The sequence below is a fragment of the Maylandia zebra genome, linkage group LG20 (assembly GCF_041146795.1).
Source record: "Maylandia zebra isolate NMK-2024a linkage group LG20, Mzebra_GT3a, whole genome shotgun sequence".
Taxonomy (NCBI): domain Eukaryota; kingdom Metazoa; phylum Chordata; class Actinopteri; order Cichliformes; family Cichlidae; genus Maylandia; species Maylandia zebra.
Window position 1 is genome coordinate 32,162,790 of NC_135186.1, and position 60,948 is coordinate 32,223,737.

The 60,948-nt window shown below is 40.9% G+C and overlaps 6 protein-coding genes across 6 annotated transcripts; all 6 read right to left on the reverse strand.

Moving 5' to 3' along the window:
• Window positions 1-2,411: 2,411 nt before the first annotated feature.
• Window positions 2,412-4,199, reverse strand: LOC101468513 (P2Y purinoceptor 1-like). Its single transcript, XM_004560449.2, has one exon. The coding sequence runs from the start codon at window positions 4,196-4,198 to the stop codon at window positions 3,197-3,199; it is 1,002 nt and encodes a 333-aa protein (XP_004560506.2). The 5' UTR covers window position 4,199; the 3' UTR covers window positions 2,412-3,196.
• A 2,609-nt stretch (window positions 4,200-6,808) lies between these two features.
• On the reverse strand, window positions 6,809-8,066 carry LOC101468227 (P2Y purinoceptor 1-like). Its single transcript, XM_004560448.6, has one exon. The coding sequence runs from the start codon at window positions 8,064-8,066 to the stop codon at window positions 7,086-7,088; it is 981 nt and encodes a 326-aa protein (XP_004560505.5). The 3' UTR covers window positions 6,809-7,085.
• An 8,315-nt stretch (window positions 8,067-16,381) lies between these two features.
• On the reverse strand, window positions 16,382-17,500 carry LOC101467924 (P2Y purinoceptor 1-like). Its single transcript, XM_004560447.2, has one exon. It carries the CDS (start codon window positions 17,483-17,485, stop codon window positions 16,493-16,495), a length of 993 nt encoding a protein of 330 aa, XP_004560504.2. The 5' UTR covers window positions 17,486-17,500; the 3' UTR covers window positions 16,382-16,492.
• A 3,413-nt stretch (window positions 17,501-20,913) lies between these two features.
• On the reverse strand, window positions 20,914-22,369 carry LOC101476057 (P2Y purinoceptor 1-like). Its single transcript, XM_004560291.6, has one exon. The coding sequence runs from the start codon at window positions 22,314-22,316 to the stop codon at window positions 21,363-21,365; it is 954 nt and encodes a 317-aa protein (XP_004560348.2). The 5' UTR covers window positions 22,317-22,369; the 3' UTR covers window positions 20,914-21,362.
• Window positions 22,370-45,824: 23,455 nt separating this feature from the next.
• Window positions 45,825-47,384, reverse strand: LOC101475768 (P2Y purinoceptor 1). Its single transcript, XM_004560290.4, has one exon. It carries the CDS (start codon window positions 47,256-47,258, stop codon window positions 46,305-46,307), a length of 954 nt encoding a protein of 317 aa, XP_004560347.2. The 5' UTR covers window positions 47,259-47,384; the 3' UTR covers window positions 45,825-46,304.
• Window positions 47,385-50,521: 3,137 nt separating this feature from the next.
• Window positions 50,522-58,731, reverse strand: ccn5 (cellular communication network factor 5). The gene is made up of 6 exons (XM_004560287.3): window positions 58,130-58,731; window positions 57,583-57,937; window positions 56,500-56,716; window positions 55,813-56,061; window positions 52,664-52,905; window positions 50,522-51,897 (listed from the first exon to the last, which is right to left on the reverse strand). Exons 2-6 carry the CDS (start codon window positions 57,643-57,645, stop codon window positions 51,610-51,612), a joined length of 1,059 nt encoding a protein of 352 aa, XP_004560344.1. The 5' UTR covers window positions 57,646-57,937; window positions 58,130-58,731; the 3' UTR covers window positions 50,522-51,609.
• Window positions 58,732-60,948: the final 2,217 nt, after the last annotated feature.

The following is a 60,948-nucleotide window of genomic DNA, read 5'->3' on the forward strand; positions in this document are numbered from 1 at the left end:
TGTAATGATGAACGCTGCGTGTTCCGCTTAGATGGGTGAAGAGAATGGAAAAACATCACTTGTTTGTAAATAAAAAGAAGAAAAATGTGTGGCGAGAGGCTCCATAAGTCTGATTATGTGTGAGCATATTAACTAATATGACCAGGAGTGTATGAGCTTGAGTGTGCGTGACCTATATGTCCCTGTGAGGCTGTGGTGAATGTGCTCCCGTTAATCACATATGTGTGTGTGATCATGCTGTGTGAGTGTGTAGAAATAGAGGGTGTTGTTTGTGGTTGCATAGGGAAACAGGTGATCCATGCAGTGAAAGAAAGAAGGGCGTAAAAACAAGCAAGGAGAAGGATGAGCTGGAGGGATGAAAGAGAAGACAGAGAGAGAGAGAAAAAAACAAAAATAAAAAAAAAGTAAAAGTAAAAATAAATAAAAATAAACCGGAAACATTCCGGTTCAGGTGTTAGCGGAGAGTGACGGTGTTTTAGCTGTTATGGAATAGCACTGAATTAGCGTTCTGTGATTCTGTGACTCTTGAAATGCACTACACCAACAATTTAATACACACCCTGGTGTGTAATTTAAGACATAAGAGATTTCTAAAAGTAAATACTGTACTGTAAACATGAGGTTGACAGTAGGCCGACAAAGAATGTCCTTGTCCTTGTCTAAAAGGCTAGCAGTCAGTATTAATACATGTAAATCTCATTTTAGCAAATGGTATTCGGTTCAGTTCAATACTTTCGTGTCTTGGTTCGATATTTTTTCGATACAAAAAAATGTTCATGCCTTTTTTAATTTGTAATTGATTAAAATTATACATGTTTCTTTTAACTCGAGAAATCACTCATATGTGGAAAAGCTATACTGTACCCTTCTTCTGGGGTATATTCTCAGCAGCATATTAAACATATCAGGCCCCCTTAAAAGGAACTACTCTCTGAAGAACCTCCCCTCACACTCATCTTCTGGAGTGCTAGCACTTAGTTGTAACGGGGCTCAAGTACTCTCAGCCTTTCCTGAAACCCGTTGTTTTCTACAACAGAAAATAGTCGCATGTCGACAGCTATAAAAGTAGCCATTGCCCTGTTTCTTTTGCCCTCTAAGAATCATGTGCTAACGGCTGTCTCGGGTAAAGTTTGTAGCATGCGTGCTTGTCTGTTTCCACCGATGTAATTGAGCATTGCCTGGCACGTCCGACTTACTGTTTTGTCCACGCTTACCATCAGGGTCATGCTTCACATGAAAACCAAAATAGTTCCAAACGCCAGATCTCAATGATGGTAGAGGAGGTTCAATTTCGGGTAGCGTTGAGGCAGTTGCCATGTTGCAACGAGCTTAACTTCTGTCTCGCTAGCATGAGTGAATGCGTATGGGTACTCAGTGGATCTGAGCTCGACAGTGCAGCCTAGGCAGAGTAGTCGAACGCAGATCCACTGAGCTCTCAACACAGACAGCATCGTCAGAGGAAAAGTTGATAAAATAAATTAAAAATTCAGCATTGCTCAATACATATGCGTGCCGAACCAAAAGCACTGTATTGAACCATTCAATACAGATACATTGTAGCACCCCTAAGATATATATATTCATTCCTTCTAGTTAACATTTCACTTATGATTTTACATTATGCACTTTTATGCTAATTTAATTCCTTGTTTGTTCTGTATCTGCTGCTTCTGCCATGTATCAGTGACAGTTATCTGCTTGCATACCTAGTACTTGCTTTGGTCCTATTTCTATTATCTTCCTTTTACTCTCTATGTTACTTATTAAGCACCTTGGTATACCCTTGGTTTTAAGTGTGCTTTATAAATAAAGTTTATTATTATTATAAAACATCATAAAACTGCTCACCCAACCTGTCGGCAGTTTTATGATTGAAACAAAAGGTTAAAGTCTCCCTCTGTTTGGAGTTTAAATGTGAAAGCAAAAGTTCTCTGAAAGCATGGTGGAAGTTTCTAAAAATGACTTCATTAATCTCATGCAAACATACACTAATCTGGAACAACTGTGACATAATACAGAACATTAATATGATTACCTTCCCAGATTGGAGTTGTCAAGGAATGAAATACTTAGAACATATATTAGAATGAACAGACTTTATTTCATTTGACAGACTAGTTGTACAGTATGGGATTAACAAGAAAAGAATGTGAAAGTAAAATTTTGTCTTTAAATAAAAGTCTTTAAATTAAATTGAAGACTTTAAATACATTTTTTTAAAATAGTCAATTAAACATTTTACATTTTTAAGTTCAAAAAGATGGAGAGAAATACATAAAAAATATTATAGTTAGAAATCCATCAATTACTTTCTTAGAAAGGATAACTCTTTACTGTCATTTACAGTTCAAAAAATGTTATGACTTATAAAAATAATGAATCTAGGGTGTGTGTGTGTGTGTGTGTGTGTGTGCCCTTGCTTAGAGCAGTATACATCAAATACTATACATTAGAATTCCAGAGCAAACTAAAAGCCAAATATTGTGTATCTTATGTCAAATATGAATCACATGTTCACTGCCAAGCTGACTTATAGTAGGCATGAAACAAAAGTTAATGTTGATTAAATTTCACCAACACTGTTCTACTGCTATACAAACGCAATAATCCAGCAGATGTTTTTTATGGGAAATTATTTTGCTGTACACATAACCTACACAAATCTAAAGAAAAGTGGTTACTAACCTGAAAACTGTGTCAGTGAACATAAAATAAATGATACTAATCTGCCAGCGCTCTTTCCTGATCTTTGCTTAAATTAAAAGTGTCACGGTCCTGGGTCTGTGACCCAGCATTTCTATGGCAGGTTAAGAAGCAGTTCCTTGTGTTAGTTACTATAGCTATTCCTCTGTTTAGCATTTGTTGAGATCACCTTAGCTTTCTTATCTGGTCTTTAGTTTCTGTTGTCTTGCCTCCAATCCCCTACGCATGTGTAGTCATGTCTCAGTGGTTGTTTATATTTTCAATGTGACAAAAAAAAATGTTGCTGTAAAGGATTTGAATAATGCAATTTTCAATAATGCAATTTTCGATGCAGGGCAACAGAAGAACAACAAACACAGAAACAAAGCTTTTTTATTTATAAATCCATTTGAGCCAAAACCGTTATCCCGAAAAAGATAGTATAGACAGTATAATACGTAAAACAGTCTTTACACTCTACTCTAAAAGACAAAGTCAAAGTCACTAATTACTGTTAAGATATTGTTGTGGTCACTGTTTGTTCCACGGGTACACTGCCGTATTCTGACACAAACAAACGAGTAAATGTCTGACGAAACTGCTGAAGCAGCTGTTGGAGCTGAGCAGGAATATCCATGACATGGAGGTAAACCAGGGGGTTCAAAACACTATTCAGACACACAAGACCACGACTGATCTGATGAGCACAGAAGACTGTCTTATCCCATGATGGATACTTCTTGTTGGTTGAAAAAAGTACTCTTGAATAAAGGCTAAGGTTCTTAAAAATATGGTAGGGGATGTAACAGACCGAGAAGAGCAAAATCAAAATGAACATCAACTTTAAGCTTCTTTGTTTCACCACCTTATTAATGGTATTTTTGCGGCAGAGAACAAGAGTCACATGTCCATAGCAGCCAAGAAAAATAAGGAAAGGCATAACAAACCCAGTCAATGTCCAACCCACACTGTATTTCAGATAATTCTCAACATACTCTGTAGAGGTGGTATGGTGACATTTTTCAGTTCTATTTGTTGAGTTTTTGGGAAAGAGCACGTCTGGAAGACTTTGAGCACTCACCAACAGCCAAACCATGACTGAGATAACCACAGAATTACGGACAGTGATCCTTCTCTTTGCTTTCATCGGATGGACAATAGCCAGGTACCTGTACACACTTATACAGGTGAGGAATCCAATGCTGCCGTATAAATTCAAGTTGAAGCAGAATCTTGTGATCTTGCAGAAAGCATCTCCAAATATCCATTTATTCCTCATAAAATAGTAGGCTGACAAAAATGGGAGAGTTGGCAGGAACAAAAAATTAGCAACTCCAAGGTTCAGAAGAAACACATTAATGTGTCCAAGAATTTTCCATTTCTGAAGTAAGGACCTCACCGCCCATCCGTTAGCTCCCAGACCAATGATAAAAACAAAGGTGTAAACAGCAGGCAGAGTTACATGTTCATAGTCTGAACGAAAGAAGGAAGTCTTATTAGTTGCTATTCCTGACATGTTGTCCACACAACCTCTCTCCTTTGTTGCAGAATTAAAAGTGAAAGAAGTGAAGGGACAGCAAATGCACCTGTTGTTGCTTGAAGCCCTAAATGTTGAGTTTCAGGTTTCAGAGCTGAGATAAACATCTTTGCATCATCCCGTAACCCTCTGATTTGTTTTGATAGATCTGAACCTTTGGAATGTGGCCTCCTGTTCCTGTGGCCATTTGCTTTTTTATGAACCTTATCTTTATTCCTGTTATTGTAGCCTGTTACCCCATGATCAGTGACAAAACCCTTTTAACTTTTACCTTTTTGTTCTTTGTATGTAATTAGCAACCCTTCCACTACTCTCTGTTACCCTTCTGGTATAAATAACAGTGGTCTGGTTTACCCACTCATACCCACTCTCTGTGTCTGTAAATCCATCTTGTAAAGGTATACTTTGATAAGCACACCACCACAGCAAACAAAAGGAAAAAGGACCTGAAGTCAGATTTTTTTCTTCAACACATCTCATGCATCTAATTCCTTGCTTTTTCACAAAGACTGTAGATTATTTTATCTTTTTAAAAACACTGCATGAAAATATAAAATCCATCATTGTGGATAACTTTTTTGTCTTTTTTGTTTAAGTAATGAAGTAACAGCACTTTATGATATGTTAAATAAATAAAACTCAGTGTGCTTAACACAGAAAATAAAGACAGATTTGTCTTTAAACTTCCTACAAGAAATGAAAACAGTAAAACCAAAGAAAAAACAATAACTGAAAGCACTCTTAGTAGACTGAGATCTATTTCTGGGAACATGTAAAACATCTGAATCTGATCCTTGAAAGGTCTGACTGAGCTGTAGACAGTGAGCAAGTCAGAGATGTACTTGGAACAATGGTACAGCCCCCACAGAGTCCTGATCTCAACATCATCGAGTGTGTCTGAGATTGCATGAAGAGACAGAAAGATGTGAGGAAGCTTACATCCACAGAAGATCTGTGGTTAGTTCTCCAAGATGATTGGAACAACCTACCAGTCGAGTTCGTTCAAAAACTGTGTGCAAGTGTGCCTAGCAGTATATGCTGTTTTGAAGGCAAAGGGTGGTCACACCAAATATTGATTTGTCTTAGCTTTCTCTTTTGTTCATTCACTTGATGAAAATAAAAGATTAGCACTTCCATTTTTGAAAGCATTCTTTGTTTACAGCATATTTTTTTTCACCTGCCTAAAACCTTTGCACAGTGCCGTATGTCTGGATTTATTATGTGTTGTGCATTGTTTATGTTATGAAACGGCTGTGTGCAGGCAGGAAAAGGACCCAAAGTGCAGACACTCAGAGGCAAAACGTGAACTCCAAAAAGGTAACACAACTGAGACTCCAAGGGTGGTGGGCGGGCTGCACAGCAAGATGAGGGTAGATCACAGTAAAGACACAGAGAAACACGGGGCTTAAATACACAGAGGGAGCAATCAGGGAATGGGAAACAGGAGGGAAACACAGCTGGGGCAAATCAGGCCTAACGAGACAAAGGAATTAAAACCAGACACATTAACATGAGACACGGACTTTCAAAGTAAAACAGGAAACATAACACAGAGACGCATGACTTGACACAAGGATACAGCAGACAGGGGAGACAGCAACTATGGATCACAGACAGAAAACCAGAACACTAAAACTCTAACAAAACCCACACAGAAAACCTAAACTAAGAATAAACCTATAAACCATAAGGCACAGCTAGAATATAATGAAATAAACTAAATCAAAGAACCAAAAACACAAAACACTGGGTCGACGACCCAGGCACCCTAACAGTTTAGTCTTCTAGCTTGGTATTATTTTCCACTGCTCCCTACTTTAGTTATCCACGTTTCTATTTCCTAGTTCATTGTCTGATTTGGTTGGTTCTCTTTCACGTCCAGTCTGTCTCCGTCTCATCTGTGTGTACGTGTGTCAGTTGTGTGTTGTCAGTTTGCTCATCACGTCTTTCATCTCTGTGTTCTCTGCTTGTCTCTTCTTGTTTTACTTTGTTAGTCTCCGTCTGCATGAGTAGTTCTTAAACCTTTGCAATATAAGTTAAAAAAATAATCTATAAATCTTAAATCAACATGAACACTTCAACACAAGACCAACTGGGGCAAGAAGCCTCTACTATACTACATGCACTTGTGTATGATATTGCCCTTCTCTCCTTTTGGGTGGCAAAATTCTAAAAATTATTTATTTTTTCTATACTATTGTAGGATCTTTACATTATAATATAAAACACCTTGAGGCAACTGTTGGTGTTGTGTTGATTTTTTGTTTAATTTTTGATCATGTAAACAGTATACAAAAGTTTGTTTAGGAAAGAAAAGAAAAAATGCAATACAAAATAAAGCTAAATACAATAAACATATATAATTTAGACACTACATAAAGTACAGGTCATTATCATTTCAGCATATTTTGCCACAAAGGTAAGATAATGACATTACTGTTTAACTATAGTGTTATGAGGGTCTTGGTGGCCTCTCATAATAAGCCAAGGGGTGTGGGTGAAAGCGTCTCATAGATATTAGCTGATTAGATGATTAGCTGTACCAATTCTAGGCACTGCTGTCTATGTAACATCATTTTACCAGGATGCTTTACATGGAAAATAAAGGATCTTTACTTATGTATCGCACCTTTATTTATTGATTGCATTTAGCAGGAGGTGCTGTAATCATGCCACAGTTGTCCATTTCAAGGATCACAAGATATTTGCATCAGAAATAAAATATTGTTATTAAGTGGCTGCTAATGTTGACTTAGTCAAAACCAGTGGAATTTTACACAGTGTGAATACAATTACAACAAAGATGCATGTGTGTAGAGCTGGTTATGTAAAACATTTTTAAGATTTCTAACATATGGCAAACTTGTTAAACTTTATCAGACTGTGTCACAGGGATTCTGCCACTCCTTGATTTCGGCCAATTAAAGATCTGGCGAGTTCGCTGGAGCAGCTGTTGGAATCGAGTAGGGAAATCCTTTACATGGAGGTAAACCAGGGGAGTCAAAACACTGTTCAAACACACAATTCCACGACTTATCTGGTGAGCCCCAAAGACTCCCTCATTCCAATCTGGACATTTCCCCTGTTTTGACAAAACTCTTGAATAAAGGCTGAGGTTCTTGAAAATATGATAGGGGATGTAACAAACCGAGAAGAGAAGGCACAAGATGAATAACAACTTTAAAACTCGTTTTTTCACCACCTCCTTTATGGTATTTGCATGACAGAGAACAAGAGTCACATGTCCATAGCAGCCAAGTAAAATAAGGAGTGGCATAACAAACCCAGTCAATGTCCAACCCACACTGTATTTCAGATAATCCTCCACATACTCGTTAGAGGTGGTATGGTAGCATTCTTCAGTTTTATTTGGTGAGATTTTGGAGAAGAAGATATCTGGAAGACTTTGAACACTCACCAACAGCCAAACCAAAACTGAGATAGCCACAGAGTGAGTCACAGTTATTCTCCCCATCATCCTCATTGGATGGACAATAGCCAGGTACCTGTACACACTTATACAGGTGAGGAATCCAATGCTGCCGTATAAATTCAGGTTGAAGCAGAATCTTGTGATCTTGCAGAAGGCATCTCCAAATATCCATTTACTGTCCATAAAGTAGTACGCTGACAAAAATGGGAGTGTTAGCAGGAACAAAAAATTTGCAACTCCAAGGTTCAGAAGGAACAGATTAATGTGTCGAAGTTTCTTCTTTTTTTGCAGCAGAGACTTCAGTCCCAATCCATTTCCTCCCAGACCAACAATCATAACAAAGGCATAAATGGCAGGTAGAATTTTGTGTTCATGGAGTTTTAAGTTGCCTGAAGTACAGGAACTGTTATTCATTGTGCTTCTAAAGCAAAAGTCTGCACAATCTCCCCCCTTCATGGAGAGTTATATGTCATGAAAGTGAAAGAAAACACACCCTATTTTTGTTTTTTTTGTTTTAACAATTTATACGTCATGTTCAAGCTTGAATTCCTGCCCACTGAAGCATAAGACTGAGATCGCAAGTAAATGCAACATGTCTAATAGATATGCATGCAATCTTAATCTTGCCTTTGGGCATTGTTTGGAATATGAAAGCAAGCAGCTTATTGTTTTTGTATTTTTACTATATTTTTCAATAAATCTAAAAATGAACATCCTCACATTTTCACACAAGTTCTCAAAGTACACAAAGACACTTAAACCAAAACAAAGAAATGCAGAAATATAATATTTGAGGCCTGTCTGGTGGTGGCATGCAAGAGTGGGCAGGCATGGAATCCTAAAATTCACCAGGTGTTGCAAATGCTTTTGCAGGATTGTCAGTGTCAACAAGAACTCGTATTACTAGATGTAAACGGGAAGCTTAGGTCTCTTCCACAGAACAAGATTAAATTATTTGGAAAAGAAGATGGGGGAGGAGATAGACTGATAGTAGGTGTATCAGCTGGCATGTGTGGGGAAACCACAGTAAACAAGTGGTGGAGAGGTTGGAGGGAGTGCACAATAGAAAAGGTGAAAACTGAATCCTTCAGTGACTATAGTTGCTATGAGGTAGTGACCTGATAAAAAATTATTAGGTTTCATGATTTTGACAGACCTCGCTTTTCTTGTTCACCCTGACAACTTTGTGCTTTTTTTGCAGTCTTTCATGGCTAAACAACTGTAAATTATCACTTTTACAGTTGCCAAAATATTTATCAAAATAAAAAATGATAGATTGTTTTTAACTGTTTAACTATTAGTTTCATGTGAGTCAATATTACTTATTCTGAATCAGTAATAGATTATAATAAATCAGTAATGTTTAAGGTTTTGAAATGAAGCTTATTCCCAAGTTCAATAAGAAAGTTCTATGGCCACACATGTGTCAGCTCCTGGGTGCTGACACCTAAATGTAAGCTTTATCAGACTTTCCCACGCTGTCAAGCCGCTTGTGTCATCACTGGTTGTTGTGTGGTGTTAGTTCAGCAAGCATTACACACACACGCAGGTAGGAACAGAGGATTACCGGAGTTGACTCCTTTCTTTATTTTTCTTTTTTCTTCTTCAAAACCACAACCAGAACAACATACTCACTAGCGCCCTCTAGCGCTTCTGGTAAATGCATCTACAGAACAAATGCAATAGTATGTGTGGACACAACATCTCCCCCTTTGAACAAGGATTTCTTATGTGAACCTGACTTCATTCTGATGTATGTCACCTAATACACGTTTAACATATTTCACATTACTCAGTAACATTCACTTTCCCATGACAAAGTCTTGGGTCCAGCAAGGTGGGTTCCTCATCCTGGTGGGCCTAAGCCTACTATCAGACTCAGAGTTAGATGCTAGATCAGTTCCTGGTTTATGACAGTCCATTGTTGTGTCAGAATCAGTACCTGCGTTCAGCTCTGACAGAGCCGATAAGTGTGAGGCGTTCCAGGTCCGTCCATCATCCAGCAAATAAGTGTTTGGTCCTTTCCTTGTCATGACAGTCCTTGGTTTGGAAAACTTTAACTCGCCTTTCTTTACCTTCCACGGCTTCCTAACCCGTACCTTGTCAGCAGGCTGAAAGTTGGATGGTTTGGCGTGTCTGCGAGCATCAGTGCTTATTCTTAACTCTTTCGCACATGGTATGCCTCTCTGTCTGAGGAACAGGCATATCCATTACCTGTAACTTTGTTCTCATTCGTCGTCCATGGAGCAGTTCTGAAGGGGAAACTCCAGTTGTTGAATGAGGGGTTGCTCTGTAGTCCATCAGGTAAGTTCTCAGGAACGATTTCCAGGGTTGTCCTTGAATCGAGGCAGTCTGTAGGCAGTCTTTAACGCATCTATTGAATCTCTCAACTTCCCCATTAGCTCTTGGGTAATACACTGAGGATCTCAGGTGTTGGATTCCCCTGCTTTTCAGGAAGTCAGTGAACTCAGCAGAGAGAAATTGAGAGCCATTGTCACTTATCAGTGTCTCAACAGATGCCTCAGCCCGTAGTCTGAGGCATCTGTTGAGACTATGGTTGGCTTACTGGGGTCGAACATCACCAGGGCAGGGCTGTGCACGATTAACCGCTTGACTTGATCAAACGCTGCTTGAGCTGCTTCGTTCCAGTGGAATGAACAGTCCTTACGCAGAAGAGCTCTCATAGGTTCAACAACAGTCGCGTAATTTGGCACAAACTTGCTGTACCATGCACTCAAGCCAAGAAATGAGCGCAGGGTTGCAGGATCAGTAGGGGGCGGAGCATGCAGGATGGCAGTGACATGAGAGTCATCTGGCAGCAGACCTTCTGGACCGATCTTTTGACCCAAAAAGCTCAGAGTAGTTTGACGGAGTTGACATTTGTCAACATTGAGTTTCAGTCCTGCATTGTTGATTCTGTGTAACACAGCACGCAAGTTGGCCTCATGTTCAGCTTCTGACGTTCCGTATATGATGACATCATCAAGGTAGCATTGCACCCCTTTCTGGCTGCGTAGGATTTGTGTCATCATCTTTTGGAAGGCTGCAGGTGCTGAACTCAACCCATAGGGAACTCTGCAGTACTGGTACAGTCCTTCATGTGTAATGAAAGCAGTGAGCCCTCTACTCTCTTCATGTAGTTTCAGCTGATGGTCGGCGGATTTAAGATCCAGGGTGGAGAACGTGACAGCCCCTCTATCAGTGGAAAGGGATGACTGTCAGCGACCACCGCTTTGTTAGGTTCTCTCAAATCAACGCACATGCGTATGCCACCAGTCTTCCTTCTAGTGACTACAATCGGGGAGACCCATTCAGATGCATCAATTTTCTCTATGATGCCATGTTCCTCAAGGTTCTTGAGTTCTGCGGAAACAGCATCACGGACTGACAGGGGTAAGCGTCGAAGTTTCTGCTGTATTGGCTTCACTTCAGGTCGCACCTTCACTTTATGTACAAAGTCCTTTGCACATCCGAATGCAACTGGAGACTCACATTCCTGTTTACATTGAGTGGGCAGAGCCGAGGTTTGCTGGAGTGCAGCACAGACCTTGGGACTGTCAAGAACTAATTGTCCCCCTTTTATGTGTAGCTGGAGGGCAGTCACCAAGTCCATTCCCAGTATGGGTGTTCCTGTTCTCACAATGTAGAGATCTGTGGAGGCACTCTTGCCATTGTAAGTAATGTCAGCTCTAAGACACCCTAATACATCCAGTTTCTCTTTTGAATATGTAATAAGCTGAACAGCTGGATTACTTAACTTAACTGAGCCAAAATTTGTGCTGTAAACATGTTCAGGCAGTATGGAAACACCAGACCCTGTGTCTACTAGTAGCTTAACAGTGCATGCCTGTGCAGTATTTGGTACAGTGACAGTAACAGTGCACATCAATTTAGCCGGATCACCACTGACACAATTGTCAACAGTTAAAACACACATTTCAGGAACAGTCACTTCATTAACAAGCTTATGAGAAGATTTACACACTCTCGAAAGATGTCCGATTTTCCCACACGTATTACATTTGCAGTCTTTTGCGGGGCAGGATTTATCATTGGCTTTGTGATCAGCTGAACCACAACGGTAGCACGTCGGAGCTGTATCCGTTTTTTTAGCTGCTTTGTATTTTGGCTTGCGCATCTTCTTTTGTACTTGAACAGCGGCAACAGGCTTTGTTTCACCGACAGCAATGGCCTTTGCATCAGCTATTGCAGCCTCTGTACGCCTAGCAATTTCCAAAGCTCGATCAAGCGTCAAATCCTCCTCCATTAGCAGTCTTTCACGTATACGAGCATTATTTGTCTTCTCTACAAGTTGATCCCGCAACATTTCATTCTCCATAGCCCCGAACTTACATTGTTTCACGAGCTCACGCAGTGCTGCAACGTAGTGATCTGTAGACTCACCGACAGCTTGGGCTCGTTGCCTGAAACGGTATCTCTCGGCGACAACATTGACTTTAGGATGAAAGTACGTTTCCAAAGCCTTTACGGATCCCTCGTAATCATCCGTAGCGAGTGGTAAGGCGCTGTAGATTCGTTGTCCCTCCGTTCCCAAGCAGTGAATGAGCAGGGCCCTCTTCCTCTCCGTAGCAAAGTCATTACCCCCGATCGCCAGCAAGTAGTTATCGAACAACTTTTTCCACGCAGCAAATGGAATTCTCGGTTCGCCCGGGCAATCCAGGAACACAGCCGGGGGTTGCAAAGAGAGCAGAGCCATAACTTAATCACCACTACTCTCGTCGCCACTTGTTGTGTGGTGTTAGTTCAGCAAGCATTACACACACACGCAGATAGGAACAGAGGATTACCGGAGTTGACTCCTTTCTTTATTTTTCTTTTTTCTTCTTCAAAACCACAACCAGAACAACATACTCACTAGCGCCCTCTAGCGCTTCTGGTAAATGCATCTACAGAACAAATGCAATAGTATGTGTGGACACAACACTGGTCTAGTCCAATCACCTTCTCGCTGCTTTCTCCAAGCCAATCGGCATTCATGGTGCATACTTTAGATTTACCTGTGAATCTCTTTCTCTTTCACAGAGGTCCTGCTCTAAACCCTGTCACAGCTGGGGTTCCGTTCTGCTCGCCGTTGGAGTCAAAGTCATGTTAATTGTTTCTAATGATCTGTCCTTATTGAAATATTCACCAGGTGTTGCAAATGCTTTTGCAGGATAGTCAGTGTCAACAAGAACTCGTATTACTAGATGCAAACAGGAAGCTTAGGTCTCTTCCACAGAGCAAGATTAAATTATTTAGAAAAGGGGTGTATCAGCTGGCATGTGTGAGGAAACCACAGTAAACAAGTGGTGGAGAGGTTGGAGGGAGTGTGCAATAGAAAAGAAAAAACTGACTCTGTGTGTGTGTGTGAGTTGATTAGTCAGAGAAAAATATTAAAATATTTTATTACAAAGAGTTCTGAGCAATTTTTCAGTTGCCATCTTTAAATATTTACAGTGGGGCAAAAAAGTATTTAGTCAGCCACCGATTGTGCAAGTTCCCCCACTTAAAATGATGACAGAGGTCAGTAATTTGCACCAGAGGTACACTTCAACTGTGAGAGACAGAATGTGAAAAAAAAAAAAAAAAAATCCATGAATCCACATGGTAGGATTTGTAAAGAATTTATTCGTAAATCAGGGTGGAAAATAAGTATTTGGTCAATAACAAAAATACAACGCAATACTTTGTAACATAACCTTTGTTGGCAATAACAGAGGTCAAACGTTTACTATAGGTCTTTACCAGGTTTGCACACACAGTAGCTGGTATTTTGGCCCATTCCTCCATGCAGATCTTCGCGAGAGCAGTGATGTTTTGGGGCTGTCGCCGAGCAACACGGACTTTCAACTCCCGCCACAGATTTTCTATGGGGTTGAGGTCTGGAGACTGGCTAGGCCACTCCAGGACTTTCAAATGCTTCTTACGGAGCCACTCCTTTGTTGCCCGGGCGGTGTGTTTTGGATCATTGTCATGTTGGAAGACCCAGCCTCGTTTCATCTTCAAAGTTCTCACTGATGGAAGGAGGTTTTGGCTCAAAATCTCACGATACATGGCCCCATTCATTCTGTCCTTAACATGGATCAGTCGTCCTGTCCTCTTGGCAGAAAAACAGCCCCATAGCATGATGTTTCCACCACCATGCTTCACAGTAGGTATGGTGTTCTTGGGATGCAACTCAGTATTCTTCTTCCTCCAAACATGACGAGTTGAGTTTATACCAAAAAGTTCTACTTTGGTTTCATCTGACCACATGACATTCTCCCAATCCTCTGCTGTATCATCCATGTGCTCTCTGGCAAACTTCAGACGGGTCTGGACATGCACTGGCTTCAGCAGCGGAACACGTCTGGCACTGCGGGATTTGATTCCCTGCCGTTGTAGTGTGTTACTGATGGTGACCTTTGTTTTTTGTTTTTTTTTGCCTGTCCCATTTGGTTCTTTAGCCATCAGAATTGTTGTCTGAAGACCAACAAGGATACCCAATGGATTTACTTTGCCAAATGGATCATCGTGGCATTGCCGTATTGGTCCATTTGATCGATCTTTGTTTTTATTATTTATCCATCCATCCATTCGCTTCCGCTTATCCTTTTCAGCGTCGCGGGGGGCGCTGGAGCCTATCCCAGCTGTCATAGGGCGAGAGGCAGGGTACACCCTGGACAGGTCGCCAGTCTGTCGCAGGGCTAACACATAGAGACAGACAACCATTCACACTCACATTCACATTCACACCTAGTGGCAATTTGGATTATCCAATTAACCTATCCCCACAAGTTGCATGTCTTTGGACGGTGGGAGGAAGCCGGAGTACCCGGAGAGAACCCACGCAAACACGGGGAGAACATGCAAACTCCACACAGAAAGACCCCGGCCTGATGGTGGAATTGAACTCAGGACCTTCTTGCTGTGCGGCAACAGTGCTAACCACCGTGCTGCCGTTTTTATTATTTATTATATTTTATTTTCAGATGTTACAGACGGGACAGACATGAGTGAGGGATAGGAAAGGGAGAAAGAAAGAGGAAGGAAAAGAAAAACAGAAAGGGAGAGGGACAGTGAGAAAGGGGGGGAGAAAAAAAAATCTCCTGGATCACCTGTTGAGAGAAGAAGAAGAATAGAAAACAAGCAAAAAAAAAAAACCCCAAAGCAACATACTAAACACAACACCATCGCATTAATCTAGCTAAGTGTAAACAGCAGTAAATACTAAATATTCAATGTTGTTGTGCAGCACGCAGGACAGACAGCGCACAATGTGCTTTGAAGTAGCAGCCAAGAAAGGTGTAATTTAAGTCTACGAGCAGTGAACACCCGTGTGCATACCTGTGTGGATCAGCGCGCTTGTATTCAAATGGTTTCCACATGTAATGGTCTGCAAGAGGATGTAGCGAGCCATAGCCCCGTCCCCCAGGGCATGAAGCAGGCATGGAGATGGTGACCTTTGTTACTTTGGTCCCAGCTCTCTGCAGGTCATTCACCAGGTCCCCCCGTGTGGTTCTGGGATCTTTGCTCACCGTTCTCATGATCATTTTGACCCCACGGGATGAGATCTTGTGTGGAGCCCCAGATCGAGGGAGATTATCAGTGGTCTTGTATGTCTTCCATTTTCTGATGATTGCTCCCACAGTTGATTTTTTCACACCAAGCTGCTTGCCTATTGTAGATTCACTCTTCCCAGTCTGGTGCAGGTCTACAATACTTTTCCTGGTGTCCTTCGAAAGCTCTTTGGTCTTGGCCATGGCAGAGTTTGGAGTCTGACTGTTTGAGGCTGTGGACAGGTGTCTTTTATACAGATGATGAGTTCAAACAGGTGCCATTCATACAGGTAACGAGTGGGGGACAGAAAAGCTTCTTACAGAAGACGTTACAGGTCTGTGAGAGCCAGAGATTTTCCTTGTTTGAGGTGACCAAATACTTATTTTCCACCCTAATTTACAAATAAATTCTTTACAAATCCTACCATGTGAATTCATGGATTTTTTTTCACATTCTGTCTCTCACAGTTGAAGTGTACCTCTGGTGCAAATTACTGACCTCTGTCATCATTTTAAGTGGGGAACTTGCACAATCGGTGGCTGACTAAATACTTTTTTGCCCCACTGTATTAGAACTGCATTTGCATTGCCGCTGTGCAACATGTGCATGCAATATGAGAACAGAAAAGCAAAGTTTCATTAGAGAATAAATTAAATATATTGTCAAAATATTTTGTTTTTTATCTGGTTTAAAGAAAAATCTGTTTTATATGATTTATGTTATTTTCTTTCACTAGAACGCACTGTGTGAACTCATGCAGTCTTCTTTTAAAAAAGATGCAAGTACAAGCCATATGAACCCATTCACAAAGCAGTTGTACTCTATGCTCTTAGGTCTTTTTATCTGTATACACACACTTATACACCAATGACCCAGGGGCTGCTTGTGAGTGTTTTAACTACTAACCACAACTTGTTAATGATTGCACTGAAAAATAAATCATGATAATCATCTCCCAGTGCTCTGCCCTGACCTTATTGTGTGCAAGTGTTGCTGTTGTGATATATGTGAAAAAATGTGGATAAGAGTATATTTACATCAAAAATCTAATGTCATTAGGAACTGGCTGTTGATTTTTTTCTCAGTCACAGCTTTAGTCATTCTCTGTTGACATTAGCTTCCTTTCACAGATCTGTCATAACACAGACACATGGAGCTGTTTCCTCTGAATCCATAGTTTATTTAAAACATTGTATAATATAGTATAAAAAAGAATGTAATAAATAGAAAAAAAGGACAGCAAATGAACAGTGTAGCTGTTAAGCACAGCAGTAAAAGATGAGATCAAAGTCAACAATGAACTAGTCTTGTGTATACTGTGTCGCCTGCACACTGCCATATCTTGATACAGTCAGACGATTTAACATATGACAAGATCGCAGGAGAAGCTTATTGAACTGAGTAGAAATATCTGTGATATGGAGGTAAACCAGGGGGTTCAAAACACTATTCAGACACACAAGACCACGACTTATCTGATGAGCACTGAAGACTCCATTATTCCATGTAGGGCATTGCCCCTTTTTTAATAATCCTCTTGCATAAAGGTTGAGGTTCCTAAAAATATGATATGGGATGTAACAAACTGAGAAGAGAAAAATCAAAATAAACAACAACTTTAAGCTTTTTTGTTTTACTTCCTTGTCAATGGTATTACTTTGACAGAGAACCAAAATCACATGTCCATAGCAGCCAAGTAGGATAAGGAACGGGATGCAAAACCCAGTGAGTGTCTGTCCAAGACTGTATGTCAGGTAATCCTCGACATACTGTGTAGAGGTGGTGTGGTAGCATTTTGCGGTTTCATTTGTTTTGGTGGTGTTGTTTGTGGATGTTTTGAGGTAGAGCATGTCTGGAAGACTTTGAACACTCACCAACACCCAAACCATGACTGAGATAACCACAGTGTTACGGACAGTCATCCTTCCCATCGCTTTCAGTGGATGGACAATAGCCAGATACCTGTCCACACTTATACAGGTGAGGAATCCAATGCTGCCGTATAAATTCAAGTTGAAGCAGAATCTTGTGATCTTGCAGAAGGCATCTCCAAATATCCAATTACTGTTCATAAAATAGTATGCTGACAAAAATGGTAGTGTTGGAAGGAACAAAAAATTGGCAAGTCCAATGTTTAAAAGAAACACATTGTTTCCAACTTTCTTCTGTTTCTGCAGGATCGACTTCATCCCCCATCCATTAGCTCCCAGACCAATGATCAATACCATGGTGTAAATGGACGGTAGAATTTTGCGTTCGAAGTCATATTCAACAGAAGTACAATTATCAGGCATTGTGTGTCTGTACAACCTCACTCCTCTGTGGCAGAATTACAAATGAGGCAAGTGAAAGAAAACAAGTTCATAGAGTGATCGGTCATGTCCCTGCTTGTAAACCAGCACCGAGAAGCTGGAAAGAGATTCCTAATAATTGTGCAACACCTTGTGTATACATGCTTGTGAAACTGTCTGTTTGCTTGCTAGCGCACAAATACTGTTTACCTTTCTATCAATGCACCACACAAAAGCATGCTTGTTATTGTATTGTTATCATTTGTGTCATTCAAAACATTTTTTTAACTAAAACTTTCAGAAAAGATCGCATTTTCAAGTCCTAGACATTGAATGTTCATTATAACTTGGATTACAAGGTTATTTTTATTGCATGTAACACTCTGTGTGAAAGTTAGTTTAGCATATGAAATGCAGATGCATATTATTATTTATCAGTAAACACTTTGTTTGACAGCAAAGCTTTGTGATCTAAACAGATGGGCATCTAATAACCTCCGTTTGTGGTTGTTTTGCACACGATGGTAGCTGTATTTTAAACCATTTAAGACCTAAAACATCATTTTACATAAGTAAGTATGTCACGGCTGGCGGAGTGAGCCGTGTGGTGTGGAGGAAAAGGAGGACCCAAAATGCGGCAGTGACTGATGATTCGAGTGACGTTTATTTACAAGGTGGCAGTGGCAGAAACAGGCAACGAATCGTGAGAGATTACTAACGGAAACCTAAACTGGGAGAAACTAACTGACAAACCTGAGACCATACGAAAGGGGTGCAGGGCAGAGAGACGCAGACTAAGGAACAGGATACCAAGAAACACAGATGAACGCAGTGATACATGGATGAATGCAGACGAGCCGACAAGGAACACAGACCGACACCCACTAAATATACACACACAAGGTAATCGGGTAATCACACACAGGAGGTAAGAACAGCTGATCTGAATACACATGATGACTGGAGGACACAAGCTGAACACAATGACAACAGACACAGACCTTCAGAATAGAGCAGGAAATCCAGAACACGAGCCTTCAAAGTAAAGCAGGAAACACACAGACTGATTTGCAACACAACACGGGGACATGAACAGAGCACCAAGGACAGACACAGGTAGGGCTGAATATACACCAAACTTCAGGTTCAACCCTAAACCAATACAAAATCAGAATAAACACAAAACGCTGGGTCGACGACCCAGGACCATGACAAAGTATGTCATTGCCTGGGAGTCTTGATGGGTTATTTGTGATTTCTGATTGTTGTTGAAAGTTTTCAGTTTGCTTTTAATTATTATTCCACAGCTTTAGTTTTAATTACTATTGTAAATGGCCTGTATTTGTATATTCGATCGTCTTCTTTGAATTCATTCATGTTTTTGTTTTCATGGATTCTCCATAGTTTTTCTTGTCACTTGATTTAGCTGTTGTCTCTGTGTTTTTCTACTGTTGCCTGTATTCCCCTGTTGTGTTATTTCCTGTTATTTCTGTAGTCATTTATGTCTTGTGGGGGATTTTGTTGTTGTTATAGTGGTGTTTTTTTGCTTATGGACTCTTTGCTTATGTTGGGTTTTTTTTTTAATGAACTACTTTTTTCTTTTTGTTGAACTCACCTAGAAATCTGCATTTAGCTCCTCATCATGCAATACATAATAGAGGCGGAAAGAAGGCACAGCAAGCTGGATAGAAGAAGAGGATTGAAGTGAGTGGGCAGAAGACGTAGTGCTTAACAGATCAGAAAGGTAAGGAGGAGCAAGGTTCTGAATGGCCTTGAAGGTTAGCAGAAGAAGTTTGAATATTATCTGGAATGGAGCCGGTGTAGTTCCTTAAGAACAGTGGTAATGTGCTGGTAGGAGGGGGTTCTGGTAATAATGTGGGCAACGGAGCTTTATACCAGTTGAAGCTTATGAAGGGATTTTTGGGGGAGACCACGGAAGAGAGAATTACAGTAGTCAAGGCGGGAGGTAACGAGACTATGGACAAGAATGGACATAGGATAGGACATAGAATGGGTGGAAAGAGAAGGACGTAATCTGTTAATGTTGCGTAGATGGAAATAGGCAGAGCAGGTGAGATTATTGATGTAAGATTTAAAGGATAGTGAACTGTCTAGAATGACACCAAGGCTCTTACCCTGAGGTGAAGGGAAAACTGTGGAGTTATCGATAGTGAGAGAGAAATGATTTGCCTTCAAAAGGTTGGATTTAGTACCAATAGGAAGGATTTCAGTTTTATCCTCATTAAGCTTTAGAAAATTACAGTTGAACCAGGATTTTAATTCAGTTAGGCATTCTATAAGGGAAGAAGGTGGGAGGGAGGAATCAGGCCTGGAGGAGAGATATAACTGGGTGTCATCAGCAAAACAGTGAAAGTGAAGATCAAATCTGAAGAAAATGGTACCATGAGGGAGGATGTATATTATGAAGAGAAGAGAGCCTAACACTGAACCTTGGGGTACACCAGAAGTGACTGGGAATAGACTAGAAAGAAATGATTTAAGTTGAATAAAATGGGAGCAGTCAAGAAGATATGACTGGAACCAAGCTAAAGGTGTGTCAGAGATGCCAAGAGACAACAGAGTGAGAGATAGTGTTGAAGGCTGAGCTCAAATCCAAAAGGATGAGAACGTTGAGAAGACCAGAGTCGGCTCCGATTAGAAGATCATTAGTCACTTTAAGTAAAGAAGTTTCTGTACTGTGACATGAGTGAAAACCAGATTTAAATCTCTCCTACATGTTATTATTAACGAGGTGTGAATGATAAATAAACACTTCTAAATAAAAAGAACCCTTATAAATTGATTCATTTATTTACTGATTATTCTTTCTGTGCCCCTATTTACCTCAGATAACAGATATCTCCTAAAATTTTGACTAAAAGCCATATTTTTGACTGAGAAAAACATAATCCCACCACTTTTACTTACCACTGGTGTTTGATGAGGTTCCTTTGCTGGAATGGAGCATTTTCTTTATTCCAAACATGATTCTGCTAATTTAAAGCAAATAACCTGCTAATTATAACACATTTGTGAATATCTTAACTTTAATAACAAACTATAAAGTAGTATTGCTTCTGATAAAACCTCAGAGGCTTTAAACCTTTATTAGGAGTGTATTTACTTCGCTGTCTGTGGTAAATGAACATCTGTGTAACATTTACTGGCATGGTGAGAGCGGAAAAACGGTGTTAGAATGATTTTATATGAGATATCCTGTGGCATTTACAGAGGATATCATAATTGTCTGCAGTGCAGTTAACTGTTTCACAAAAACTCTTGTGTATTCTTGCAATCTTGAATTGTATTCTTGAATTGATTTACCATCTTTAAAAATATTTGCAAAGCTGATTTTCCTCAAATATTTGGAACATTTATCTTCAGTTGCTGAAAATGTGTTGGGCTTTAAGGGAAGTACATTAAAACATAAATGAGATCTGGACAAAGCAGTTTATTTTACTTTTAAACGACAGACTTTAAAAAAACATCCACTATGCACTTACTATCAAAAATAAGGGAAATCTGAATAAAAAGCCTTTAATTATAGTTAGACAGCAGAACAACAATGAGGCTTGAATTCAAATGCTTAAAGTATAGACATACAGTATATACAACATAATCAAAACTGACCTTTACTTTCAGCGTGTGTACATACATGTGACATGCTGTTAACATTAACCTTCTATCAGCAGTGAAGCATGCAGCATCATATCCTGTTTGTTCTTCAAACATTCAAGCATCACAAATGCAATAACTCGTCTTTCAAGTGTTTTTTAAGTATTATTTTTGCTTTTTAGTAAAAAGCAACATTTTTGTGTTTCTTACAAAAGTCTCAGATGAGTCTCAGATGAGGCGTACTCCTCATGTTCATCGGCACATTTCAAGTATCCGTGAGGTTAGAGGTGTACAGACTAGTGACAGCTTGGCGAGCTTGTTGGAGTAGCTGTCTGAGCTGAGAACAAACATCTTCACTTACATGCAGGTAAACTAGAGGATTGAGCGCACTGTTCAGACACACAAGGCCACGGCTTATCTGATGACAAATATAGACTCCATTAGACCATTTATGACATGTCCCCTTGATTACGCTTAGTCTTGACAAGAGGTTGAGATTTTTTAATATATGATAGGGGATGTAACAAACAGAGAACAGAAGAATCAAGATGAATAACAACTTTAAGCTTCTTTGTTTCAGTACTTCATCAATGTTATCATTGTGGCAGAGAACAGCAATCATATGTCCATAGCAGCTGAGGGTGATGAACAGGGGGATGCAAAATCCAGTGAGTGTCCGTCCCAAACTGTATTTCAGGTAATCTTTAACATACTCGTTAGAGGTGGTATCAAAACACTTCTTAGTATTGTTTATGGGTGATTTGGGGAAGAACGTGTCTGGAAGACTTTGAACACTCACCAACAGCCAGACCATGACTGAGATAGCCACAAAATGAGTCACAGTTATTCTCCCCATCATCCTCATTGGATGGACAATAGCCAAGTACCTGTACACACTGATACAGGTGAGGAATCCAATGCTGCCGTATAAATTCAGGTTGAAGAAGAATCTTGTTGTCTTGCAAAAGGCTTCTCCAAAGATCCACTGATCACCCTTGAAGTAGTACACCATCAGAAAAGGGAGTGTGAGCAAATACAAAATGTCTGCAAGTCCAAGGTTGAAAACGAAAACAGAGACATTCCCCAGTTTCTCCCATTTCTGCAGCACTGACCTCAATCCCAGTCCGTTAGCCACCATGCCAGTGATGAATACTAAAATGTAGACAGGTGGCAGGAATTTTTCTGTAAAGTCAAAGCTGATGCAAGAAGACTTGTTCATTGCGTCCTTGATAGCAGTCGGTACAATTCCTCCTCCTCGATGAGTGAGAGTCTTCACTGCACAGATCAAAGCACACACACATTTATACACTTCCTGAGTTGCATCTGTGGGCTATGAGATAACTGACTCACCTCTTTCACTGAAAACAGGAAAATGTAACCATGCAGAAGTGGCAGTTTTCACACGTTTATACACTCTTTTGTTTGCTCTCATCCTGACAAAGCCATATGAGAAGTGAAAAGTGAAATAAGTTCAGCTCTAGTTTTTAGCCTATGCTTCCACAGTCTGAATCTCTGGGTTTTCAACATTTATCTTATGCCTGTTCTACAGCGTGGTTCTGTCCTGCCTGTTTAGCAACAATGAGACTGCTATGCAACAGAAAATGACCACACAATTAGCTTGTAAAAGCAGTTTCAAAACTTAAATTAACAAACCAGAAAATCATTTGCGTGGATGTTACTCTAACACATTGTTGGGTCTGTCTAGCACAGGCCCACCGCTGGACCGAGACAATTTAAAAACACAGCAAAAGCATTGAACACCAAGTAGGCAAAGTTCTTCTTGTTACTCATGCATGAGGGAGACCTGCCTGGAGCCAAGTGTCGTTCCACCACTTGACCTCCGTCAGACTCTCAGCCAGGTTCCCCATAGCACTCCTTTTATTGTGGTCACATGAATATGCATAGGGTCATTAACATATAACATCTTACATAGGTATACATGTGAACAAAGAATACTCAATACTCACACATACTGTGTGTGTGTGTGTGTGTGTGTGTGTGTGTGTGGTCAGAGTGTGACCCCATAAAGACTTCCCTAAACCTGCTGGTCTGGAAGTCCAGCAGTTCATCTAAACAAAAGGCACTTAGCCTAAAACAGATATAGCTACGTTTATCCTACCATAAAACAATAAGAGAAGGTACGACCTCTCCCATGCTCCCAGAGTGCTCTCTAATGCACACAAAGTTTACAGACTATCAAGGATCAAACCTCTACCAATCTACAACTAATTATAAAACTCTAAGCATATATAAGTAGATATTTCTAAGCATAAATGACAATCAACAATACAAAACCTAACACACATACTGCCCATATTAATACTGTTGCAGCCTTACCCCAATGGTAGCAGGTTCCCCCAGCAGCACACTGCTCCCCCATCTCCTTTGGGACCTGTGCAGTAGCACCGTGGGCAGACACACATAGGCCACAAAAATCTCATACTAAAGCAAATGTTTTTCATTAGTACCCACTCGGATCGACCAATGGGACTAATGGGTTTTCCATTAGGTCATAGTACCTGGTACCAGGTACCAGAGAATCTGGTACCAGGGAAACTGTTTAAATTGCTTGGAATCTGGGTTACAAGTAATCTAAACAGATCCTAAGATGTAAGTCGTCAGACTGCATGCTACCAATTGACTGGTCACTAGAGTCATTCGATGAGTCATAAGAGCGACTGATTGTCGAAAATCAAAACTGACATTTTTGAAACTCGACAACACAAGAAATAGCTACTTGAAATAACACCGTGTTCCCCCAGGTGTGACGAAAAGCTACAGACTGAGCATCAGGTATATATTCACTTCAATGTCCGCCTTTTTTCTGTTAACACGTGTTGTCGTGGTTTTCGGTAGGGAAAGAGACGACACCTTGTAGAGCAAACAACTTCGACCTTTATTTGTCACTTCCGGTACCCAACACACTTTCAACATAAAACTGGATATACTTAAACAGATAACACCACATCCTCCTTTCTCAGAAAACAACAACTTATTGAAATATTTACTGTGTAAGGGAAACTGTACTTTCGTTACTTCTTAGAACCTATTGCAGAAACATAGCTACTCTATTTTTAACTCGAGAAGCTTTGCTTTATTTAATCTCACAAGTTCAATCTTTGTGGTTTTATGACAACTCTGCCAGCTCTAGTTCTGACAAGACCTGGGACTTCTGTCTTGGGAGTCAGAGTTGTAGACGTCGATAGGTTGGGAGCTGGCAGGGTATTTTCTCTGGGACTGACGGGGGTAGATGGGGTCTGTAACTTTGGTGTGGACTCTGGCAATGGCTGGAGGTGACGTCTATTTCTCCTGATGGCTCCTGAAGGAGTCTCAACCATATAAGAGCGGGGTTTGGAGTGAGAGGAGATGACAGTCCCTTCACGCCTAGTGTCTGTAATTGTTAAGAGAATTTTTATTTTAGTTAAATCATTAAAGTATAATCAAGTAGAAACAAGTATGCCTTATAATCAAGTGTTTATATATTTTCACACGGTAAAGCTTACTGTTGAAAAGAACACAATGTATTCCTTGCTTAAGTGTGTGAGATGTTTGACAAAGACAGGATATACATGCATTCTTTACTTCAGTGTCTGCGATGTCAGATAAGCATGAATACTGCTGTGTCGTTGTTTTTCAGTTTGTGTGCAGAAGTTAGATAGCTAAGACAATGCCTGAGCTCTCCCCTCTTCAGTTGAAAGAGGAAGTACTATGTAACCCATTTTGCCTTATAAATAAAGCGAGTAAACGGTGCTCGGTGTGTTAGTCTGCTCAGAGACTCTCACCCGTGCGCACGTCTTTGAAACTCTGAGTCGGTCTGCCAGTGTCTCATTTCTCTCTTACTGTGCTTTTACAAATGTCAACCCCTTGACATTTAATTGGTCCTTCGTAGCCGGAGAACTGACTGTTATTTTTAACGTCTAGTTTTCCATAGACGGTCTCCATCGGATCCTGACGTCGTGACGCCTGCGCTGGAAGAAATCTGATCAGTAAAACGAAAAACCCGGACACGTGAATTCGATCTCCGGTCAGCGTTCGGCCTTCACGACTCCAGGACCCGATGAGCACCGGATCCAAAAACGCAGCGCCACAGTAGAGGTGAATATGACACGCATTCCACCAAGCGCTAAAATACGTTGATATTGAGATTTTCCTTTAAGTAGTGTGTAAACCTAGGTACGCCGACAGATCTCAGTGTCCATGCGGGACTAGGAAGACGACAGGCAAGAGCGAAATTCTAGAAAAATCGCTATTAAAAGTTCCGGTCGCTCTGGGAGTGGCTGTAACGGAACAGGTTTCCGGTCACTCAAGAAGAGTGGCTGAAGGTGAAGGTGTTACACAAATAAATAGGCCTACGGAAAATCTCAATAAAAATCATAGAAACGCGCTTTGTTTGTGAGGAGTGAGTTGTTTTTACGACCCAATACGCGGTCGAACCACTTCTCAAACTGTTTTCCTGTGAACACTCACGTATTGGTAAAGGTGAAAAGGGTTGTGCTTCATCACGTAAAATCGATAACCGCTCTCTCAATTAGTGAGAGAGTAGAAGGCTGTTATCGAAAACCCATTCTCACTTTTTCATGCCAAAGGTGTCACAGTTCTGACGTAATTAGTTCAAAATGGGTAACTCTAAAACTAAAGTAAAATTAACAGCAGACGAAGAGTGGTTAGAAAAAACTGTTCAAATGCAGGAATAGTCAGTGCAAAAAGGTGGAGAAATCCACATAAAATATATTGTCCAGCTTGGCAAGGCAAATGCACCCCTGATTCAATAAATGCTTTAAAAACCGCTTTGCAAAAAGAGTTATATGTGGAAAAAAGTCAAAAGCCAAACCAGCAGTTGTAATATATGTGAAAGGTGTGCCGTTAAAAATGTTTTGAGACACAGGAGCTTGTAGAACTGTCTTAACTGTAGAAGTCCCAAATGTAACATTCTCAAAAAACACTATAATTGTGAAATCAGCCTCAGGACATGTGACAAAACAGCATCTAACCGATCCCCTTTTTATGTCACATAGAGATAGTGGCCGTGGCTGCAAAAATCAGTGCATTTATGACCCATCATGCCCAGATTGTATGAAATAAATAAAAGGAAATCATTCATATGAAGACCTTTTCTATAAAAAAGAGAGATGCATAAGGTAGATTAAGGCTGTGTCATTGTTCAGCCAAGGAAAGTGTGTGAAAAGATAAATGTTTCCATCCTGGAGGGTGAGTGAGACTGCAGCTCACTCACGGTCCCTGATGGATACAAAATAAAATATAATAATCTGAAGGTTGGATCTGAGATGAGGCAAACAGAAGACCAGTCTAAAAGTAGGCACAAACCTGTTAAGAGAAAAAAGCAAATCTTGTACAGATTGGATGAACTATAAATTATCTGTTTGCCGAGTAAGATGATCCTAACTATTAAATTGGCTCAGTAATAATATAGTGATATACACTAATAAAATATTGTAATACACTATTGTTATTATATAGAGAGAAAAAGATGATAATAATTAATAAAAATATAATATTAATATTGACAAGAAGTATCTTAGCCAGTATGATGTGAGATGGACAATTGTTATGAAGAAGTCTGCATCAAGCTTAAAGGTTTGCTCAAACTCAGTATAATGACATATGAGATGAAGAAAATAAAAGCAATATCTAAACCAATTAGGTGCATAGAGGCACTTAACCTGCTTGAAAACCTGTCATTTATCCTAGATAAATATTACTGAGATACAGAGCACATCTATAATAACAACTAATAAGCCAAACCCTGTAGATAATAACTAAACCTACAGGATTATGAAGCTGAATTAAATGTGTGGACACCGCTAAGTTGATAAGCATGTTACACATTTTCTTTTATTTTTATTGGTTCTTTTTTTTAGAGCAGAGGCTGCATGCTGTTAAAAGCGAACACATACAGCTGTCTGTGAGCTCAGTTTCCCCTCACACTTCTGCTTTGTTTCTGGCAGCATTTTTCTTTGTCTCTTTGTATCCTGACTCATGTACGTTTTTGTTTTGTTTGATTATTTTGTTAGTTTGGAAACAAATTTGTGCCAATACTTGTGGATTATGGTGACACATAGTGATTAGACATATGATTTACAAATGCCCAGTTTTAGAACTGTGAGCTATGAACAATGCAAAGTTTAGGAAATAATATATATACAAAACAAAAAACTTCAAAGTTTGAAATATGTAAGATGTGTGAATTCTTTGAAAAACTAGAAGGTATCTAAAATTGCCTCAAGTGAAAATGAAATTCTCTAATGACACTCTGATAGTTAGGTCAGCATAAGGGCCAGAAGGCCTGTGAAACCACAATATCCTTTGAGTGCAGAAGCAAAGGAAAGAATTAGGCCAGTAATTGCAGACATGCAGAAAGCAGGTATTCTCGTGAAAACTAATAAAGCCACATGTAATACACCAATTCTTCCAGTAAAAAAGACCTAGCAGTAAAAAAGACAAAGTACAATGGACTCCAGAAGCAGAAAAAGCTTTCGTTGATTTGAAAATAGCACTGCAGACATGTACCGTCTTAGCATTACCAGACTATGGAAAACCTTTCGTTCTCCATGTTGATGGTGCAGGAGGGTATATGAAAGCAGTCTTAACTCAAGCTTTTGGAGAAAAACAACGTCCATTAGCTTTCTACTCATGCAAACTTGACTCTGTAGCTGCTGGATTACCTACCTGTGTTCAGGCATGCGCAGCAGCAGCAGAGGCAGTTAAAAAATGTGCAGACATTGTTCTAGGACATAAATTGATCATCAAAGTCCCACATGCAGTGACCTCTATTTTGCTCCAAGCGAACCTCTCTTTCCTCACGCATGCAAGACAACTTTCTTATGTGGGGATTCTACTTACACAATCACACATAAAAATAGAGAAGTGTGGCCAGCTAAACCCAAGTACACTTTTGCCGATTTCTCTGGACGGAGAACAACACTGTTGCATTCAAAAATTAGAGGAAGATACAAAACCTCGCACTGATATATACAGCTCCCCCCAGAGCAGTTTCAGTAATGTTTTTGTGGACGGCTCAGCGTCAAAAGACATTCACGGTAGAAATTGTGTGGGTTATGCGGTCACAACTGTTGATAAAGTGATAGAAGCAAAAGCTCTCAGCTCCTCAAACTCTGCTCAAAGCGCAGAACTAACCGCAGTCATCAGAGCATGTACTTTGTATAAGGGTCAAAGTGTTAATGTTTACACAGACAGTCAATATGTCTATTCAGCAGTTCATCATTTCGCTAAAATATGGCATAACAGAGGAATGACAACTTCCTCAGGCAACACAGTTCAACATGCAAACCTTCTAAAAAAGCTATTAGAAGTAATAACGTTGCCAAAAGAATTAGCACTATGCAAATGTGCAGCTCATCAAAAGGATGACACAGAAATTACGAGAGGAAATAACTTTGCTGACAAAGCAGCAAAAGCAGCTGCAGAAAAACAAATTGATGTTTTAACAACAGAAACCATAGATCTAATACCTTTAGAAATACTAGCAGATGCACAGAAAACAGCATCGCTGAGTGAACAAAAATCTTGGGTGAAAGATGGAGCAGAATTAAAAGACAACCTCATGATGTGTAATGGCAAACCAGTGCTTCCAAAATCTTTGCATAGAACTGCTGCTTTAGTGACACATGGGAAAACTCATGTGTCATCAGGAGGGATGATTAATATTCTTAATAAACAATTCTATACAAAAAATTTTGAAAGTTCAGCACAAGAGTTTATCAGAACATGTATGATTTGCCAAAGACACAACGCACAGGGAAATCTACGTCCAAAGCGAGGGCATTTCCCTATACCACCGCATCCATTTCACACTGTCCACATGGATTTCATAGAATTAAATGAATCACAATCCTCCAAATATGCACTTGTGATAATTGATGTATTTTCCAAGTGGCCAGAAATATACCCAGTGAAAAAAGCAGATGCAATATCAGTAGCAAAATGTCTATGTAATCATTTTATTCCAACGTACGGTATTCCATCTCTGATAAGATCAGACAATGGCACACATTTTGTAAATGAAGTAATAAGTAAAGTTTCTGAAGCTTTAGGCTTCAGCATAAAACATCACTGTTCTTATCATCCACAAAGTGCAGGATTAGTCGAGAGAACTAACGGCACAATTAAACAAAGGTTGAGGAAATGTATGGAAGAGACTAAAAAACCTTGGCCTGAATGTCTAAGCTTGGTTAAATTATGGATGAGAATAACTCAAGGAACAGGTGGTCTAACGCCATTTGAAATCGTACATGGCAGACATTTTCCACTCCCCATAATGAGTGAGCCAATTAATAAATCTATTGCAGAAACAACAATGGCAGAATGGATGACAAAACTATTTGAGAATAAAGAAGTGAGATTAAGCAATCAACTGCCGAGTGACTTTTCTTCAGTTTCTTGCAGGTTGAACCCCGGTGATTGGATTCTGATTAAAGTCCTCCAGCGGAAAAACTGGAGTGCTCCAAAGTGGGAAGGTCCCTTCCAGGTGCTACTTACCACACCCACAGCGTGTAAGATAGCCGAACGAGTTTCGTGGATTCATCAATCCCACGTGAAGAAAGTGTTTGCACCACAATAAGACGCCGGTTCCCCTGACTCTTACATGAACCCCTGCTGGAGGACAGGGCTGAACGGGTTTCCCGCCCTGTGCTTCCTCGGCAGTGCTACTCACGTGGGAGCTCGGGTGTGCCTGGTCGCCCTGAAGATCAGACTGACCTATCCCACCGAAGAGCAGAACCAATAATAACACCAGGGACGCCTGAATAAAATCTCAACAAGATGACTGAGGAAAACAACCTGATAAATCCAGAAGAAGAACCAGCTTCAGAATCAATGCTAGCACCAGTTCCAGCCCCAAAGCTGTTGTGCTTGGGCGCTTGTGACATCAAACGAAAACTACTCATGTGCTACATATTCTGTCTAATGGCTATCCTCCTGATGACGACACTCTTTTGGTTGATGCCCAGTGGAACCCACAAGACAGTACCAATTATTCTCCGACCTAAGAGGTGGACCCACGACAACTCGCACCTGAAGGAGATAGACAAAGAACACAACCACCCGTGGCTGAACAATGCATGGTACCGGTATGTCCATGACAGAGTGCACAGAGAAGACAATGCCACAAACTGCTATGTCTGCTCACATATGCCCACGACAGCACTCCATGCCACAGTGTATGGAAAACCCCGAACCAAGGCTGAAGCACTCTGCATATATGACAAAGCCATTACCGGGACCTGATCAACACCAGGAAAACCTGTGATGGTGATAGGTGGATCCATAAAGGACCAAAACAGCAACACATGCCACAACACTACACAATATATAGTCCCACAGAGTGTAAAGTCTCTAATCTACAACATAACAAACTGCACCCACCAGTACCCAAATATAAACTACACCTGCAATGAAGCCTACTGGGTGCATATAAACGTCAGCCATAGAAAACTGAAATCATTCTCAGTTGTTTTGCCACCTGACATACAACACCCAGTGTGCTTTAACTTCACAGGAGCAACCGGACAAACAGGTACGCCCCAGGGTCTGAAGAAATTAGGACAAAACCGAAACTGCTCCATGATCCTGGCGGCACCAGATTGGGATGGCATCGGCTCATCAACAGGTACATACTGGGTACAGGGCGCAGCTTGGGCGTGTGGCCTGAAAGTCTATTTCATGCTGCCACCAAACAGCACCGGACTCTGTGCCCCTGTTCTGGTATCTGACCACACCTTTAAGATGTCAGTGAACAGCAACACCAGAGCTAAACGTAACACAGGCCTCAAGCCCCATGATCCATATCTTGGTTCTGATGTACCAGATGACTTCAAACTCTGGACCAAGAGCCAGAAGGTAATACACGCTTTGTTTCCATGGATAGGAGTAGGGAAACACGCACTACAGATAGAAACCCTGGACTATCGTTTTGGATTATTTTTAAATGCTTCAACCCGCATTAATCAAGGACAGAATGAAGAAATTGATGCAATTCGCATCACTGTCATGCAGCACCGAGTGGCTTTAGACATCATTCTCGCAGAGAAAGGTGGTCTCTGCGTATTGTTTAACACTACATGTTGTACCTACATACCTGATAACATCCATTCATTAAACATGACAAATGCTTTGAATGTTTTGAAACAACTGAGAGACGCTCAGCAGCAGGACTACGTTACCGATACTCAAGGTTGGTGGGACTGGCTGCTGAGCGGCTCTTGGAAATCTCTACTGATTAAAGGCCTGTTGGCCCTTTTCAGTGTGATGTTACTATTTTGCCTTTTCATTGCTTGTATTATCCCATGTCTGAGAAGCATAATGACAAACATGTTCAAGCGTATGTTAGGAAACCATGTCTTGGCTCAGTCAGTTATGGAGGATCCCTATCGTCAGTATGATATGCTGAGTGTGAGAGAGAGAGAAGAAAATCTCTATGACAATCTTGACAAGCTTGTTGTTTAATTATTTCACTGAATGACGTGCAAGTTGAAAATGTGACTAACAAGTGACTATGCATTGAGTAAAATATGTGAAATATATTAACATCAGGAGGGAATGTTAAGAGAATTTTTATTTTAGTTAAATCATTAAAGTATAATCAAGTAGAAACAAGTATGCCTTATAATCAAGTGTTTATATATTTTCACACGGTAAAGCTTACTGTTGAAAAGAACACAATGTATTCCTTGCTTAAGTGTGTGAGATGTTTGACAAAGACAGGATATACATGCATTCTTTACTTCAGTGTCTGCGATGTCAGATAAGCATGAATACTGCTGTGTCGTTGTTTTTCAGTTTGTGTGCAGAAGTTAGATAGCTAAGACAATGCCTGAGCTCTCCCCTCTTCAGTTGAAAGAGGAAGTACTATGTAACCCATTTTGCCTTATAAATAAAGCGAGTAAACGGTGCTCGGTGTGTTAGTCTGCTCAGAGACTCTCACCCGTGCGCACGTCTTTGAAACTCTGAGTCGGTCTGCCAGTGTCTCATTTCTCTCTTACTGTGCTTTTACAAATGTCAACCCCTTGACAGTAATCCACACTGGTTGCCCCGGTGCGAGTGGAGGAAGTTCAGTCGCCCGATGTCTCCTGTTGTACGCATCACTGTCCCTCGCCCTTCTCTCTCTCGCTTTTGCCAACACTGTATTCTTATTGGGCAGGCTGGGATTGAGTAGGGAAGGAAGCTGGGGAACTGGCGTGCGCAGTCTCCGTCCCATCAGTAGTTGCGCCGGGCTATATCCGTTAGCCAATGGTGTTGCTCTGTAAGCTAGGAGTGCAAGATATGGGTCTTTTGCCTTCTTTAGCAGGTTTTTCACAGTTTGGACATGACGCTCAGCCTCGCCATTGCTCTGTGCAAATCTAGGACTGCTTGTTACATGTCTGAACCCATAGGTTGCTGCAAAGTCTTTGAACTGTTGTCCTGAAAACTGAGGTCCATTGTCAGTGTAGAAAAGCTCTGGAATTCCATGTCTGGAAAAGACAGATTTTAGGTGTACTATAACATCTTCCGATCTGGTGGGGGTAAGTTTGGCTATTTCCACGAATTTCGAGTAGTAGTCCACCAAAAGCACATAGTTGCTGTCATTGAGTGTAAAAAGGTCTGCACCAACTTTTTGCCATGGCCTCTCCGGGAGTTGGCTTGGCATTAAAGGTTGTACTGGGTTAGTACGCTCTTTGATGCAAATGGTGCAGTTTTTCACAAGTTCATTTATTTGCCCACTCAGACCAGGCCACCACACTGCCTCTCTGGCTCTCTCTCTGCATCTAGACATTCCCTGGTGCCCCTCATGTAGGGCACTTAGGACAGAGTGGCGCATAGCAGTGGGGATTACTAGTCTGGTGCCTTTCAGTAGCAGATTGTCATGTACAGTTAAGGTCTCTCTGTGTGGCCAATATGCTTTAATTGGGCCTATGAGATGGCTGTATTCTGGCCAGCTGCTCTGACAAAAAGTCATGACCTCTGAACATATGCTGTCGGTTTTTAACTGTTCTTTTACCTGTGTGATGTATGTCGAGGTAGCAGGCATGCATTTGACAATTTCATCCACATAAATATTTGTGTCTTCCAGAAATTCGGCTGTAGCTTTTGAATCAGGGTCTTGGTTAACGGGTGCACGTGACAGTGCATCTGCTGTGAGGAGTGCTTTACCAGGAGCGTGTGAGATGGTGTAGCTGTACCTCATAAGCCTTAGGCGGAATCGTTGGATCCTGGGTGGAAGCTCGGTTAGGGCTTGCTGGCCTAACAGGCTGATGAGTGGCTTGTGGTCAGTCTCTAAGGAGAAGTGTCTCCCGATGAGGAAATCTTTGAATCTTTCACACTCCCATGTTAATCCAAGCGCCTCCTTCTCCACCTGTGCATATCTCTGTTCGGGGGTAGGTTAGCGTTAGCATTGTAGCCGCCGTTAGCTCGCTGGTGGGGCGGTGGCGTGCGAGGCCGCGTAACTGTTGCGCTAGCTCCCGCTTCTTCGTCCGACATCTTTCGTCTCGAGAAAACTCTTTACCACTTCCAAAGTCGCTTGCTGTCACTCCCCGATGATAAGGCACTTACATTTCATCCCACTCCTGACACCATGTCGTGGTTTTCGGTAGGGAAAGAGACGAGACCTTGTAGAGCAAACAACTTCGACCTTTATTTGTCACTTCCGGTACCCAACACACTTTCAACATAAAACCGGATATACTTAAACAGATAACACCACAGTGTCACATATTAATTCGCATGACACACAGACGCATGCCATGGATTGGGACGAGTCGTGTCAATCCATGGCAAGTCGACCTGAGTAGGTACAATATAAAAAAGGGGCTTAGCAAAGCGGGTTCCACAGTGTACCCGAAGTATATTATGCCTGCCCCACATTTGAAGCCAGTATCAAGGGCACAGTGGGTGATCAATTTGAGCCCCACATTGCAGAGACCACCATTTTTCGGATGTTATCAGTCCATACAATGGGCATTATTAGCAGAAATCAGCCCTATAGATATGGCCCAGTAGGGGCCACCTGCTAGTTTGTTCAGAAGGTTGTTATCATCCATTCAGATGGAGGATCACTAACAGGAGGATGGGAAGAATCCACGCTCGCTGGAAACCAGTGGATACGGAAGTCTTTACAGGTAAGACCATTTGTACATAGTATGTTCTCTACATTTTACTGTGATTTACTGGGACATTTCCATGATAAATGGAATTAAAGGGAGATGTTTCCACTGTTGTCTAATGAAGTGTGTAAATCTTTAATAATATTTATTTGCTTGGTTATTTTAGGAGTGTTTTTCTGAACATGACGAAAAATGACAGAAGAAACTAATTTGAACTTCAGTCTCCTGTTACAGATGATCACTGTGACCTCAGAGGCCAACTGGTCTGCAAACTGGAACTGGAGTGAGGAAGAGGGGAGTCATCATCCAGCTTCAAAGAAAACATCCAGGTAAACTGATTCGGATCAGTGGATAAACTTGTCTCCACTTTCACAGGAGATACTTTTACAGAGAGACTATCTGAGCCATTTTAGTCTTAAATTATAGTACTTTTAAATACAGGAAAATTTTTAAAGGACACAAATTAACATCCAACTTTAACCATAATACAAACAAAGCATGTGCGTTTTCAAACTGTTCCTCAGATAGGCGGGATATCACCATTGGACTGCCCAACCAGCCAGCTTCAATAAAGGACAAGCAACAAAAGAATAGAGCAGCATTCAGCGACCACCAAACATGAGCATGTTGATGTAACATTCAGCTGATCCTTGTTCATCTGTGTACTTCTGCTTTTGGTAAGTTTAGTAACTTAACTACAGTAACTATAACGCAGTCACTCGAAACACATGCCATCCATTTCTAATTAACTGGTTACTTCCTATCAGTTATTTTAGAAACTATGTGGGTCACCTGACCTAACACTGTTTCTTCCTGTTCCCCTTACTGTTAGTGTCAAATGTCAAACAGCTGTAAAGGAAACTACACCAGTGTACTGGGATTTTTCACCAACGCGTGCCAGATGCTATTCCTGCCTGTCATGCCAACATCACCCGAGCAAGCTCCGCCTACCCCAGGACCTCGCCATGTCATGTATTGATCATGATGATTATTAAGATGACAGCAAGTGCGACAAAGACTGTAAAATCCATGACCAGAATGTTTAGATGCTTTCTAATTATTAATGACTTTATAAAATATTTAAGTGGTTCAGGCAGCTTTTGAATTACCATGAACACTTACCATATTGTATCTTTACAACATATTTTTCAATGAGACAGATTTGTAACAGAGGCCTTGCTCTCAGTAAGTTTGAAGTAATTTCCTGATTTATTTATAATCTCTGATCTTTCTGTATTCTGCTCAGTTTGCATGCTGCCTTTACCAGTTTTTCTCTTTTGTAACTGATGATAATTCAGTGAATATATTGAGCTGCTTCCCTTTGTCCCCTCCCACATCACTTTGTTAAGTTTTTCAGTGTCCAGTTATATTTTTTTTACTCCTGTTTGAATTATGTGTGCATGTATGTTTGACCCTGTAGAGTATTTAATGGACTGCTTGTCTTCCTGTTTGTAACCACTGCCTGTTTTTGACTAAAGATTCAGAAATGGGACTTTAATACAGTCTCTGTGCATCCTCCATTTGCGTCCTCTTAATGTGAGAATGTGTCACATGTGTCACAGATGTTTTCATTTTAATTACGCTTTCCCACTGTAAGTTGCTGCTGCATTTATTCACAGCACATATAAGAAAGATTCAGATTAATACAGTGATAATAAAGTCAGAATTCTTCAGTTTGCACTGTGAATTATTATCTTTCATGGAGTAAATTTTAAAGTTCAGTACTTCAAAGCAGGAGCTATGAAGAATCGTACTGGCACAATATGAGATTTTCACTTAATTATAAAGTCTAAGTTTTCTAATTATGATAGAAAACTGGAAGAAAAATATCCGATTAATAATGCTGTCAAATTCATGTATAACCTTTTAGTGTTTTTTGCATATTAATTATACTCAAATATAATTATGATGGTGACCCTACCTGTACAGAAGCATACTAAACAACTCACAATCTAACAAACATTAATGGCCCACGATGTTATAAATAGTGAGCCTGATCCTTTGCTGTGAGAGTATAACGATCATTTCTTTTGTCAGTTTGGAAGAAATGATCTCATGAAGTTAATATTTTTTTAAATTTTGCTTTTTCCCTGTTTGTGTTTTCCTTTTCTTTTATAAGTGAAACTGTGATCACAGCTACTTCTGTTCACAGCATGTAATAATACTGACTGTCTGGGGCGTTGTTATTTGTTGTGCTAGGGTTAGCAATTTAGACATATGTAATCCATATTACTCTTGCCAAATACAACAAACACCTAGGAATTTGGATTATAATTTGATTTTAATGTAATATTGATAATCATTATCAGTCCTTTCATTTTATAATCACACATCCACCCAGGGTCATAGTCATAGTGATAGGGCTGAGCTCTATCCTGGCATCCTTGAGTGAAAGGTAGTGTACACCCTGGCCAGGTGTTCAGTCTATCATAGTCATATTCAGCAATAGGAATGTGAACAAAAATCAAACTAGGATTCCTGCAAATGAAAAGTCTGTCTTTGACTGTATCATCCAACTGATTCATCAGACCTCCAGCAGGTAAACCTTATTCATGATATAACAAGGTAACAAGGTAAAAAATTAAACAGTAACTGTCATGTGTCGTGGGAGTGTCTGGTTGGGTGTGAGACGAGTTCCAGTTGCCTGTCCCCTGGGGTGGAGTTTTGTCTGGGCCATCATATGAAGGGTTCACTTAAACCACCGCTGCCTGCCACTCTCCACCAGTTCGTTCTCTCCAGATCCATCTCCTGCTGTGCTTATCAGCAGCGCTGGTCTCATTTCCACCCAGTTCTCTGGTCTACCTGCAGACTCAGGATTTCAGACTCACCATTCACCTCACCCTGCCTCTCATGTCAATCGTGGCTATCTGTCCCCTCTGGACCCCCTGGAGCCTTGATCCATCTCACCCACATATTTCTCCTTGTGTTCCATGTGCCTGAACCTTTCTCAATCCCCTGGTTTCCCATGGCACCTGTTCATAGTTTCTGTTAATATCCAAGCTAGTTTAAGGTGATCACTCCTCTATATATATAAACCATGTAAATATCCATCCATCCATCCATCCATTTTCATCCGCTTTGTCCGGGGCCGGGTCGCGGGGGCAGCAGCCTAAGCAAAGAGGCCCAGACCTCCCTCTCCCCAGCCACCTCCTCCAGCTTATCCGGGGGAACACCAAGGCGTTCCCAGGCCAGCCAAGAGATATAATCTCTCCAGCGTGTCCTGGGTCTGCCCCGGGGCCTCCTCCCGGTGGGACATGCCTGGAACACCTCACCCAGGAGGCGCCCAGGGGGCATCCTTGTCAGATGCCCGAACCACCTCAGCTGGCTCCTTTCGATGTGGAGCAGCATTTACCATGTAAATAGTTTGTGCAATTCAGTCTACTTCCCTCATGTTTCCAGTTTGTGGCAGTAAGAGTCTAAATGCGAATTGCATTCTAAAACCCACTTCAGTGAATAATATGAATCTACAAAGAGTCAAAGAGACTATAAAATGTGAACTATAGACCCCTGAGTCATTATCATTAAACCTCTGGTTGCTTCATTTTTTCTATTTTAAATCAGATACTTTAAAGGTTTTAGTAAAGTTGCATTATCATGGTGAGGCAAAGTGCTTTATGTCCCTGTGTGTCATGAGCAGCTATAAAATGCCTTTTCTTAAAGGACAAATTGGGTTTGAATTTGAGTTACAGCAGGCTGTCGCCACTGCAACACAGCCCACAGACAGCAAATAACAGGAATCGGACTCACCGTCCACCCTTGTCTACAGCAACCACCTAGCATGACCTAAAAAACATTGTCTTTCCTCATAACTATCAAAAATATGAAATGATTAGCAAACAGTGAATCTGTTACAGCTGCAGAGAGCTATGGTGGTATCTTTGGAAGCTGTTTCCATAGCTAAGAGCCAGGCTGCTCTTTGTTAACTTTAGCTCTGCTTTCAATACAGCACTCCCAGACAGGCTAATAGTTAAACTGCTGGATATCCTACTTCCTTCTACCACCTGCTGCCTGGATCAGAGACAGTCAGACTGTGTCCAGAGAGTTGGAGTGGGGCCTCATCTTTCCTCAGCCCTCAGCCTTAGCTCCCCACAAGGTTGTGTACAGTTGAGTCCCCAACTGTACACTCTGTACACACATGACTGTGTTAGTTCCAACCCAGACAACGCAGTCATTAAGTTTGCAGATGATACCACCGTGGTGGGGCTTATCTCTGGGGGAGACGGGACGGCGTACAGAACTGAAGTTCAGAGGCTGTCACATTGCTGTGTATACAACAACCTGGACCTCAATGCCACCAAGACAAAAGAACTGGTAGTTGACTTTAGAAGGAGGAAGTCTGGGCTGCAGCCTGTCAGCATCAACGGGGAGTGTGTGGAAAGGGTCTCCAGTTTCAAGTTTCTGGGTGCGCACATAGACACAGACCTCTAATGGAGCTCAAACACCTCTGCGGTTTTGAAGAAGGCCCAACAGAATTTCCACTTTCTGAGAATCCTCAGAAAAATGGACCTGAAGAAGGAGCTGCTGATTATCTTCTACTGCTGCTCCCTTGAAAGTGTACTGACATACTGCATCTGTGTATGGTTCTCCACCTGCACCACGGCACACAAAAAGGCACTTCAGAAGGTCATTAATATGGCCCATAAAATCATTGGGCATCCTCTTCCGTCCCTGAAGGACCTGTACAGTACTCTCTGTCTCAAGAGGGCACGCAGTATCCTACGGGACTGCACACACCCAGGACACCAGGTGTTTAAGCTGCTGCCGTCTGGCAGGAGATTCAGGCTGCTGAGGTCCTGGACAAACAGACTCAAGGATAGCTTTACAACAGGGCAATAGCCCTAATCAATGCAAACAGCGGACCTGATTGGCTACCTCCCTGGACTTGTTTGGGGGGGTAACAACAATGACAATAATAATACTTATATTTACAAAAAGAACAAGGTGCAATAAAAATTAATGTGCAATAATAACACTGTGCAATATAGATACATTTATTCTTCATTTTATTACTAAGTTAAGTTACTGTGTCGTGTCGTGTTGTATGTAGTGCCGACGTGGGACAGTTTTCCAATTTGATTGTATTATTGTACTATGTGTGACTGTGCAATGACAATAAAGAGTTATCTGATCTTATCTTAAATATATATATGATATGACGTAACCACGGAGACAGGGTCAGTCATGTTAGCTAGCAGTGACTGTTTACAACAGTGAATGGGATGATTGTGTGCACAGCCTTCACACACCGCACAAGGTAAAGACATTACTCGTTCAATTTTGTTTTTCCTTTCTTTCTGTTATTTACTTTCTGTTGGCCGTCACCTCAGGTTCACCATTACAGCCTACAAATGTACACCGTCTAAATATTAACACATTTGAAAGATAAAGTTGTTTACAAACATTCATGTCTCAAAAATAAGCACAGCTGTTCATGTTTGTCAGTGTAGTTTTATTTGTAAGAAAATTATTAACTTCATATTGTGTACCCAATCAAAGAACATTTGATAAGTCTGTTATATTCCTGTGCCCTATGTGAACTGGAATACATATATATCCTGACAATTATAGTTGAGCAAAATTCAGTTAAATCTTGAAACAGTAGATACGGGTAGAAATGGGATCAGAATAATCTTTGCATAGTCAAAAGTGGATACCTCCTGTTTGCATTCCATCATATTAAAAAAGAAACTACAGCACACTCCATGTGATTTTGCATCCACTTCCAAATTGTAGTCAAGCAGCCCAGTCTCAGAAATAGGTAACAGAAATGTCTCTAATGTAGACCTGTAGAGTTTAGTGTAAGCATTAAAAGATCATAAAGGAAACTAACATTTATGTCAAACGAATTTAAATAAAAAATGAACAGGCACTTCATAGATGTTAAAAGAAAGGAACTGAAAACAACACTTTTAAAACAGTATTGTGGGGTGTAGGTGGTCATCGAAATAGAAAACAGAACTGAAAAATTTCCAAAAACAAACATTAGCATGCACTAACAGTTATCTTGGGGGTGGGTCTCCCATGACAAGATAAAAACAATTTTCTGGGATACATAAATTTCATAATGTATGTGTCATGGTACTGGGTCGTGTGACCCAGTGTTTGAGTTTTATGTATTTTTTGTAGTCATTTTCAATCTAGTTAAATTCTAGGTTGCTGTTCAGACCTTATTTCTTAGTTATTTCTGTCATCTCCGCCTGTACTCAGTCTCCCTGGTTCCTGCGTCTACGTTTCATGTCTATGTGGTTACGTTAAGTTCATGTCATGTTTTATCTCCATGTCTATGTCTCCGTGTTTCCTGTTTTATTTTCTAAGAGTCTGGTGTTCTTTGTTCATTGTAGTTAGTGTTACTCTCCCCTGTATTGTCATTGTGTTTCATTCGAGTCAGCTGTGTCCTCATGTGTCTCCACTTCCCCCGATCACCTCATGTGTGTATTTAAGTCCTCAGTCTTCCTTTGTTCGTTGTTGCGTCGTCTGTGTCCCTCCCCTCTAGTCAAGTTAAGTGTTTTTCAGGATTCTGTGCAGTTCATGTTTGCCATTTGGTTTATGTTGTTTTTCATACAGCCGCACGATGAGGCTCCGTGCAGGTCATGTTCATGTCTGTTTCGTCACGCCATTTGGTTCACAGTTTCCATGCATCTGCACAGCAAACCTGTAAAGCATCTCATTGATATGTGAGGAATGGGATATGATAACAGATGTCTGGTCTTACATCAATAAACTATAAATACCAGGAGATAGTTATATTTTATTATATTTGTATTATAGTTTATAGCTGATAGATATTGAATTTACTAAATAGCTGGATGAGCATGAAAAATATGTCCAGAATTTAGAGTTGGATGTCGAGAAAATAGCTTCTAACCAGTTCCTCCGTTACTGGATGGCTTCTCAGTAAAGGAGTCCAGTAAACTTTACGGTTCTGCTTTTATTCACCAGGAACTATAAGGGAAGCCTTTCAGTGCCTCCAGCCTCCTCTGAAAGACTTCTGTTCCACAGTTTTCCAGTTTGATCATTTTGATGTTCTCATCCTGTGGATAACAACATACATGGATGGAGGTTTATTGTTAACTTTTGTAAGGTGTATTTATTTAACATATCCAGCTCCAACCCCACTGTGATCCTTAACTGGATAAGCACTTAAGAAAATGTGTGAATAAATGGACATACATCAGCTTACTATATTTATCCAAACAGACTGGACCAATAATGCTTCACTGAATTAGAGATTTTAATAATCTCGTCAATGTAAAAATGTCTCATGCTGATATACCTGCAAACCTGACAAAACTGTTTTTCAGACTACATGTACAGTGGGGCAAAAAAAAGTATTTAGTCAGCCACCGATTGTGCAAGTTCCCCCACTTAAAATGATGACAGAGGTCAGTAATTTGCACCAGAGGTACACTTCAACTGTGAGAGACAGAATGTGAAAAAAAAAATCCATGAATTCACATGGTAGGATTTGTAAAGAATTTATTCGTAAATCAAGGTGGAAAATAAGTATTTGGTCAATAACAAAAATACAACTCAATACTTTGTAACATAACCTTTGTTGGCAATAACAGAGGTCAAACGTTCACTATAGGTCTTTACCAGGTTTGGACACACAGTAGCTGGTATTTTGGCCCATTCCTCCATGCAGATCTTCTCGAGAGCAGTGATGTTTTGGGGCTGTCGCCGAGCAACACGGACTTTCAACTCCCGCCACAGATTTTCTATGGGGTTGAGGTCTGGAGACTGGCTAGGCCACTCCAGGACTTTCAAATGCTTCTTACGGAGCCACTCCTTTGTTGCCCGGGCGGTGTGTTTTGGATCATTGTCATGTTGGAAGACCCAGCCTCGTTTCATCTTCAAAGTTCTCACTGATGGAAGGAGGTTTTGGCTCAAAATCTCACGATACATGGCCCCATTCATTCTGTCCTTAACACGGATCAGTCGTCCTGTCCCCTTGGCAGAAAAACAGCCCCATAGCATGATGTTTCCACCCCCATGCTTCACAGTAGGTATGGTGTTCTTGGGATGCAACTCAGTATTCTTCTTCCTCCAAACACGACGAGTTGAGTTTATACCAAAAAGTTCTACTTTGGTTTCATCTGACCACATGACATTCTCCCAATCCTCTGCTGTATCATCCATGTGCTCTCTGGCAAACTTCAGACGGGCCTGGACATGCACTGGCTTCAGCAGCGGAACACGTCTGGCACTGCGGGATTTGATTCCCTGCCGTTGTAGTGTGTTACTGATGGTGACCTTTGTTACTTTGGTCCCAGCTCTCTGCAGGTCATTCACCAGGTCCCCCCGTGTGGTTCTGGGATCTTTGCTCACCGTTCTCATGATCATTTTGACCCCACGGGATGAGATCTTGCGTGGAGCCCCAGATCCAGGGAGATTATCAGTGGTCTTGTATGTCTTCCATTTTCTGATGATTGCTCCCACAGTTGATTTTTTCACACCAAGCTGCTTGCCTATTGTAGATTCACTCTTCCCAGTCTGGTGCAGGTCTACAATACTTTTCCTGGTGTCCTTCCAAAGCTCTTTGGTCTTGGCCATGGCGGAGTTTGGAGTCTGACTGTTTGAGGCTGTGGACAGGTGTCTTTTATACAGATGATGAGTTCAAACAGGTGCCATTCATACAGGTAACGAGTGGGGGACAGAAAAGCTTCTTACAGAAGACGTTACAGGTCTGTGAGAGCCAGAGATTTTCCTTGTTTGAGGTGACCAAATACTTATTTTCCACCCTAATTTACGAATAAATTCTTTACAAATCCTACCATGTGGATTCATGGATTTTTTTTTTCACATTCTGTCTCTCACAGTTGAAGTGTACCTCTGGTGCAAATTACTGACCTCTGTCATCATTTTAAGTGGGGGAACTTGCACAATCGGTGGCTGACTAAATACTTTTTTGCCCCACTGTATGGAGCGCCGTTAGTAAAGTGAAACATGCTGAAATTAACGGCAACATTTTTCCACATTTAGCTCTAAATCTAAATGTTAAATCTAAATGTTACAGGAAACTGAATATTTAGCTAACATTTAGCAAATTTAGTCTCCATTTCACAATCGCCGCAGCACATGTCCAGCTAAATCGCTGGACATGCTGTTAGGCAATCTAACATTTAGATTTAAATATAATATTTAGATTTAAAATTTAGATTTAACATTTAAAATTGTGTTTTAAATGTAAGAAGTTACAAATATTTTACTAAATGTTGTAAAACATGACTTGAAAAAAACATGTTTTTGTAAGGTTTTGAGCTAAATATAGAAAAATGTTGCCGTTAATGTCAGCATGTTTCACTTTACAAACGGCACCCCATATATATGCAGCTGTCCTCCTATGTCAGCTAACACGTTGACATTTATGTCACAATTCTGCATTTGTCTGTCTGGGTTCCTATTTTTAGAATTCTTACTTACTGGAGTTCCCCCATGAATGAAATCAGTTCTTCAGGTGACTCAGCAGTCCCACAGTGATAACTGAAACTTTACTGTGAATTTGTGGCAGCGATGAATCATTTTACTGGTAACTTTATTAACTAGTAACTTAATTAGTCATGACAGAAGCTAATATTTCTGTCCTAACATTGTTTAAACAGTAACTGCTTTATTACAATATAAGGTAACGTTTACACCATAACGTTAAGCTAGCACCTTAAAGATGGTAAAACACGTAATAATAGGTATGTCCCAGTTCATAGGTCGAAGGACCCGGCCTTTGCGGTCTGCACGGGCTGTCCTTCAAAGACCGAGAAGGCTGGAAGTGCGAGGCTGTGAAATGGGACAGTCGAGCCTTCAGATTTGCATCACCAGCTGTCTCGGTGGAGTTTAATAAACTCAGCCATCTGCTCCTTGCTCACTGATATATAACAGGACACTGGAGTAAATACTCGACCATCTCACACTTCTGTTTAATAGTTTTCTGTTTGACGTTTATTCAGCTGTGTGAAAACTATAACTATAACCAGCTATCGAGCTAGTTGGTAACAGACGTCTCAGAAAACGTCGAAGCACTTTTGCAAATATGTGATGTCTTAATAAATCAAACAGATATTTGAAGTTTACACAGCTACATTCTCACCTGAAAATATGCTAAAAGTGTATTTTGTGACCCAGAAACAGTAATAGGAGTAATATTGAAACTAAGTAGCTGCCGCCATTGTTAGAGACTGGAATTTGCTGGGCTGCGCTATGAATTCTGAGATAGGTTGGGCCACGAAGGACACACTCGACCCATCCGTCAAATTCAGGGAAATGAAGGACGCATTTGTCAGCTGCATTTGGAGGAATCTTTAAAATGGGACAGCCTTCGTCGCCTGGCTGTGACGTAATTGGCCTTCGAATGATGCGGCCTATGAATTGGGACATACCTTTTATCTACAAATGCATCTCAAAGCTGTCTGTGAAGGTTCTCCGTCATCGAGGTCATCGTAGTCTAAGGAGCATGGAAAAAAAAACATCTGGACTTCGTTAAATTGCTTGAGGACGTTTCACCTCTCATCCGAGAGACTTCTTCAGTTCTAGGGTCAAATACTGGACTGGTGCTCTGTGACTCTCCACCATTTGACCCTAGAACTGAATAAGCTTCTCGGATTAGAGGTGAAGCTAAACCAAGTGACAAGAAAAACTATGGAAACTACATGAAAACAAAAACATGAATGAATTCAAAGTAGAATAATAATTCTAACACAACTCAGAATGGAAGAACATTAATAGAAAGAATAGTAAAACTCAACCTACAATAATAATTAAAACTAAAGCTGTGGAATAATAATTAAAAGCAAACTTAAAACTTTCAATAACAACCTGAAATCACAAAATAACCCATCAAGACTCACAGGCAATGACATATTTAGGACTTATGTTAAATTATGTTTTAGGTCATAAATGGTTTTAATTGCAGCTACTGTTGTGTGCAAAATTGCAGAATCTCCATAATAAATTTGTCTAAAAGTCATAGTTTTATCAAGAGTGAGTCTTTTTGACTGGGAAAAACATAAACCTGCCACTTTTACTTATCCAAAATGTCTGATGAGGTTCCTTTGCTGGAATGGAGCATTTTCTTTATTCCAAACATGATGCTGCTAATTTAAAGCAAATGACCTGCTAATTACAATATATTTGAAAATATCTCGACTTTAATGACAAAGTATAAAGTAGTATTGCTTCTGATAACAACCTCAGAGGCTTTAAACCTTTAGGGGTGCATTTACTTTGCTATCTGTGGTAAACGAACGTCTGTGTAACGTATACACCCATGGTGAGAGCGGAAAAACTGCGCGATCACTTCTTAGAGAGGAAAATAAATATAGGTGTTACCATAATTTTACATGAGATATCCTGTGGCATTTTAGAATAGAATAGAATAGAATTCAACTTTATTGTCATTGGACATGTCACTAGTACGAGGTAACGAAATGCAGTCAGAGGATATCATAATCGACTACATTACGGTTCTTTCACAAAAACTCTTGTGTATTCTTGCAATCTTAAATTGTATTCTTGAATTGATTTACCACCTTTAAAAATATTTGCAAAGCTGATTTTCCTCAAATATTTGAAACATTTAATTCAATTGCTGGAAATGTGTTGTACATAAAAAACAAAAATGAGATCTAGACAAAACAGTTTATTTTACTGAAAAATAAATAAAAAGACAGAAAGCATCCACTATGCACTTACTATCAAAAATAAGGGAAATCTGAATAAAAATCATTTAATTATAGTTAGACAGCAGAACAACAATGAGGAGGCTTGAATTCAAATGCTCAAAGTATAGATATACAGTATATACAACATAATCAAAATTGACTTTCAGCGTGTGTACATACATGTGATATGCTGTTAACATTAACCTTCTATCAGCAGTGAAGCATGCAGCATCATATCCTGTTTGTTTTCACACATTCAAGCTGCAAACCTCCCATGCATGACACCATGCAACTACATCACAAATGCAATAACTCGTCTTTCAAGTATTTTTTAAGTATTATTTTTGCTTTTTAGTAAAAAGCAACATTTTTGTGTTTCTTACAAAAGTCTCAGATGAGTCTCAGATGAGGCGTACTCCTCATGTTCATCGGCACATTTCAAGTATCCGTGAGGTTAGAGGTGTACAGACTAGTGACAGCTTGGCGAGCTTGTTGGAGTAGCTGTCTGAGCTGAGAACAAACATCTTCACTTACATGCAGGTAAACTAGAGGATTGAGCGCACTGTTCAGACACACAAGGCCACGGCTTATCTGATGACCAATATAGACTCCATTAGACCATTTATGACATGTCCCCTTGATTACGCTTAGTCTTGACAAGAGGTTGAGATTTTTTAATATATGATAGGGGATGTAACAAACAGAGAACAGAAGAATCAAGATGAATAACAACTTTAAGCTTCTTTGTTTCAGTACTTCATCAATGTTATCATTGTGGCAGAGAACAGCAATCATATGTCCATAGCAGCTGAGGGTGATGAACAGGGGGATGCAAAATCCAGTGAGTGTCCATCCCAAACTGTATTTCAGATAATCTTCAATGTACTTTTCAGAGGTGGTATCAAAACACTTCTTAGTATTGTTTATGGGTGATTTGGGGACGAACATGTCTGGAAGACTTTGAACACTCACCAACAGCCAGACCATGACTGAGATAGCCACAGAATGAGTCACAGTTATTCTCCCCATCATCCTCATTGGATGGACAATAGCCAAGTACCTGTACACACTGATACAGGTGAGGAATCCAATGCTGCCGTATAAATTCAGGTTGAAGAAGAATCTTGTTGTCTTGCAAAAGGCTTCTCCAAAGATCCACTGATCACCCTTGAAGTAGTACACCATCAGAAAAGGGAGTGTGAGCAAATACAAAATGTCTGCAAGTCCAAGGTTGAAAACGAAAACAGAGACATTCCCCAGTTTCTCCCATTTCTGCAGCACTGACCTCAATCCCAGTCCGTTAGCCACCATGCCAGTGATGAATACTAAAATGTAGACAGGTGGCAGGAATTTTCCTGTAAAGTCAAAGCTGATGCAAGAAGACTTGTTCATTGCGTCCTTGATAGCAGTCGGTACAATTCCTCCTCCTCGATGAGTGAGAGCCTTCACTGCACAGATCAAAGCACACACACATTTATACACTTCCTGAGTTGCGTCTGTGGGCTATGAGATAACTGACTCACCTCTTTCACTGAAAACAGGAAAATGTAACCATGCAGAAGTGGCAGTTTTCACACGTTTATACACTCTTTTGTTTGCTCTCATCCTGACAAAGCCATATGAGAAGTGAAAAGTGAAATAAGTTCAGCTCTAGTTTTTAGCCTATGCTTCCACAGTCTGAATCTCTGGGTTTTCAACATTTATCTTATGCCTGTTCTACAGCGTGGTTCTGTCCTGCCTGTTTAGCAACAATGAGACTGCTATGCAACAGAAAATGACCACACAATTAGCTTGTAAAAGCAGTTTCAAAACTTAAATTAACATACCAGAAAATCATTTGTGTGGATGTTACTCTAACACATACTGCCCATATTGATACTGTCCCAGCCTTACCCCAATGGTAGTGTGTTCCCCCAGTAGCACACTGCTCCCCCATCTCCTTTGGGACCTGTGCATAGCACTGTGGGCAGACTTACAAAACAGAGAGAGGTCCACAGTGTACCCACAGTATAGCATGCATTTCCATTCTGCCCTTTGTCTTTGACACAGATGGCAGCAGATCTGGTGCAGTGCTAGCCCAGGTGATACCCGGCGGGGAGAAAGTGGTGGCATACCATAGTCGGGTCTTCAACAAAGCTGAATGCTGCTATTGTGTCACAAGGCGGGAGCTGCTCGCAGTGGTATGTGCCATACACCACTTTAAGTACTACCTCGGGGGCCTCCACTTTACGGTCAGAACTGACCATGCTGCCTTGCAATGGCTCATGCAGCTAGCACGCTGGATTGAGAAGCTGCAGGCTTATGATTTTGAGGTTGTACACAGACCTGGGGCCCAGCACAAAAATGCAGATGCGCTTTCCCGCAGACCCTGTGCCCAAGACGGATGCCACTACTGTGAGAGGAAGGAAGCTCAGGAGGAGGACCAATTGGTGCCCGATGTAAAGTGTGCTGTGACAGGGGTAGAGGAACGGCCATCGCCTCTGTCAGTGCGCCCCAGGGCAGCTGTGGCTACAATGTAGCTGCCATCGCCAGTGTGTGAATGTGTGTGTGAATGGGTGAATGACTGAATGTAGTGTGAAGCACTTTGGGGTCCTTAGGGACTAGAAAAGCGCTATACAAATGCAGGCCATTTACCATCTGGTCAGAGGCTGGTTGCTGTGGATGCAACAGAGTAGAGACATCAATAGGAGGAGGATGCTGACATCAAACCAGTGCTTGGGTGAACTGAGGAACAGGGACAACCCCATGTTGTCACGGGCCACAAAGGGACTCTGGTCCATGTTTAATGCCTTGTGGCGGTACAATGGAGTGCTGCAAAAGGGCTGGAAGGAACCAGCTACTGGCAAGATGAGGTGGCAGTTGGTGGTCCCGCGGGCCCTGCAGGAGATGGTGCTTCGCGCAGTGTATGGGGCCCCAGGGTCTGGCCACTTTGGTGTCACCAAAACACTCCGCCGCCTCCGGCAGGAATTCTATTGGGCCCAACATAGGCGGGATGTAGAGGAGTTTTGCCGCTGCTGCGACAGCTGTACAGCCCAAAAGTGGCCTACAGCCAAATCCCATGCCCAACTGCAACAGTTTTCGGTAGGGTACCCTATGGAGAGGGTGGGGATGGACATTCAGGGTCCTTTTCCCCGCACAGAAAGGGGAAACCGCTGTATCCTCACAGCTATAGACTATTTCACAAAGTGGCCAGAGGCACACAGTTTACCTGACCAAGAGGCCAAGAAGATTGTGGATGCTCTGGTGGAGGGGATGTTCAGCAGATTTGGGGTGCCTGAAGTAATCCACACGGACCAGGGCAAGAACTTTGAGTCCCGTGTGTTTGCAGCCATGTGCGAGAAACTAGGCTCCCATAAGACCTGTACAACACCCCTCCACCCACAGAGTGATGGTCTCGTTGAGAGATTTAACCATACACTGGCAGAGCAACTGGCGCTAGTGACGGCTAAACATCAACGTGACTGGGACACTCATATTCCCCTGGTCCTCATGGCATATCATTCAAGACTCCACTTCGTGCTCCCCTGCCTCTTGATGTTGGCCAGGGAGATCTGGACTCCAGCGGAGATGATGATGGGCCGACCCCCCGATGCTGATGGGGATCAATCAGGTCCTGACTATGCGAGGAAGCTCCAGGATCGCATGGAGTCAGCTCATGACTTTGCTAGGAGGAAACTGATGAGTGCGGGGGTGCGGCAGAAGAGGAACTACGACGTCCATTCCAGAGGCCGACATTTTGACATCGGGGAACTGGTCTGGGTGTACAACCCCTATAGGAAAAAGGGTAGATGCCCTAAGCTGGACAGTGACTGGGTTGGACCCTGTAAGGTTCTGGAACGCCTGTGGGAAGTGGTGTATAGGGTACAACTGCCCCCAAGGGGACGGAGGGTCGCCCTGCACCGGGACAAACTGGCCCCCTATTGGGGCGCGGCCACTTCACTGGGATAATAGGGTGGGCCACGGACAGATCTGGACTCCACCCCTACAGACTCCACCACCATTGTGACACACAATGATGGTGGCCAGTCAATCAGATCAGCTACCAGTGACAGAGAGTCTGGAGGAGAGCATGTGTGTGGTTGGCTGAGAGTGTTTGGGGGGCGGGTGTTAGAGAATGTTGTTGTGGGTGTGTGCGGAAAAAAGGAGCGAGAGTCAGGGGGGGTTGTTTTGATTCTGGAGACTGCATTTTTCCCTGTCGTTTTGTTGTTGGCTACAGCCCACAGTAGCCTTTGTTACTATTCTTAATAAACACCGGTAACCGGAACACCGATCGTGTCTGTCTTCTGTCGGAGGGACGCTACAAGATAATTGGACTTTTAATAGAGATCACGTTCACTTTTTTCATTTCAGAATGTATCTTTATATTCAGCTGCTCATGAACCCACAACATCCTTATATCCACCACTGTAGCTTTCTAAGCATACTAGGTATTTTTAAGTGAGACTGAAAAAAACCCTTAAAGGAACAATAAAGAAATATAACACATTAAGCCAGTATCATAATAAGAGTTATTAAAAGTTAAATTTATCCACAAAGCTGCAAAAGGATTTTCTTGTTGATTTTAGTGTGTATATTGGTGTGCTACAAGCAAGTTTTAACAGCTCATCAGCAGCAGAAAGTCATGACAGATGAAGTGACATAATTAAAAGCTACAGTTTGAACAATGTAACTATTTATACAAACATAATAACCACAAAAAGCACAAAATCCAGTGGGAGTAAAAATACAGGGCATACTTTAAAAAAATCACTGTACACGAGACACCTCTTTACAGTTATTTACATCAGAATAATAAATGAAAGTGCAATGTAATCCCATTATGCCACACACACACACACACACACACACACACACACACACACACACACACACACACACACACACACACACACACACAAAGTTCAAAAGTTAAAAGCTGCATTGCTCACGTCAGAGAATATCTAGAAATTGTCATTACAAAAGTTGTAATCGTTCTGTGGGTTATGTCTTTAACAAATACATATTTCTACATCACTGAAAGTTGAATTTATAGACACAAGTTACAAGTTAGAAATAAAAAAATCAGTCTTTAAAAGTATGTTCATGACCAGTTGACATCATGGTCAACTGTCTTTAAGTTATAATATAGATTTTAGGTGACATGCTTCTCTTTTTACAGGCCAGATTTCAACAATATTGGATGAGTTTAATTTGATCCATTTTCCCAAAACTGAATTATAGTATATCTACGTAGTGTTTAACTTTAGCCTAAAGATTTGGGAAAAGTCAAGATGTTTTCAGTGATTTTAAAATATTGCTTTTGATATCCAAGGCGAAACATTATTGGGAATCACTGTACTGAACAATTCTGGGAGGAAAAAAGAAACCAAATCAGTGCACATCTGAAAGTTATTTGTAAAAGTATTTCTAGAACTTACTTTGTGAGTTATACATGTATATTACAGTCCCTAGCTCTCCTACATTTATGTTTCTTTTCTCCCTTTCTTGTAAAACATGTCTACTTGTTTTCTATTGACTCTCAGATGAAGTCACAAACTGGCAGAATGATGCTTTCCAGAAGTTGTGAGCTGTAAATAAGTGCAGACATATTCATCCAAAATCACAGTTTTCTAAAATAATAATATTCTCTTTCAGTGTCCATTTGTTGTTTACGTCAATCCACCTGGGGATACTTTTATTGTGAAGCCATTGAAACATTCACTGAAGTCTATAGTTTTAGTGAGTCCGTGCTCTTACACACTGATCAGGGTCTGTATCCCCACAGAGCGGGATTTGTAAAAGGTGCATAGGGGCAGTTATTATGACAGGCGCATGACTGGATCATCATTACAGCTCGTTGCAGCAGTCTGCCAGTGGGACATCGGAAGGTCACCTCAGCAGTGCTGGTTTGGTAAGGTGTGCAGCATCGCGAGTCAGTGCACTGACCACAGTAACGGACTCGGTAGGCATGAGTGCTGTAGCAGCCCTGGTGAACTAGCCGAATGGGTCCCGGTGACGTGTAGCTGGCCTTGCAATTTCCTTTCTGTCCCCACTGAAACAACAGTGAGAAGAAGAAAAATCAGGTAATCAGTGTAATGATTCAGTAAGGCTAAAGATTCAAGATGTTTAGGTAGACTTCATGACAATATGCATTTTTTAATATATTTTATCTGCACATCAGTAACATAGGCCTACAAAACCTCTAAAAAATCTCTAGAGCCTCAAAGCCTCTAAAAATAATTGATGGTAAAAACAGTGGTTAAAAAAAAAGGTCAGTGAAAGGTTGTAGTTCAGTTAGTTAACGAGTATAAACATTGACTGCAGATTTACAGGAAGGCCGACTCCACTCTGCTGCACGAAAGTGGGACCCACAGTTTTTCAGTGACTAGTGGGAACTACTTTATAAAGTCCCCTTTAGTACTTTTAACACTGAAATGTTTAATTTTTTTTTAATGTAGTCTGGGTTTAGAGGAACCCCTCCCCCATCTGATTGATGAAATCTGTTTCAGTATCATTCTGTGTCAAAAGGCAGACGAGAGAAACGAAACAAAAAGTAGAATTGTTCTGTCACAGCTTCATTGTGGTGTCTAACTAGACAGATTCTTATCATTGTTTTCGTAGTTGCCTTAAAATGTCTTTTTACCTTTTGTGATATTGTGTTAAAAATGATGACATGTCTCTGCATACTTTGTGTGACCCGGTGAACTTTCTCGTTACAGTTTTGAAAGAAGCTATACGTGAAACTGAAATCAAAGGTAAAACCTGACAGTACGTGTAAATGTACACATTTACAGGATGTGGGTTTTGTTAGCGCTCACCATGGGCTTCCTTGGGGCCGGCTGGAAAGTGTGGCAAGGTCGCACCTTACACAGGCGAGTTTCTATTTCCAGTTTGCATGCAGGATTCTGGTTAGAAACCCGTGTGGAGACCCCCGCCCCACAGCTCTGGGAACAGGCACTCCACTGGGTGCTCTGCTCTACACAAGAGGAGGCAGGCGAAAACTTGTTGTTTTGAAGGTGATGCCTCTGCAAAGATGGCCATAACTGATCCGGTTTCATTGCTGGGTGGGGAGGGAAACCAAACAAACCAATGAGTACAATAAGAGGAAAATTCATGTCCAACGTTCATGTTGCGTTAAGTAGACAAATGTGATTCTAGTCTTTGTGAAAATTTAGCACTTATTAAACTTCTTAATGAAAGTTTTAATTAATCAATAAATGTATTTATCTATTCATTTACTTCAATAAAGCTTATTACCTGTTTTCTTAGCATATAAACTATATAAAGTATTGCAATTATCTATGCATAGTGTGTTACACCCACGGCTCCAACACCATTGTGAAGTTTGCTGACGACACAGTGGTGTTGGGTGCCATCTCCAACAACGATGAGGCGGCCTACACGGACGAAGTGAAGAATCTGGCATCATGGTGCCAGGACAACCATCTCCAGCTGAACATTGGCAAGACCAAGGAGCTGGTGATGGACTTCAGAAGGAGTCAGCACAGAGACTACAAGCCCATTATCATCAATGGAGCTCCAGTGGAGAGGGTGCAGTCCTTCAAGTATCTTGGTATCCACATCTCCTCAGACCTGACATGGTCTGCCCACATTCAGGTCCAGACCAAAAAGGCTAGGCAGCGCCTGTACCACCTACGACAACTGAGGAAGTTCAGGGTCTCTCCAAAGATCCTCAGGATTTTCTATACAGGCGCTGTGGAGAGCATCCTCACACAGGACATGACATCGTGGTTTGGGAACAGCTGTGTGAAGGACCAAAAAGCTCTCCAGAGAGTGATCCGCACAGCAGAACGCTGCTGCAGGATTGCTCTCCCCCCGCTTCAGGACACCTACACCAGGAGATGCCGGACTAGAGCAGCGCAGATACTGAAGGACCCGTCCCATCCTGGCAACAAACTGTTCCAACTTCTGCAATCTGGTAGAGGGTTCCGCATCATCCGGGCAAGGACAGAGAGACTCAAGAGGAGCTTCTTCTACACAGATGCCGTTCTTCATGTGCCCTGATGGGCTGTTTTTATTTTAATCTGGGCAACTTTTTTTTTCATTTATAGTAAGTGTATTATAATGAGCAGCTTTTTCCTTTACGGTAGTCAATTATCACATGATACTGCTCAGCCAATCAAATCATTTAGCACGGGGAAAACAGCTTACTGAGTAGACGTGATGCAGAACAGGAAACTGAGAGTAGAAGGGGTAAAGCTGAGATGATTTATATGTAGAAGCTAAGAAGAAAAAACAGAAGGGGGGACTCAAACTACACCTTTCATTATTTTTAAATCAGTTTATTTGAAGACAACTTTATCAAAAGCTCTTTCTCATTATTGAATGCAAACCTTATTATGCTTGGAATTAGCAAAGAACTTTTTAGTATTATATTATTATTAGAATAAGATAATAGTAAAGATTGTTGAAATACTGTTGAATTGTATTTTCTTTTGTGTGACAGTTCCTGACTATATACTGGCATCGATACAACTGTGTACTGCATACTTCAAAATATATTGCATTTACTTAGAGTGTGGGACTTTATGATGTTGTGGACCCTTGTTTGAGGAAATTTTCTCAGTGGACCTCCTTAAATTTCAATTGAATATCCCTGCTCTTGCTGAAGTGATTAATCACTGTGGGATCCTGCTTTGAGGTGGCCTATTGCTAACTACCTGAGCTGCTGAGCTACACAAATACTGGAAATGCATCAAACCTTTAGATCAAATTCTAAATGCACCAAAACTAAAACAACAACAATCTGAGACTGCATCATTTCATCAATGCTGACGATTCCCTACCTACCATACAGGAATTTAGTCCTGAAACCAGGATATCTAGATGCAAATGAGTTTGGCATATTTTAGGGAAAATGAAAACCATCTCTCTAAGTTTTTATTTAAATTTGTGTCAAATCTTGCCAACTGCAATAATCCTTCCAACTCTAAAAGTTACTTTTAAGTTGGGCAAATCCCCACGTTTGCCAAAACGTTCATGGAGATCTTTTCATAACTTCTGAATAATCACACTACCAAACAAACAACTACCAGTGCAGAACTGTTCACAATCTAAGCAGCTGACTCCTCTCATTACCTCAGCACTTACATATTTATGGTGATCAGCCTGCTTATATAGCTTCCTCTTAATCCAGCTTCCCAACAGAGTTTGAAAACCTTTATTTTAAAGTAAAGTAAAATGGATCCTGTTTGGACTTTTTCACCTCTCTGGTTCTTTTTTTTGCTCACATCAAATTTTAAAGCTACATTTAGTGCATTTTTGTGCAAATAAAAGCCACAGAACTAACACATAGAAGTCATAATAACCGGCTAACTTTCAACGATGACACAGTAGGTTTTGTATCGAAGCACAAAATGTTCCTTTGCTGTTCTCATAACTTAGTTTGAGTCAGACAGTGTTTGGAATTCCAGATGTTTTCAGACTGGCTTCATTTCCCCAACACCCATCTCATGTGCTCACACACTCCCCCTTTAATGAAGTAATGAGGTCTTGACATGGCTTCATATATTTAATTGTCACACAGCTTTGGTTGTTGTTATGAAACTGAGAAGCATGGTGACTGAGGGGAAAAAGGATGTTTTCACCCACAAAAATGTGGTTTATATTTGGATTTGGGGAGTTTTCCTTTGGCTTGACACACCCCGTTTAATGCACAAATACTCCAGTAAAAACTTCCAGACATGACCGCCGGTAACAGAGCTCATAAAAAGGAATGAAGGATTATATTACATATGGATTGATCATCAGTGAGGAGCAACTAAGACTCATACGCTACATGAACATACGTTTGGCACTAGAATCCAGACACTGGAAAATATGTTGTAGACATCCAGCTCTGATGTCAGGAAAATTTAAAGGAATCATTAAACATGTCAGGCTAGCTCTTTTCCCCACCTGTAAAACATCAAAATACATCTGTATCAGAGAGTCATGCATCCATTACCTGTAATTGCATCCTGAATGACCGTGTTTTCAAGGTTTTCACACACCCATTCCTTGCAGCATTTCCCAGGTAGTCGGATGTATTGTGGGTTGGGACAGTCTGGAGTGGGAAGACGAGCATTCAGTGGACAAGCTGGCACGCAGGTCACCCCGCCCCCCCTGCAGCGGCAGTAAGTGTCACAGGAGGGCTGGAACGACTGCCCCTCCTGGTAAAAGATCCCACTGACCTCACAGCCCAGATCCTTCTGACCTGTTAGAAACACAGACGTTGTCTTTGCTTATCCATTGATGTGGAAACTTAATCAGGAAATGGACAGATTAAGTTAGGTGGAAGAAGCAGAAGAAAACAAGAGAGAGGTGAGGACACAGGAGCTGCTGTCCCTGCAAGTGCTTGCATCACTTTATGGAAAAGCAAGTCTCTTCAGTGAGACACTGTTAAGTTGTTTTTCATTTGGAGTGTTGTCTCTGCAATTTATCATGCTCATGGGTAATTATTACAGGAAATGTGTCAAGAGCAGTCCTGAATCCACTCAGCTAAGCAGACTCTAACATTAAGTGTCAGTCTGTGTGTCCCAGTCATGCAAACTGGCTGAGGCTCTATCTACTCCCTCCCTATGTGTCCTCCACCCTTATAGCCTACCCACACAGACATGGGCCTGGTTGTTTGCTTGTTAGAAGTGACACTCACTGACACACTCCCCAGGTAACCCAGGGAAGCTGGCGCTGTAGTCGCACTGAAGCCCTCGCAGGTTGTCACAGGGAAACATCTCAGTACAGGACTCGCCTAGTTGCCGGGCACACACCTGGCAACACCGGCAGCCATCCAGCACCAGGGGTACTCCTGTGGGGCACTGAGGGACAGGATTGGGGCAAAGGCATGGCCTGTCACACAACTGGCACAGCACCTGGAGGAGCAAGAAAAATAAGTTAGAAGGTATGACAATACGACAAAACCTGAAAAGATGAGAGAAAATCATCATAAATCAGTCTTCTGATGTTATGATCATTCCAGTACCAAAATTATTACTCTCATTCCTTAAGAAAAGAAGCAAAGAAAATATTATAAGCATTCTCAGAAGCTGAATCGGTATCCAACGCAATAAAGCACTGCTTCCAATTACATGTGTCTGAAGGAGCCAAAACACAGGCGAGGTCTGGCCAAGTCCACTTTCACTTTACAAGAGAAGCCTTCAAGGTTTTACAACAAAGTTACTGTAAAGAAATGCAGTCAACAACTTTTCAAATACATAACTGCAAAAAAACACAGGTGGGACTTCTTATTCATATTTTACATCATATTCAAGGGAAAAAATGTAGTCCCCCCTTTTATGTTGTAAGAGTTTTCTGTCTGTATTTGTGATGTTACCATAACACTGAATGTCTACTGGTTTCTAACAGTCGGCTACACAAAACGAGGAGGTTGATGACAAGTAAAGTGTGATTTCACTTCAATTTCTGGCATTTGATCAACCAAAAAAAGACATTAACAACTAGGTAAAAATAAAAATATTAACAACAGTCTTGCTTGTCTAATACATCACCTTTTCTTGATGGATGACTTTAATCATCTCATCTTTATTTCAAATCATTGTAATAAAATCAAGGCAAATGTCGTCTTTCTTTCAGAAAACATTAACAAATACTTTAAAAAGGAAATGTGTTGATCAATGAAAGAAGAAAACAAACAATTCAGCATTACATACCTACAATACTCTCTGATAAAAGTCTCATTCAGAATCGATTACTGTAAATAAGCTGGAGGAGGCCTCACCTGTGTAGTCACACACAGCAGTACAGCCAAAGCAATCACACAGTCACACAGTTGTCGGTCCATGGGGGCTTGTGTTGCTGATGGAGCTCGGTCTGTCTCAGTGAACTGTGTGACGGTGTGGTGTGACCAGTGCAGCTGTTTGCTAACTGCTCCTTCTTGCACCGCCTGACATTTATAAAGTCTGGACGCTGATGTCACGGGCTGACTACTGTGTAAACAGCAACTGGACTAGTATCAGATGTTTTACATTCCTCCTCCCTGCTGCCCATTTCCACTTCCATACACACACTCTTTTTCCTCTCCTCCCTCTCTTTCCAGTCTTGCGGGGTTCTAAGTTTGCACAGCTTCACATAAGCTAAGGAGAGAAAAATACATTAGCAAGGTTGTCAACAAGTCAAACAACTTCCAGGGCTTTTGTGGTAACAATTCTGATTTAAGTGGAGAAGAATTTATGTAGCTTATGTTTACATAATCTGCTGGTCAGTCAGATATAGTTCATCTTTTCACAGAATGAATATAGAGCAGATATTTTCACGGTTTTTCATACCCAGATCCCTCAAATGCTTGTGAAGCCCAAATATGTTGAGTAGTCAGACTTAAAAGAGACTTAATCCTTCTCTTAGCTGTGGTTTCCATGGTGTAAAGGTGGCATGTCTGAGGTTTGCATGAATTTGAATCATTGTGATCTCTTGTGAGAGAAAATGAATGGGAACCTGAAGGCAAAAAGCAGAAAGAAAAGTGGCAGATGAGACAAATTCAGTTTAGCTTGAATACGAAGTACATGAAGTACTAACCAGGAATTTGAAACGTGAGGCTTATTTGAAATCACTATGATGGTGTTGTTCTTAAACATCATAATTAACGTCAGGACAGGACCATCACTGCAAGCATGTTAATGTGATGTAATACCTTTGTGACCTGTGGAAAAACACAGCAGCTGCAAAACGTTTTGGCAGAAACACTTTAAATCCAAAAACCTTTCTGATGTCTATTGAGGTGATATAAAGAGCAACAAAAAGTTAGTGTAAGAGTCAGAATGTGGTGGATAAACAATTCCATTTCATTTGGGAAACTGGACAAAAAGGTCAGCGGAGATTTTTGTTGACTTCCTCTTTTTCAATATTATTTTCATTTTCAGTTGCAGTTTCGTTATGTTCAAGCAAACAAAGCCCAGAAGTTTGAACTAAAATAAACATTTTAACAAATCCCAAATGTGTTGGAAAGTCAACTTCACGCTCACTCACACCCAACACAGTTTCAAAAAGTTTTAAGACTAGTTTTAGATGAAGTATTTTTCATCATTTACAAAGCTGTGACATCACAACAACCATTTGGTCAAATTCACCTGTGAGACTTGAGCAGTTTTAAGTCTTATGTTCCAGGAATGACACCAACATGGTCATAACAGACTGTAACAAATGAATGAATATGGAATTGCAAAAACAACCAAAACAAAACTGCAGTGAGCCAATATTCAGAAATACCCATTTTAGAAAACACAGCCTCTCAGCAGAAATAAATATGTTTACAGCCTAACACAAAAAGTCACTTTGCATTTTAGCTGCACAGCTCAGGTCGAGTGGTTTAGAGATAAAGAAGAGTTGCTTTGGACATATGCAGAGGATGGACACTGGATGCACTAGGCCAGGGGTCTCGAACTCCAGGTCTTGAGGGCCGGTGTCCTGCAGGTTTTAGATCTCACCCTAGGTCAACACACCTGAATCAAATGATTTGTTCATTACCAGGCCTCTGGAGAACTTCAAGACATGTTGAGGAGGTCACTTAGCTATTTAAATCAGCTGTGTTGGATCGAGGACTTCAGGACACTGGCCCTCGAGGCCTGGAGTTTGTGACCCCTGCACCAGGCAAAGGATGTTGACTACAGAGCTGTTAAGCAGGAGGAAAAGAGGAAGACCCCAAAGAAGGTTTATAAAATTCAGGAGGCTATGCAGAGGGTTAGATAGAGCTGGAGGCAGATGATCCATCATGGTGACCTCTAAAGTGAAGCTGTATCACAGGGTAAGCCCTTTATCACCCTTGCTAACTCTAAACCAGGGGTGGGCAACTCCAGGTCTTGAGGGCCGGTGTCCCTGGAGGTTTTAGATGTGTCCTTGAACCAACACAGCTGATTTAAATGGCTAAATGACCTCCTCAACATGCCCTGAAGTTCTCCGGAGGCCTGGTAACGAACTAATCATGTGATTCAGGTGTGTTGACCCAAGGTGAGATCTAAAACCTGCAGGACACCGGCCCTCGAGGCCTGGAATTGCCCACCCCTGCTCTAAACGGTACTATCTTTCACAAAATAAACATCAACATTTCTGATAAGACTTAGACCATGAACTCATTAGGAACCTTTCAGATATCTGTACAACAAGATTTTATTTTGAAACTGGAAGTTTTGCCCCTGTCAACCATTAGAAAGAATCCAGTTTTAAGACACTTCCCCATTAATTAGGGCTATAACTCGTGTTACAATTCACTCTGAGAGGACATGAGCAAGCAAAACCACCAAGTTACTGGTTAGACATGATTCATAACCACAATCGTTACATCATGATGGCAGCAAAAGTAAAATCAGCAGATTACCAAAGCAATTAAAAAACTGTTTAGTAACCAAGTTGGTTTCAGTTTTTTTCCTCCAATCCTTCATGCCAGTGTGGTGATATTTCCCTGGGTAAGCAGGAGCTTTGACCTGTTTCTACAGCAACGTTAAGAACATATCTCACAAAAGTGACATTAAATTAAAAAAACATTTTTTACCACTATTATATACACAAATTATAACAATTATTCGTGTTGTGGCCACATTTGTAAAAAAAAAAAAATAGCAAAAAGATTGCAGACAGTCATCAATTGAAAGTAATTCATCATTATAAAAGAATTCAGTCTAAGGTAAACTAGGAACAGATGACTAAGATTCAACAGTACCCATTTCTCACATGCCTGGACGGTTATGCTAGATGAAAATCAGTGATTCATCAGGAAGAAATCACTATGTGTGCTTAATTTCATTTGGATGTTGAAATGTTAAGTCTGAATCAAGAAGTTTTGTTTTGATTCTAGAAATAAATATAATTTGTTTTTATAGCACTGTTACACAAAATATAACAACAACACAGTCAAAGCCACAGCGTCCCTTGACCTAAACAAAAATACTCAAGCCATTGACTTAAATAGAAAGCAAGCCTTTCATTAGAAAACAATTCAGTCAGAGGAACACTAGGAATAGATTCCTAAGTTTCAACATCAGCTTTTTCTCACATTATATGGGTGGGCAAGAAAGACATCCAGTCATAACTTATAAATAAAAGGAGACAGACATAAAGATAGAGAAGAGGAAAGAATGTGTGTAGCTTACAGGTG

Bases quoted from the DNA above. Each gene is read 5' to 3' on its own strand.
- LOC101476057 (XM_004560291.6), bottom strand. From the start codon at position 22,316: ATGAACAAGTCTTCTTGCATCAGCTTTGACTTTACAGAAAAATTCCTG.
- LOC101467924 (XM_004560447.2), bottom strand. From the start codon at position 17,485: ATGCCTGATAATTGTACTTCTGTTGAATATGACTTCGAACGCAAAATT.
- LOC101468227 (XM_004560448.6), bottom strand. From the start codon at position 8,066: ATGAATAACAGTTCCTGTACTTCAGGCAACTTAAAACTCCATGAACAC.
- LOC101475768 (XM_004560290.4), bottom strand. From the start codon at position 47,258: ATGAACAAGTCTTCTTGCATCAGCTTTGACTTTACAGGAAAATTCCTG.
- ccn5 (XM_004560287.3), bottom strand. From the start codon at position 57,645: ATGGACCGACAACTGTGTGACTGTGTGATTGCTTTGGCTGTACTGCTG. The intron at 56,717-57,582 runs GTGAGGCCTCCT...TTGCTCCTCCAG, and splicing joins TGCTGTGTGTGACTACACAG to GTGCTGTGCCAGTTGTGTGA. The intron at 51,898-52,663 runs GTGAGCGCTAAC...CTGTTGTTTCAG, and splicing joins CGGCCCCAAGGAAGCCCATG to TGGGGACAGAAAGGAAATTG.
- LOC101468513 (XM_004560449.2), bottom strand. From the start codon at position 4,198: ATGTCAGGAATAGCAACTAATAAGACTTCCTTCTTTCGTTCAGACTAT.